This window comes from Lycium barbarum, chromosome 2, assembly GCF_019175385.1.
Source record: "Lycium barbarum isolate Lr01 chromosome 2, ASM1917538v2, whole genome shotgun sequence".
Lineage (NCBI taxonomy): Eukaryota > Viridiplantae > Streptophyta > Magnoliopsida > Solanales > Solanaceae > Lycium > Lycium barbarum.
Window position 1 is genome coordinate 60257589 of NC_083338.1, and position 72089 is coordinate 60329677.

General features: G+C 38.8%; 3 protein-coding genes and 1 pseudogene across 3 annotated transcripts; 1 reads left to right on the top strand and 3 right to left on the bottom strand.

The window, feature by feature from the left end:
• Positions 1–16854: 16854 nt before the first annotated feature.
• Positions 16855–18792, top strand: LOC132626562 (L-ascorbate oxidase homolog). The gene has a single exon (XM_060341469.1). The coding sequence runs from the start codon at positions 17020–17022 to the stop codon at positions 18682–18684; it is 1665 nt and encodes a 554-aa protein (XP_060197452.1). The 5' UTR covers positions 16855–17019; the 3' UTR covers positions 18685–18792.
• Positions 18793–22537: 3745 nt separating this feature from the next.
• Positions 22538–23906, bottom strand: LOC132628617 (uncharacterized). Its single transcript, XM_060344385.1, has 2 exons — positions 23325–23906; positions 22538–22585 (listed from the first exon to the last, which is right to left on the bottom strand). Exons 1-2 carry the CDS (start codon positions 23904–23906, stop codon positions 22538–22540), a joined length of 630 nt encoding a protein of 209 aa, XP_060200368.1.
• A 398-nt stretch (positions 23907–24304) lies between these two features.
• Positions 24305–26668, bottom strand: LOC132626563 (pentatricopeptide repeat-containing protein At1g59720, chloroplastic/mitochondrial-like). The gene has a single exon (XM_060341470.1). The coding sequence runs from the start codon at positions 26588–26590 to the stop codon at positions 24782–24784; it is 1809 nt and encodes a 602-aa protein (XP_060197453.1). The 5' UTR covers positions 26591–26668; the 3' UTR covers positions 24305–24781.
• Positions 26669–47270: 20602 nt separating this feature from the next.
• LOC132626564 (oxygen-dependent coproporphyrinogen-III oxidase, chloroplastic-like) lies at positions 47271–56573 on the bottom strand (annotated as a pseudogene).
• Positions 56574–72089: the final 15516 nt, after the last annotated feature.

Here is a 72089-nt window from a genome sequence, read left to right on the forward strand (position 1 = left end):
TAAGACTTGTATGTTATAAGGCAATATTTTGATTTTAGTTAATATGTTGATGTCATTCATGGAAGTGTTGGTGCAAAGACGTCGGGGAAGTCCAAGGGCAAAATTTGGAATTTCGGAAATTAGTTTCGGGAATTACAAAACGATATTTTTACGAATTGGGCCAAGAACAATTGAATAAAAATTGAGGCCCAAGTGTTAGGGGTGGCCGGCCAAAGGCCAAGGCCCAAGCCCCATTTTAAATGGTCATGTGAATTACATGTGACCAGTAATCAAGATATATATCATTGTTCACCTTTAGAATCTTCAAGAAAAAAATCAAACAAACCTTTGGGAGCAAAAACACCCCCTTCGGCCGAACCCCTTATCCCTCAAAAAATAATTTTCCTAGCCTTGATTTGATCCTAAAAACCTTGTTCTTTTTGTATTAGTAGTAAGTTCAAGACGCTCTCCGACGTGATACAATTAGTTTGGCGAAAGAGCGACGTTTGCGGCAAATCGGAATTTCAAGAATAAGGTATGATTTCTATGTTTTTATGTTATGAAATGGGTATATATGTGGTAGTGATTAAAGTTGCATGAAGATTATGGAATTGTGTTGTGTTGAGCATGGTCGTGTGTGTGTGTGAAGGGTGTGTTTGGCCGTGAGCCATATTGGTGTGGGAGGAGTAGTGAATGTGATTTTGTTTAGTTTGTTAGTTGCGTCGTTGTGGCATTTATGACGTAAATGAATGTTTAACGAGTTGAATCGGTATTGAAAATGGTTGTGTGTCATTATGGGAAATTAGGCGACTTTTATATAGTTTGGTATAATTATGAAAGTAAGATGATAGAATGGGAACTAATGTTGTTGTTGATGAATTTGGAAGGAAACAATGTGATTTGGAAAGTTTTGTGCATTCGTAGAAGTTTTGGATAGAATATGGAAAGTGGCGGACTACTCGAATTCATATAAATCACTTGGGATATTATTGGATTGTGTTTGAATAATCTTCAATGAGTAAATGAATATGATAATGTTGATATTGGTTTGATATTGTGGAGTTTGAATGAAAGTTGTCGATTTATGTAGGAAGGAAGAATGTCGGCGTTAGAATGATTTTGTTATGATTTATGGTGTTGTGATATTGTGGGTTGTTGTGGTTGATGTTTATTGAGCTGAGCTAAGTCTCGGGGGTGTTATATATATAGGGGAGATGCTGCCGAAATTTCGGTAGACAAAAATAATGTAAAGGAAACTCTTAAGCCTTAAAATCCCTAATTGGTAACTTTGACCATTTGCAGATTCTGAGCGAAACGGGACTTGAGTTTTGGGCAAGCGTAAGACGCTTATAAGGTATGTAAGGCTACCCTATTCCTTCTTTTGGCATGTCTTAAGTATCCTAGGTTGATATCGGAGCCCCGGGGGAAATTCTGTTCCTTGAAATCCGAATTTGAAATCGAGCACTATTCATTCAATTGAATTGAACCTTAAAGTCCTTCTTTTGCTTGCAAAGTAATTAAATGTCCGAAACTTATGCAAATGTAATCAAATCGCTTCGGATCTTCCATGTATGATTCCATAGACCCTAAATGTTCGTGATTCATGTTCGTCACCTCGACTTGATCCGCGGTGGCCCGCTAGCATCGAGACTTCCTTGTTGACTCTATTATTCTCATTTTTGTATAATGTCAGCAAAACACTTTTGTTTATGAATTTGGCTATCATAGAATAATGTTTTGACTGCCACAGTATTCTAGATTATATTTTGAACCATAAATACTATGTTGGAAATATTTTGTTAAACGAACCCCGTATTGACTAACTATTCGAACTAGTTGATTAATGAATTAGCATATGATATTATCAAGTTTCAAAAGATGTTTTGACTTATAAATTGCATTGTTTGCTCACGACTCCGCTCGTGCCCTTATTATGACTTCGTTCACCGGTTCCCGGGCCGGTTATGATTCGTGCGCACTATGATAAATTCGGCCGTATGCTGTGTTACGGTTCCCGAGACCTCTCCATAGGGTCGGGTTCCGTTTGGTGTTATGCTGTGATATGGCTGGTGATATGTTATGATGATATGTGTGCTCGGGGATGTACGGAGATTTGAACCTTCTGGTGTTATGTTGTGTGTGGCACCAGTGTCGGAGTGGTGACCACGTTCCTGAGATTTGCATGATTTTGTTTGCATTATGTATATGTGATTTTGATATAGATTTTGATATACTGTTCAGTATTCCCCCTTTTGTATCCTGTTTACTTTCAGTTGTGGCTCATATTTCTGTACTCTATGCTTTACATACTCAGTACATCTTTCGTACTGACCCCCTTTCTTCGGGGGCTGCGTTTCATGCCCGCAGGTACAGACACAGGTGATCCACCACTGTAGGCTCCACTTTCTGCTATTTCGGGGTACTCCCTTTTAATCCGGAGTCCACTTTTGGTACATACATCTTTTGTTATGTATATATATTTCTGTATATCTGACTATTTGGGTACGGCGGGGCCCTGTCCCGTCATATGATTCTGTCGGTCTGTCTAGAGGTCTGTGGACATGTTTGTGGGTTGGGTCTTTCTATTCGGATGTGTGTATATGATGTGTTTGGGCGATCCCATTCGCCGCGGCGGCCGGTCCGCATATGTTTACATGTTGCCTTGTTGGCCGGTGTGGCCTTTGTTGGTATTTTCTGTGCGCAGGGTTATTTTGGATAGTCTGTAAAACAAAGGAAACTCTGCCGAAATTTTTCTGGAAATTATCTAAATTTGGAATATAGCCTTGTCGGCTTCTGCTATATACTTGAATGCTTTTGATAGATTGGTTTGGGTGCCCAGATGTGACGCACAACCATCGGGCCGCAACACTGGGATTATTATTTTTTAATCTCACACGATGGTCATGTGATGCATGGCGTCGGTCGGATCCTGAGACGCTTTCCATTTTAAATATTTTAAGCCCCGTAATTGCTTCTCCCAAGTCATAAATCATGTCGCGCGTCCATGTACATGTTCAAATTCACTCCATTATTCCTAAATGAGTCTCAACTAGTTGAAAATGTTGGGGGGCCTTACATCGTTTTAAAAAATAATATACCGAGAACTGAAAAAAATAGAGAAGGAAAATGCATTATAAATTTGTAAAATACAAAATAGTAACAATTTCAATTCGACACGCCTATTTTTTGTCATTAATCGTAGATATAAGTCTCGTTATCTTTCCTTATTAGTAGGCGCATTAGCGCATTATAATTTCTTGTGCTTTGATTTATGTTATTATTTGCTACTTTCTGTACTTTGATTACTCTATTTTATCTGTGCCGCTTTCGTGATTTGCATTTCCATATCGCTTTGAATTCCTTGATTATCCTGTTTTACTGTGTCGCTTGCATTATTTCATTGCAATATCGTTTTAAATCTTTTAACCTTATCTGACCCCCTTTTTATGCTTCTATTGAGCCGAGGGTCTCTCGGAAACAGCCATCCTACCTTGGTAGGAGTAAGGTCTGCGTACATTATACCCTCACCAGACCCCAAGATGTGGGATTTCACTGGGCTGTTGTTGTTGTTGTTGTTGTTGTAATCGTAGTTATTCTTATAACATGCACGGTACCCTTTAGTAGGGGTGTTCATGGTTTGGTTTGGTCTGTTTTTTCTCTAAAAGCAAACCAAACCAATTAAGTCATTTCTTTTAAATGTTGAATCCAAAACAAATCAATTAAGCCGGTATTTCATCGGTCGGATCGGGATTTTTCGGTTAATTTGATATTTTGTACGTTTTTTTATTATATATGAAAATATACTTCCAATAAAATATTTAGATTGACCATGTTCCAATATAACATTACCAAATCATTTACTCTAGCAGAAAAGAAAGAACTATACATGTAATTAAGTTATATATGTAGGTTTTTCGAGAAAACTGTATGCATTGTTGTTATGATTGGGCCTGGTCCAGTATTAGTAAAGCAGCTTAATACCAAATTAAGTGGCCTTGTTTGGGATCCAGGTTGATAAATAGCATCATTTTAGAAGCAATCGGTGATGCGAATATTATTGAGTCAAAACTTAAAGTTTGTGTTACACCTCCGAAAATTTTCCGTTGATGCACAGTGAATAGAAAAATGAAGAGCACGAAGTATATGGTATTTCAATAAGTAAGGGATGACATTTTGATGACCCTAATTAAGATTTCAAAGACATTCGAGGTAAGAGGAGAAAGTTTGCTAAGAGAAGGCAAGGCATACGATAGGTATCGGAAAGGATTTACGAGTAACAAGTTAATGACGACTTAATGATATTTTGGATAAGAGTTATAACGTCCCTTAGATTGTTAATGAGGTGATAAACAAGTGTCAAGAAGGTTCCATAAGGATTGGAGAACAAACGAGTCGACGAGAATGAGTTCGGAAGAACTGGGCATTATACGGACCAACATACTGGTCGTATAAAATATACTGGCCGTATAATCAGCCCAGATTGGCACCCCTCACTGGACCAAATCTACGGCCAGACATACGGTCAGTATAATTTATACGGACCGTATGTTGGTCCGTAGAAAATGGTCGAGACAGATTTATATTATTAATAAGGGGGTCCAAGTTCATTTCATTTCATTTCCCTTCACACCCCTTCTCTCTAGAATACTTCTCCACACTTCTCCCATAAGAATTCAAGAGATATTAGTGATTAACTTTATCAACTAAGTGAATCAAATGTAAGAAACCCATTAAAGTTCGGGTAGATAGCCAAAAGATTGAGGCCGTGAAGACTTGGCCAAGGCCCACAACTCCTACGGAGGTTCGTAGCTTTCTGGGCTTAGCAGGTTATTACAGGAGATTTGTACAAGGCTTTTCTTCTATTTCTTCACCACTAACAAAGCTGACCCAGAAATCAGCTAAGTTTCAATGGACAGATGCTTGTGAATGCATTTTCCAAGAGCTAAAAGATAGATTGACTTCTACCCTAGTCCTGACACTTCCAGAGGGATTGGAAGGTTATGTTGTTTATTGCGATGCTTCAGGCATTGGGCTAGGTTGTGTGTTGATGCAACATGGTAAGGTGATTGCATATGCTTCAAGGCAATTACGAAAACATGAGAAGAATTATCCAACCCATGACCTTGAATTAGCTGCAGTGATTCATGCATTAAAGATGTGGATACACTACTTGTATGGTGTTCATGTGGATATTTATACATATCATAAGAGCCTTCAATATATCTTCAAGCAGAAAGAGTTGAATTTGGGGCAACGACGATGGTTGGAATTGCTAAAAGATTATGATGTCGATATTCTGTATCATCCCGGAAAGGCAAATGTTGTGGCTGATGCTCTTAGCCGTAGATCTATGGGAAGTTTGTGTGACATACGACCAGAGAAAAGAGAAATGGCTCGTGAGCTCCAGCAGTTAGCTAGCCTAGGAGTTCGAGTAGTGGACTCAGGTAGCAGGGGAACTACCGTTCAGAATTCAGCAGTCTCGTCGCTAGTAGTGGAAGTGAAAGAGCGACAATACGAAAATCCCACGCTAATGCATTACAGAGATACACTCCCTCAGAAGGAGGAGTCATCATTTGAGATTGCAGGAGACGGAGTTCTCCAATGCAGAGGCAGATTATGTGTTTCTGATGTGGCAGGTTTACGCCACTAAATATTGAGAGACGCCCATTGATCTCGTTATTCTGTCCACCCCGGAGCAACGAAAATGTACCATGATCTTAAATCTATATATCGGTGGAATGGGATGAAGAAAGATATAGCAGGATTTGTAGCTCAATGTCCCAATTGTCAACAAGTGAAAATCGAGCACCAAAAGTCGGGCGGATTGTTGCAAGTTATAGAAATTCCAATTTGGAAGTGGGAAGTAATTAACATGGACTTCATTACAGGCTTACACCGTTCTCGACGTAAGTATGATTCTATATGGGTGATTGTGGATAGACTCACGAAGTCAGCTCATTTCTTACCAGTCAGAAATACATATGTGGCAGAAGATTATGCAAAGCTTTATGTTAAATAGATAGTGTGACTTCATGGTGTCCCAGTATCTATTATCTCCGATAGAGGAACTCAGTTTACAGCTAATTTTTGGAAGTCCTTCAAAGAGGGTTTGGGGACTCATATGAGCCTTAGCACGACATTTCATCCGCAGACTGATGGACAAGCTGAACGTACTATTCAGACCCTCGAGGATATGTTACGGGCATGTATGTTAGATTTTGAAGGTAATTGGGATGATCACTTACCCTTTATTGAATTTGCTTATAATAATAGTTATCATTCTAGCATCCAAATGGCACCGTATGAGGCTTTATATGGGCGAAAGTGTAAATCCCCAATTGGGTGGTTTGAAGTAGGAGAGACTAAATTGATAGGGCCAGACTTGGTCCAGCAGGCCACAGAAAAAGTTAAGCTCATACAAGATCGGTTATTAGCCGCCCAAAGTCGTCAAAAGTCCTATGCGGATAATCGTCGAAGGGACTTAGAGTTCCAAGTTAAAGATTGGGTATTCTTAAAGGTGTCACCAATGAAGGGCATTATGAGATTTGGCAAAAAGGGAAGCTTAGTCCCCGGTACATTGGGCCTTATGAGATTGTGCGCAAGGTAGGCAAAGTGGCTTACGAATTATATCTACCTCCTGATTTGGAGTCAGTTCACCCAGTCTTTCATGTCTCGATGCTGCGTAAATGTGTTGGAGATCCTACTAGGATCGTGCCAGTAAATGATGTTCAAGTGACAGAAAAGTTGACTTATGAAGAGGTACCCATTGCCATATTAGATAGGCAAGTACGGAGGCTTAGAAACAAAGAAGTGGCCTTAGTTAAGGTTTTATGGAGAAACAATAACCGAGAAGAGATGACATGGGAAGCAGAATAAATTATGAAATCCAAGTACCCGCACTTATTTCAGCCACCGGAAGAGATCCAAGATGAGACATCAAAATCATAAGGTATGTATGTTTTCCTTTTTATGCATTTGGGTCGTGTGTGGCCAAACTCTATTATTATTATGTTGTGGCCCTATGAGGCATTTTTATTATGGGCTGTTGTGACAGGATGGTAGTGCCATATTACAGGGAAACTCTGGCGAAATTTTTATAGAATCTCCGAGAACCTAACATTCGAGGACGAATGTTCTTAAGGGGGGAGGAATGTTACACCTCGAAAAAATTTCTGTTGATGCACAGTGAATAGACTAACGAAGAGCACAAAGTATATGGTATTTCAATAAGTAAGGGATGACATTTGATGACCCTAATTAATATTTCAAAGACATTCGAGGTAAGAGGAGAAAGTTTGCTAAGAGAAGGCAAGGCATACGATAGGTATCGGAAAGGATTTACGAGTAACAAGTTAATGACGACTTAATGATGTTTTGGAGAAGATTTATAACATCCCTTAGATTGTTAATGAGGTGATAAACAAGTGTCCAGAAGGTTTCATAAGGATTGGAGATCAAACGAGTCGACGAGAATGAATTCGGAAGAACTGGGCATTATACGGACCAACATACTAGCCGTATAAATTATACTGGCCGTATGTTTGGCCGTATAATCAGCCAAGATTGGCACCCCTCACTGGAACAAATCTACGGCCAGACATACGGTCAGTATAATTTATACGTACTGTATGTTGGTCCATCGAAAATGGTCGGGACAGATTTGTATTATTAATAAGGGGTCCAAGTTCATTTCATTTCATTTCCCTTCTCACCCCTTCTCTCTAGAATACTTCTCCACACTTCTCCCACAAGAATTCAAGAGATATTAGTGATCAACTTCATCAACTAAGTGAATCAAATGTAAGAAACCCATTAAAGTTCATCCAAGACAAGGAATCCAAGTCAAGGTGAAACTAGGGTTTGGCTCAAGTGAAGTGTTTCCACCCAAGGTTCATTCCTACACGATCTAAGGTAAGTTTTATGGTATTTTCACGTTGTTTAAGGTATTGAGAAGTTGAAACACTTGGATTGTAGAAGGATATAGAAAATGGGTCATGAATGTGGGAATAATGTCATTTTTGAGTGATAGCTTGGGTTTAGTAACGATTCTTGATATGTTATGATTATAATCATGTTATAAATGAAATTAAGAACATGGGATAAACATTGTATATGAGTGAATGTAATAGTGTGCTATGACCATGGATATGGACGACTCGAAGTGAACTGAGGAATATGGATAATGTAGGTGAATAAAGACCATAATTATGATGTTGTGAATGTTATTATTGATATTTGGGAGTTGATATATGATATGGAGGAAGTTGTATAAATAAAGGGATGCTGTCCAATTTTCTCTAGCTTTAGCCATGTATGCTAAGCTATCGATTTTCTAATGATAGTATAACTCTAATGAAGGTAGAAACGTGAGCATTGACGGAGAACGTGCAAGTGATAGAATAGTTGAACGGAAAGGCATGTAAGGCTAACCTTTCTTTCATAAGGCATGGTTCTTTGGCCAAATATCTAATCTTCTATGAGCCTATGATGTTCTCCAAATGATGCTATCTTCAAAAGCTACTAAGCACATGATTCTCGAATATGTTACGATTGTACTAGATCCCTTATATGATGAGTAATCCTCTAGGGATAAATGTAACGAACGACGATAGTAATGATGCTAAAGATGCTTATGGGCTTTTATGTATATGTGCCTATGTATGGCTATTATGAAACCCCGAGCTTATATAGCCGGGTAGAATATATATAGATATATTACACGCGCACCACTGCAGTTGGGTACGAAAAACCCTAAGTCTTGGTAGGGCCAGGTATGTATAACCCTGAGCCTTGGTAGGGCCAGGTATGTGAAACACTGAACCTTCATGGTCGGGTATGCTATGTAAATGATATGTATACGAATATGAATATGTAAATGATATGTATATGAATATGAATATGTGTATGAATAGGAATATGTATATGAATACGATAATGGATACGAAATGAAAATGAGTATGGACGGATATGGATGTATGTACACAGTCACGCATTAGAAATGGAAAGTCCCTATGAAAAACAAGTAAGTGTTTATGACGATGATACTACTATCTCCCATCCTATGCTATTTCTTATGTTGTCTATTATGCTTTCATAATGATGTTGATCATGCTTTACATACTTAGTACATTCTTCGTACTGACGTCCTTTTGTTTGTGGACGCTGCGTCATGCCCGCAGGTGGCCATGGAGACAAGCTTGATCCGTAGCTTTATTACTCAGGGACTACATAGCGGAGCTCCATTTCATTCGGAGCTACAGCTTTTGGTATTCATTATTTTGTGTACATTCTTATGGGCATAGCGGGGTCCTATCCCGCCTATATGATATGACATACTCTCCTTAGAGGCTCGTAGACACGTGTATATGGTTAGATGTATTTGTCCTTGTCGGCCTATATTTTGGACATCATTTTGTTAGCCTCGTCGGCTTATGTACATTGATATGGGCATAGTTGTTAATGATGATATAAATGTATTGTTGCCCAATGGGATTAGTATGATTGATGGATAGAAAGTATGATTTAGCTATGTGGCTCACCTAGATGTAAATGTGAAAGTATGATAAGAGGTGCCCAGGTGGGTTAGCACCGGGTGCTCGTCGCGGCCCTCCGGTTGGGTCGTGGCAGTCTATTTCTACTCATTCCCATTCTCAGTATCTCTGATTCTCATCCCTTCTTTCTATCCTTTGTATTTCAGTCAGATTTATATTGTTATTTCCAGAATCCCTATTGTATTGCTACTATGTTTGGATTAACTAACGACCCATTTGTCCATTACCGAGCTTCCATAATTCGTATCCTAAAACCTTCTTGATCAATAGTGCTGATTAGTTTTACGCAAGGGATTTTTCTGTTTAAGTCAACCCGTAGTTGAGTTAGAAGGAAATCAAAAATTGAGTAGGGCCACTGGGCCCAGTACTTCACCACAGCGAGAGTGGACCGCTACAGCGAGTCCGCCCCAGTGAATCACTGCTCGTTATAGCAGGCTGCTCATGATTAAAGGCTTCCGCTACAGCGGATCCTACTTCCGCCACGGCGGAAAAGACGGACTTCCTTGAGCCTGCTCCCGCAGTCGATTGTTCGCCGTAGCGGTGGCTCACTACAGCGGCCCCGTGTTCACCACAGTGAATAACGCTGGGAAGACTTAGCATTTAAAGTTCATTTTGGGATTTGACCTCATTTTTCACCCAACTCTCAAATCAAGCTGTCATTCGAGGCATTTCCAGAATAAATCTGAAGGAACCGTGGGAAAGGTAACATCTAGACCTTATTTATTTCATCTCTCTTGAATCTCTTCCTTCATTTACTAAGTTTTGATTATATGGATTAATAAAAATGGTGAATTCCCAAACTTGCAAAACCCTAGGGAGGTAAAATGGGTTTTCATTGCTTAGAATCATGGCATTTTGAAAGGAACTCTTAGGTTCATATTCTAGGCTAGTTAACCAACCCCAATCCCATTTCTTCAACTATTTTTGCAACTGGGTTAAGTCTTGGTGTTATTGAAATTGGGGATTTTAAAGAAGAATGTTATTTATGGCTTGTTTTGGTGTGGATACCCATAAGATCTAGATTATTAGTCAATGGAGAACTAGAAAACCTAATTTGAGGAAAAGTTCCAATTTTACCCTTGTCGGCTTGGAGTTGCATGAATACCTTAATCCTTGACACTTGCTTACTCGGATTCCTTGCTATTCTTAGACCTTTCCGTCTAGGCTTCCGTTTTTGAAAATGGAAGGTGAAGATCAAATGGATGATCGCGGAACCTATTGGCTTGTCTCCACGTGTGTGATACTAGACTTGATGCTTAGTTGCCTTATAATGATAGTGAAACCGTATATCTCATTTACTGGGTATTATCTTGTATAGATGAAGGATTTGACTTATTCTTGATATTGTGGTATGTGTCCATGTGTGGCACGATTGATATTGATTTATTCTTATTGGGACTGATATATTCTCACTGTCATTGATATCATTCCTGCATTCATACTCATGCATTTAGATCGGGTTGCATGGCGCAACACATACATATATTTAGATCGGGTTGCACTTTTCGCAACATTTATTGGATTGAGTTGTGCACCACAGCAGGTATATGGACTTCACGGATCCCCATGGGTCGTGACTGTCGAGGCGTGAAGGTATTCCATCCGGAGTATATGTGTACGGAGATTACATTAGCCATTGCATATGCATTCATTATCATCATCTCATTTTACATCCATTGATCGGATTTGTTGGTTGTACTTGTGTTTGTGGTTATTCTGAGGAATTATGGGAAACTTGGTAGACTTGTGTTTAGGTGCTTCACCACAGGCTGTGATTCGACTATTTGATCTTTCTGTACTAGAGTTGTTATTCTTAAGATTGTGGCTGTGATGGTATTTGGTTTAGTAGGGTATTTGTATACGGTATCCCGAGTCCCTGTGTTGTTCACCCTTTCGGCGTGAGTTGCCTGTTTATCTTGTTGGGAGGGGGGTGGAAGAGTCCCATGTTGAGAGTAGCCTTATTTGAGTAGTAGGCGCGAACTTGATCTATGGTTTTAGTGAGGTTATTCATACTTGATGACGTGGGTAATATTTGTGTGGTCTTGTCTTATATTGCATGGTTTGTGGATTGAGGAGTAGAAGTTCATATCTAGGCTTGAATGCTGAATTGTATCCTTGTGGTAAAACCTTCCCCCGTATTGAATCTGTAGACTGACTGAGTTACTGCCTACCATACTTATTTGTTGTTTACTCTTGTTATTATATTTTCCTAATCGTTGTCAGCCTATGATACTTACCAGTACGAGCGTTGTACTGATACTAATCTTGCTACACCCTATTCGGGGTGCAGAGTTGTTACAGGTTAAATTCGTGGATTAATAGCTTCTGAGGATTCTCCGGTGTCCATGTTGAAGACTTCTGTTAATTCTATTCCAAATCAGAGGTTGTGCTCCATTGTATTATCATATGCAGTTGTAAATCTTAGAAGCTATTGTACTAGTCTAGACCTGATTTTGGGAATTGGTTATTGTAAAAGTATTTCTTGTATTAATTCTGATTTCAATGAATAATGGAATTGTTATTGTTGTGTCATTCGTTCTTTATATAAAATGAGTGTTTAAGTAAAAGGGGTCACCTCCTAGGTGGGATTTGGGGAGGTGCCTGCACGATTTCTGATTTGGGTCGTGACAGATTAATACAAGTTGTTTGACTTGTTGAGAATTTGGTTAGTTGCATTGGTACTTTCATTTACATACTCTGATGACAGTGGTAGTAGATCAATTCAGCAGCACCGGTAACCCAGAGGACTGGATTTATCAGGCGGAGGGATACTTCACTTTCCTTGGCTTCTCTGAGGAATACTTGCTACCTCTTCCTTCATTATATCTCGATAGTGAGGCATTCAACTGGTTCTGTTGGATGTATCGCAACAAACAATTATGGGATTGCAAGCATTTCAAGGAAAACTTAGCGCTGCATTTTCGAGCACGACCCTTCGCAGTGTCTCTTGTGTTGCACTCTCAAATTACCAATATTCTTGCTTTGCTACAGACGATACAAGAGAATTGTTCAGTTATGTCTAATTAATTTGACAAAATTCATCTGTCAAATTCAAGTATATACAATCTAACCAGATCGCCACCGACAATAATGCAAGCAGTTCAGTTAAAGATGCAACTGACACTGCTACTACGGCAGTTAGCGAAGAGACTGCTTTTGCTTTGGCTGATGGAAACTCAAGCACTTCGGATAAATTTGACACTTCGGTCGACACAAAAACAGGGGAATCTCCCCAGAGTCGATTGAAGATATAGTGTTTGTCGAAATTCCCCAGAGTCATGAAACTGCTCTGCTTTGCCAAATTGCAAACAATGACACACTGCTCGTTCCTCCTGTTGCCGCAATTGTTCTGATCTCTAATGAGATTGAACAATTTTCTTTTACGGAGGATTCATCTGAAGAATCAAAGGAAAATTCAGATTCAACAGTCATTCCTATGCGATGAATTTTGCTTTAGACAACGGACAACCGGAGGAGGCTCGGTGTATGCTCAAAATTCTCAGACAAGGTACAATTGAAAATCGAAGTCATATTGCAACTAAGTTTATGGTACATTTTTGTTAATATGTTGCCAATGATGATATTGAAGTGACGCAACATCTTCTACCCCTAGAGATTAAGTATGAACATAATATGGAGGAAGTTTTTAAACTATATTTTCCACCATAGTGATTTTGACTTACATTCAAACAAGTGGTATGACACAAGACAGAGACTCACGACTAGTAACTCCTCTTTAGCTTTCTTTAGGATCATAATGATTGATGTATACATGTATGTCAAAATTTGTTGGCTGGATAACGAGAGAGGGTTATTCCCTACATTTGGAAGGCAAGGGAATATTGAGAAGGTTAAAGAAGTTCGTGAAGAGACTTTTGACTTTAATTATGATGACATATTGCCTTGGGTTTAAACAACTCCTCAAGTAATTATGATGACATATTGCCTTGGGTTTAAACAACTCCTCAAGGAAGATCCCAGAAGCTATAGAGTTGCTAAATTTTTTGAAGTATTGTGGATCAAGGTCTAAAAAAACTATAATTGTTGCCTCGATTGTTATTGCTCACAAAGTTCAGCATATCAATTCTACTTTGAGTAGGTACCACGTAATAAAACCTTCTTGGGGTATTTGTAGAATATCGGTTGCCACTTACATGAAGTAATTTATTGTGTTTCATAAAGGCATTCTGTTTGTTTCTGGCTTGCACCAACAGCATTCCAATGTGAAGGAAGTAACTGTCATGGACTCTACTATGCTTAACAATGTAGTAGAGAAACTAGCAGCTAAAGTTGCTAAGCTTACTGATATTTTAAAGATGAATCATGTGTTGGTTTTGAATGAAAGTAGTAAAAGGTCCTCTGAGTGGATGACTGCAACTGTGCTCATTATTTGCAAATGGGATTCAGGAATATGTTCCAAGTCCTTGGCTCTAACAGGTTGTAAAGTGAACGTGGAGGCAGTGGCGGACCCATGTGTAATTTTTGGGTGCTCCAGCACCCATTAAATTCAGTCACGGAGTGTATAGCTGTATAGAAAATATAAAGAAAACAGATATAAATAGTTAATAGAGCACCCCCGAACTCAAAATTCCTGGGTTCAGCACCCCCGAACTCAAAATCCTGGGTCCGCCACTGCGTGGAGGCACTATCATTGCTGGATGCTAGTTTAACTGCGTATTCTAACTTGATGACAAAAGTGTGGGATCCCGGATGGCAATGGTGTATACACTCTTCTATTTTCCTATCTCATTTTGCCTTAACAGTTGCTATGTCAATTGTTAATCTCTTTTATAATCGCTCAAAAAATAATAACCACAATAAGGACAGGAAGAAGATAAAACAGTTTTTGTTCTCTTATCAGTGCATGGGCTTGGCACATGAAAACGGATGGCATGTCTTGCTTGATGTCTGTGCATTGGGACCTAAAGATATGGGTAGATACTTTCTTGTTTCCATCTAAGTTCCCTATTTGCTCTTCCTACAAGACCAGTGAAATCATTGAAATTGAATTTATTAAATGGGGGACTAGTGATATATTACTGAAGGCATTTAAAAGTTTCTCTAATGAGCTTGCTCTCTGGATCCATGCAACAAGATTGGGTGAAGCTAGTGGACATATTGTGTCAAGAGGAAATTTTGTAGGGGAGAAGGGCCTATGTGATGAATTTGTCTTTTCCAGCAAATGCCTTTCTTGTCAAAATTCTGGAGTGTTTATTTGTGGCAGGAAGGGGCTGAAGAAAAGTTGTTTTCATATTTCTGGATATGCTACTATTTTTCGTGGAATTTATGTTCACTGTGGACAAAATCTATCAGATGATAGATTTAGAATTATTTAGAGAGAACACAACATGGTTGTTGATCATCTGTCTTCCGAAACTGGTTTTACAGGCCCGTAATGCTGCTACTCCAGTAGTTGCACTTCTGCAGCCACTTCAAGTTCAATTATTGTTGTTTGCTTGTGAATATTTGGAAGCAAATATTGATCTTATGGTTATATCAGTAGCAAGCTTTGAGACTACTTTAATGGAATTTCATTGTGGTACATTGCCGAGGGGATGCGTTGGACACCACAATGTTGCTAAGTTTGTCATGGATTCAAAGAATGATTCAAAGCATGTAAGGTAGTTCTTTGAATATGTTCAACTGCCACATTTTTTACAATGATGTTGTTGCTATAAGGCTAGACTACTCATATGAATGGTCCTGGTCCAGTATTAGTAAAGCAGCCCAATACTAAATTGAGTGGCCTTGTTTGGGATTCAGGTTGATAAATAGTGTCATTTTAGAAGCAATCGGTGATGTGAATATGAATCTAAACTCAAAGTCTGTTTCTGTTCATCCTCATTATCCGTATCTAGGATTCTCATCCCTTCTTTCTATCTTTTGTATTTGACTCAGATTTCTATTGTTATTTCCAAAATCCTGATTGTATTGCTACTGTGTTTGATTAATACAAGTTGTTGGACTTATTGAGAATTTGGTCTGTTACAATTGTCTAATTATTTAGTCATTTCCAAGGAACTTAATAAAATTTCTTATAATGAATATTTTTTGTGCAAAAATTTAAAGAGTTAATATACCAAGATATCTTGACGATAATTGAATTAAACAATGATGAATATTGAAGTACTGAAAGACAAGTTATTTTGAACCTGAAATATATAGATCTTGAAGTTATCAAAATAAAGACTACAAATCAATCTACTAGAAAGTAAAGGGAAGAACTTGATTACTATAAAGGCAAACACCAGAATTACAAACCAAGAGTGCAAGAGTTTAATATGTATCGCAAAATATTAAGATTTTATATAAATATATGTGAAATTATAATGCTTAAATAGGTATTTATATAGTCGGTTTTATTCGGCTTTTTCGTTTATTTTTTTGCTTAAAACCAAAACTAAATCAAATTTTGTCGGTTTTTAAATTAAAAATCAAAATCAAACCAAACCAACAAAGTGTCGGTTTTTTCGTCGATTTGATTCGATTTTTTGGTTTGATTCGGTTTTTCGGGTAGCTAATCAATTTACCAAAATAAATATAAAGTGTCTTGATTACAAAATATGTAAAAGTACATAACTAGCAAAAGTTAAACCGGTAAAGAATAAAGTTTTCCCTAATTGGGTATATTATGTTAAAGGTATTTATTGTGATAATTGACCAAATTTGCTACCAGCTAGCCTTAATATCATTCTCAGTAGGTACAAGTGATAGAAGTATGACAAAATCGATTTGTGCGGATTAAATAGTTAGTATAGTACAAAAGAGAAAGTTATTCTAAGGGAAGCTAAGTACTAATACCATTTTAAAACCACAAAAGTATGTGCATGTACATGAGCTTCTATATGAGAGTGCATCCACAGTTGTATATAACTAAATTATTTCAACTTATTATCTTCAACCCAAGTTATCGTTTATCCTTGCTTCATAAGGAACATATGGAATGAAACCAATGGTCCTTTTATTTAGGTTTTATGTGAAATCAAAAGACTAAATTCTTGTGTACTATCATATTCATATGGAGTATAAAACTATAAGTGCATCCTGTTCTTGTTCTTAATTTCGACCTAGTAAAATATAAAAAACAAAGAAAACAAGCCATAAGAAAAGGCAAAAAGAAGAAGGAAAAAAAAAAGAATTAAAAGTGGTGATGCTGAAGAATCGGAAAGGGTAGGTATAGGAAGGCGAGAAATATAAGGAGAATCATAGGGAGTGAAAGACTTGGCCAACAATCAAAGGAGAGGCAGAGAGATTATTTCGGTCATTAACCTATGGTTCCAAGAGTGACATCCTATGCTATAAAAGGCCATCATGTAGATGTTGAATAGTGCAAGCTCTAGCAGGAAGAAGAATAAAGAAAAAGAAGAAGCTCACCTCTTCTTCTTGTGAGAGTAAATTAAAAAAAAACTCCCAAAAAAATAAAAAGTCATCAAAAAAATTCCAAAAAGAGTTTTTTAGTTTGGGGATAGGAGAAAAATAAAACAACTCCATGGGAAGTGGTAAAGTGACAGTCGTGGCTTTGCTACTTTGCCTCTCTCTAGGGGTGATAGCTGAGGACCCTTACCTCTACTTTAACTGGGAAGTCACCTATGGCACTGTCGATCCATTGGGCGTGCCTCAACAAGGTATTCTCATCAACGGGCAGTTCCCAGGGCCTAGAATTAACTGTACCTCTAACAACAACATTGTTGTCAATGTCTTCAATAAATTGGACGAGCCATTCCTCTTAACTTGGAATGGTGTCCAACATAGGAAGAACTCATGGCAAGATGGTACCCCAGGAACCATGTGCCCAATCATGCCTGGTCAAAATTTCACCTACCGCTTCCAGGTCAAGGACCAGATTGGTAGCTACTACTACTTCCCAACCACAGCCTTGCACCGGGCAGCCGGTGGCTATGGCCCCATCAACGTCCACAGTCGTGCTCTCATCCCAGTTCCGTTTCACAATCCTGCTGATGAGTACAACGTATTCGTGGGCGATTGGTACAACAAGGGCCACAAGACCTTGAAAAAGATCTTGGACGGTGGACGCACCATTGGCAGGCCCGATGGCATTATCATAAATGGTAAGTCTGCTAAGGTTGGCGAGGCAAAAGAGCCACTCTTTACCATGGAGGCTGGCAAGACTTATAGGTACAGGTTCTGCAACCTTGGCATGAGGTCCTCAGTCAACGTGAGGTTCCAAGGTCACCCAATGAAATTAGTGGAGCTAGAGGGATCCCACACCGTACAAAACGTCTACGATTCCTTGGACATCCACGTTGGTCAGTGCCTCTCAGTATTGGTCACTGCCAATCAGGAGCCCAAGGACTATTACTTAGTTGCTTCAAGCAGGTTCTTGAAGCAAGAACTCTCCTCTGTGGCCATCATTCGTTATGTCAATGGCAAGGGTCCAGCATCCTCTGAGCTCCCAGCATCCCCACCAGACAACACTGAAGGCATTGCCTGGTCCATGAACCAGTTCCGCTCCTTCAGATGGAACCTCACCGCTAGTGCTGCCAGACCCAACCCTCAAGGTTCCTACCATTATGGACAGATCAACATCACCCGCACCATCAAGATCGTCAACTCCAAGGGCCAAGTAGGTGGTAAGCTTAGATATGGTTTGAACGGTATCTCTCACACCGATAGCGAGACTCCATTGAAGCTTGTAGAGTACTTTGGAGCTGCCGATAAGGCCTTCAAGTATGATCTCATGGCTGATGAAGCCCCCGCTGACCCAAGCAAGCTCACTATTGCCGCAAATGTGAAAAACGCCACCTACCGTAACTTTGTGGAAATCATCTTCGAGAACCACGAGAAGACCATCCGCACCTATCACCTGGACGGATATTCCTTCTTCGCCGTGGCTGTTGAGCCCGGGAAGTGGACCCCAGAGAAGAGGAAGAACTACAATTTAGTGGATGCCACAAGCAGGAACAACATCCAGGTGTATCCAAACTCATGGGCAGCAATAATGTTGACCTTTGACAATGCAGGAATGTGGAACTTGAGGTCAGATATGTGGGAGAAGACATACTTGGGAGAGCAAATGTACTTCAGCGTTCTCTCCCCAAGCCGATCATTGAGAGATGAGTACAACCTCCCAGACAACCATCCTCTCTGCGGTGTTGTCAAGGGCATGCCCCTCCCAACTCCATACAAGGCTTAAATTTAATCTCTCTGTAATGGTAGAATCAAAGGGGACGAGTTAACTATTAATTGATGTATTTGTTTTCCTTCCCCAAAAATAAATGAATAAAAGTTTTTTTGTTTCATACCTTCACATGTTTTTACGATTCTCTAATTGATTATTACCATCTTTTTTAAGTTTATGCATGTGATCATCTTCAGATTACTTCCTATTTCCCTTTTCCTTGATTTTACCTCTTTCTTTTTCCTTTCTGTCCTGGATGAATGAATGATTTTCAGATGAATAATTTTCTCCAAAATCAAAATTAGTTATTATTTGAACTCAATTAGGATAAGATTAAATGAATTCCATTGGCTTTATCCAAATGAAGAATATTGAAGTCGGGTTCTAATCTTACTTATACTTTATTTAGTTCATCTTTTCCATCTCTGCTTGGAGTTCCAGCCCCCTCGATGTGGATAGAACAAAGTCCTTCAATTTTTAGTGGAACAAGAAAGACATGGATGGTTTACTCATGTAAACCAATAAAAATCAGGGCAACAAGGCACGCGAGCACTCTTGGAGTCGGCATAGATCCTTGTTCGGGTGTTTTGGTGGAGTCCTCGTCTGGTCTACTATCGTCTTTCACCGCCACTTGATTACTTGCATGATTTTCAGGAGCTTCCCAAGTTAGCAAGACTATAATAATCAACGTGATTTTCTGCTTGTAGCTTGTTAGTACATCCCCAATATATTATTACTCCGTGCTGTTGTGTATCTTCTTCTTCTTTTTTTTTTTTTGGGTCAAGTTATTGAAGCATTAAAAGTTAATACAAGTAGTAGTGTGCTATACATGTAGGAAATATTTTCCGTATCTATTTCATTCCTTAACTTGGTTAATATACAAACTATACAACCGTAATGTTAGCCTAGAAATAAGGGCTAACCTAAAATAGGAGATTACAAAATATTCTAACCTAAAATAGGAGATTACAAAATATTCTAACTAATATTTACATAATCTACCACACCCCCGCAGTCGAAACGAGAGGTTTACGAACGCTGAGACTATCCCGAAAATCTTCAAATAAGACTTGCGGTAGTCCCTTGGTGAAAATATCGGCAATCTGATAACGGGATGGAACATGAAGGACACGAATCTGTCCTCGCGCAACCTTCTCACGAACAAAGTAGATGTCCATTTTAATGTGCTTGGTGCGCTGATGTTGCACTGGATTTCCCGAAAGATAAATGGCACTTACATTGTCACAATACACCATAGTAGCCTTATGAATAGGACAATGCAATTCCAACAGAAGATTGCCAATCCAGCATGACTCGGAGACAACATTAGCAACCCCCCTATACTCCGCCTCAGCACTCGAGCAAGAGAGAGTAGTTTGGCGTTTCGAAGACCAAGATATCAAGTTATCTCCAAGGAAGACACAATAACCAGACGTCGACCGACGTGTGTCGGGGCAGCCCCCCCAATCCGCATCAGTGTAGGAAAGGAGGTCAGTAACCGAGGATGGATAAAGATGTAAACCATAATCAAGTGTACCCTGAATGTAACGGAGGATGCGCTTAAGAGCATGCATATGAACCTCTCGCGGAGCATGCATGTGTAAGCATACCTGTTGAACAGCATAAGAGATGTCCGGCCTCGTGAAAGTAAGATACTGAAGTACACCTGCGAGACTGCGATAGTGAGTCGGGTCATCATATGGAGCACCCGATGTGCTGCTCATCTTCGGTTTAGTATCAACCGGAGTAGAAGTAGCTTTACAAGAAGACATCCCAGCTCGATCAATGATTTCTTCGGCATACTTACGTTGCGAAAGAAACATGCCATCCTTATGGCGAGTGACATGAATGCCAAGGAAATAATTCAAAGGACCCAGATCCTTCATAGCAAATTCCGAGGCAAGGAGAGCCATAATGGAGCACCGGAGAGAATCTGAGGAAGCAGTAAGAATAATATCATCAACATAAAGTAAAATGTATGCCATATCGGATCCCTTTTTGTAGATGAACAAAGAATTGTCAGATCTGTTGTTTGAAAAACCCAGAGAAGAGACATAATTTGCAAAACGCTTGTACCATGCCCTCGGGGCCTGCTTAAGTCCATATAAGGACTTACGGAGTAAACATACATAATCCGGATGAGTGGGATCCCGGAAACCCATAGGTTGATGCATATACACTGTTTCCTTGAGCTCACCGTGTAAGAAAGCATTCTTGACATCTAGCTGATGAATAGGCCACTTCTTTGATAATGAAAGGCTGAGAACGGTACGGATCGTAGCCGGCTTGACCACCGGACTGAAGGTCTCACCACAATCAATGCCAACCTGTTGGGTCTTTCCATCACCTACAAGACGGGTTTTATGCCTCTCAAAATCACCATTAAACTTTTCTTTATGAGTGAAAATCCACATAGAACGAATAACATTCACATTAGGTGGACGGGGCACTAACTCCCACGTCTTATTTTTAATAAGAGCATCAAATTCATCATCCATATCCATTTTCCAATTCAGGTCACGAAGGGCGGTCACAGGGTTACGAGAGAGAGGGGATTTCGTAACCATGGTATTCAAGTTAAACGAACGTTTTGGCTTAAAAATACCATTTTGACTCTGGGTCACCATTCGGGGCGGCTAGGGTGATGTTTGTGTGGGTGTGAGAGACGGAGCCGAGGGCTGTTGGCCCAAGGCTGAGGGGAGAGGGGTAGGTGCGGTAGGAGAGGCGGCTGGCCCATGCGCTGCCAACGAAGAGGAGGTGGCAGTACGTGCCACGGTGGGAGGGGGTAGTCGGCTGGGTCACGGGTGCAGCGTGGGGTGGTCTGGGCCGATTATCCAGATCAGTAGCCATATGATGCAACCAAATTGGGGAAATCCCATCATCCAAAAAATCATAAGTAGTTGAAATGGGAGAATGTAAATTTGAAAATGGGAAAACATTCTCATCAAAAATCACGTGACGAGAAATAATGATTTTGTTGGACGATAAATCATAACACTTATACCCTCTATGATTCGTAGGATATCCCAAAAATACACACAGTGTAGACCGAGCTTGCAATTTGTGGATAGTCGTAGAAGGAAGGAGGGGATAGCATAAACACCCAAAAACCCGAAGATGAGAGTAAGATGGCTTTCTTTGGTATAGCACTTGAAGAGGAGAAACATGACCTAATAATTTACTTGGTAAAATATTAAGAAGATATGTTGTCATTTGTAAGGCGTGATGCCAAAACGAAGGGGGAAGAGAAGCATGAGCAAGGAGAGTCCGAGTGATATTATTGATAGAACGGATTTTTCTTTCGGCTTTCCCATTTTGTGATGACTTATGTGGACAAGAAAGACGAAATGACAACCCATTAGACTAACAAAATTTCCCGAATTGACCATTATCATATTCCCTCCCATTATCACATTGGACATTTTTAATATGACATTCAAATTGGGTATGAATGTGGGTTTTTAAAGCTAAGAATTTTGCATAGACGTCGGATTTCTTAGCTAAAGGAAAAGTCCATAAAAACTTCGAAAAATCATCCAAAAAAAGAACATAATATCGATGACCCAATGAACTTAACACGGCAGAGGTCCACAAATCACTATGAATAATATCAAATGGCATCAAAGTTTCGGAAATAGAAGAATCAAATGGAAACTTAATGTGTTTACCAAGAACGCAAGAACGACAAATACTAGAATGACTAGATTTAATACATTCAATGCTTTTATTAAGCCTAAGACAATCCAAAATAGAATTTCCTGGATGACCCAAACGATCATGCCAAAAAGGAGAGGACAACGCCGCAAAGGTTGATGGAGTGGTGGTTGGATATTTGATGGTGGTGATTGGATAAAGATCTCCCCGACTATCACACCGCGGTAGTGCCATCCCCGTCTAAAAATCCTTCACAGAAAACCTATATGGATCAAATTCAACAGCCACAGAATTATCAGTAGTAAACTTCCGTACTGAAATTAAATTCTTAATGAGTTTAGGAGCATGTAAGACATTCCATAAGGATAAAGAGGGGTTTGGGGGAGGCAAACTAGTATGACCACAACCACGAATTGGAATCAAATGACCATTTCCCATAACAATACCATTATTTTGATTGCTCAAATTAAAATAAGACGAGAGATTACCGTCCGAGGATGTCATATGAGAAGTGGCCCCGGTATCCATGTACCAGTTTTGATCGGGCGGGTTCAAGGTCATGGTGTGCATTGCGGACTCGATGTCGGTTGGAACATACGACCCATGAGGTGCCACTGCTGCCGTGTATAGCTGCTGGGCTGGAGGAGGGCCCAATATACCTTGATGTCGTGGTGGGCCAGGCGGGGGACGAGCCCAAGACGTGGTCGGGTACGGGCAGGGGGAGGAGGAGTAGCCCAGCGAGGCTGCGGTACCCACTGCCAGTGGCCAAACTGTCCGCCAGGCCACTGCTGTGAAGAGTAGCCCGCTGGCTGCGGACCGCCGCTGCTACGGGCTGAATCACCGCGTCCGCCGCTGCTGCCAGTGTTTTTACCGCCGCCTGAGCCGCGGCCAGAACCATTTTTTCGGCCAGTCCCAGAATTTTGGCGGTGGGAATTTTTGGTTTTCGCTCGGCGTGAGCTTGCGTTTTCAGAGGGCAGTGCCGCGTCGTCGACCGCGGCTACCATAGCCGAACCAGACCCGTGAGACACCATTGCCGCAAGTTCACGTTCTTCCAAAACAAGGGAAGACCGAGCCTCTGTGAATGGGGGGAGAGGCTTAGCATGGCGAATTTGTGTCCCAACCCCTTTGTACGCTTCAGTGAGACCCGAAACCAGTTGAAGGACAAGGCGGCTATTCGTCACGGGAGCCCCGACGTTTTTCAGTTGATCCGCAAGGCTCTTTAGACGTTGACAATAGGCGGAGGCATTGGGAAAATCCTCCATACGAGTCGTCGTGAATTCTTGTTCAAGAGTCACCGCACGAGAGTTTTGATGATCTTGGAATATATCACGCAAGCGAACCCAAGCGTCCATGGCAGTAGCGTCAGGTTCAATGATGGTGTTTAACAGATCATTCGAAATTGTCGAATATATCCGTTGAAGCACGGTGGCGTCAATGGTCGTCCATAATTCGACTTCCTCATCAGTTTTGGGAGCCGGCTTCTCCTTACCTGTGGGTGGAGGAATGATGTGATGAAGGACCTTGTGAGAACGAGCATGAATCTTGAAAAGCTCGACCCATGTTCCGTATTGTGAGTTCTCCATCTCAAGAGTAACAGAGATGTGATTCTTGATATTCGAGACCGCGAGGGCCAGGTGGAACGAGGGCTTAGCCGGAGTGGTAGTTGTATCGGCCATGGCGGAGGTAGTAGAGAAAGAAGGTGACGGAAAGAGGAAGAAGAAAGAGGGACTAGGGCGTAGCGGAAGGAGGAAGAAGAAAGAAACCCTAATCTGATACCATGTAGGAAATATTTTCCATATCTATTTCATTCCTTAACTTGGTTAATATACAAACTATACAACCGTAATGTTAGCCTAGAAATAAGGGCTAACCTAAAATAGGAGATTACAAAATATTCTAACTAATATTTACATAATCTATCAATACAGAGCACCATAGTTTCTCAAACAAGCAAAAAACATTGCTAGTAGTAGTTCTAGCAAAAGAGTTTCGTGTAACAAATATTGTAGATGGTGGAACTAGAAGATGCTCAAAAATATTGTATTTGGCTCGCTTCAATCCTTCCTTAACAAGAGTGACTGCTATGCCAAGACTTCCACAGAATCTTTTAGCTATCTCCTATAGATGAATATATGTGTGATAGATTCTTCTACATTCTCACAAATAGAGTACATTTCATTAATATCTATTCCAATACAATGTAAGTACTTACTGCCTTGTGGGGAGTCTATCATGTCATGGCAGCAAAGCTAAAGCAAGAATTTGATTTTGCGTGGTATGTCCAGATTTCATATTCAGTTAAAACTCTTAATGGATATATGATCTTGCTTTATGAGGAATAAACTGACTTTGTGGTAAAAGAACAAGTGTTATTTAGGATCATCTGCGATGGTCTTCTACATCAGAACAAGCTTTTTTTTTTTTTTTTTTGACAATTGGATTTATAAATGTTACATTATCACCAATGATCTTTGCAAGTACAGGACCCATTCCTAAAGTGATGGAACCGAACACGGTCTCTAACAATAATTTCAACGTCAAAGACTGCCGAAATTAATTTGGTTACTTTGTGGCAGTCACTGCAGATACGCAAATTCTTGAAAATGCGTATAGGAGTTCCGGGTTTTAGTTTCAGAAGTCCATAAGCCATGGCGAGTCTCTCAATGTGCATTTTAAGTGACTGTCTCTTCCCAATATCAAGTTCATCAACCATTGATGCTTGTGACAAGTCAGGAACGTACCTCGCTGACTTGAGTCTTTCTTCTATAACATCCAAAAACTCATAAATTTCTCTAGTATGCAAATGAGAAGTATCACCAGCGAAAAATTCATGGAAAACGCCATTAATTTCAATTGAACTACAGCCTGGATCTTTCTTAATACCCTTATCGGTCATCAATTTCCTAATCAGCCCAGCCTCGTCCCACCGGTTAGCAGTTGCATATACTCTTGACAGAAGAACATAAACACCACTAGTGTCACTGCCTTCAGACTCAATTACTTTCCTAGCCATTTCTTCACTGAGTTGTATCTCAGCATTTTTCTTGCAACATCCATCAAGAAGACTTCTCCATATTGCAGCATCAGGCTTCATTGGCATGTTTGATACAACATCAAGAGCTTTATCAATACACCCCGCACGTGCCAGAAGGTCAACTAGGCAACCATAGTGCTCTAAAACAGGCCTAATCTTATACTCGGAAACCATTTTATCAAAATATATATGACCCTCATCAACCAAGCCTCTATGATTACAAGCGCTCAAAATACCAACAAATGTGATTGAGTCAGGCATCACTCTTTTGTTAACCATTTGGCTAAAACAACGGAACGCTGCCTCAACCTCCCCGTGCATTGCAAGTCCTAATATCATTGCATTCCAAGAATTCAAATCACGTTTGCTCATCCTCTCGAAAACCTGAACAGCTATCCGCAACGAACCACATTTGCAATACATGTTAAGCAAACAATTGTTCACAAGCAAATCAAAATCCAAGTAGCTCTCATAATTCCTCAAAATATAAGCATGAGCCCACATTCCCAATGACAACGTGCCCAAACCAGCACAAGCATCAAGAACACTCTGCATCGTATACCCATCAGGCTCAAACATCATTTGCATCTCCGAAAACATTCTCAACGCATTTTCAAACGCACCCGATTGAACGAGAGCATCAATCATAACATTCCAAGAAACCAAACTTCTCTCAGGCATTTTATCAAACACATCCTTAGCATCCTTCAAACACCCACTAGAAGAATAAAAATGAACCAAACTGTTGTTTATACACACATCTGAAGCAAGCCCAAGTTTCAAAGCAAAGCCATGTGCTTGTTTCCCTTGAGAAAGAGCGAAAAGATAAGCACAAGATTTCAACACAAATGGGAAAGTATGCTTATCAGGCTCAACACTAGTAATCATTCGATGAAAGAGTAAAAAGGCTTCAGCTTTACGATCATTGCTATGAGCACAAGCTCTGATAAGAGTGTTCCAAATGAAGGAATTGGGGTTATCTAAATAAGTGAAGAGTTTAAAAGTATAATGAAGGTCATTATTTAAAGAAGCAAAATGGATAATTCTGCTGTAGAGGAAAAGGGTGTCTGGATGGTCTAGTGAGGTTGTACGGAGAGTATAACCGTGTACTTGTTTGAGCTGAGAAATGGAAGTGCATTTTGTCAAGATTTGGATGATAAGGCGTCTATGCTCAGTACTAGTGTTGCTGATGGGAAGACTTGTTGGCCTTGGTGGTGTAGTTGCTAAAATCATCTTATTCCCTGGTCCCTACAATGGTGAAATTTTTCGTGGTCCTAAAATCATCTTATTCCCATTTCCCGGCTTTTCTGTTGGGGACCACAGTTCATCTATTTGCACGAATTGTCCTTCAAACGCACTAGTCTTTAATTTTTGCCTCTTATATTTGCTCCTTAATTTTTGTCCCATTGTTCATTTAGTGAAAATATTCACACATGATTCGTTCGGTATAAGTTCCATAACATTTTTATCTTTAGAATTTTTGTTTCGCTCAACACTAAGTTTTGTAGGAATTAAGTTATGCAACATAAGTTGTGTAGTATTTTTCTGATTATGTTGAGTGTTGAAAATTTTTTACTTTTCCGACATACTCTCTCTGTCCCAATTTATGTGGCACTTTTCGTTTCCCGAGATTCAAATTGTACGAACTTTTACCAACATTTTAAAATGTATTTTTTCACTAAATTGATATGAGAAAAGTTGCAAATTATAGTACTTTTCATTTAGTTTTCAAATATATAAATATTAATCTTAAAATATTAAGTTAATCTAATCCAATTTAGCTTTAAAGTTTAGTCAAATTAACTCTCGAAAAGCGAAAAGTGTAACATAAACTGGGACGGAGGGATTGTTTATGATACATATGCTAAAGCTAAATGCAAACTTTGGCGAGCGAAATCCAAACTTACGTCGTTTTTTCAGATTATGCTGAGCGCTGAAAGTTTTGCCTTGTTAACTTGTAAGGTGTTATGATACATATACTGAAGCTAAATGTAAACTTTGGGGAGCGAAATCTAAACTTACATCATTTTTTTAGATTATGTTGAACGTTGAAAGTTTTACCTTATCTAGCATAACTTGTAGGATGTTATGATACATATACAGAAGCTAAATGTCTTTGGGGAACGAAATCTACACTTATGCCGCACCAAAAGTGGTGAAGGGTGTTGTGAATGGACCTGAGCAGGCTGAAGAGAACAAAGACTCTACTGGCCAAGTAGTGCAATTGGGCTAAGTAACGCGACAGATGGGCTACGCAGAAGTTTTAGGCAAAAACAACCCAACAAGAGACTTGTAGGCTACGTTTGGAAACCTGGCTAAGGGACAGGTGTTACACGAAGATTGGTAGCAGTGGAATAGGGTTTATTATATCTATTACTGAAAGCAACGTTAGACTCTTTGACCAAAATAAGCCATTATTTCAGCCAATTCACTAAAATAATATATTCTTTTAAAAATTTACAGAAGTAGAATAAACGTATTCCGCAGTAATGTATTATGCATTATTTTATTCAAAAAATTCAATGGGCAAAAAAGTTAAAGGTTAACGGTGTTAAAGGGTAATTCGTTACTGTGAGTAACGTTTTATGGTTAATACGTTACTGTGAGTAACATTTTATGGTTAATTAATGATTTCAATGTTCCACTGATTTGATTCTTTATTTTATCCTAGCTGATTTGTGTGCTTTATTTTATGGAGTATATATGATTCACTAAGGTCTCTTAGTCTACAACTTGATGGAAACCATTCTTAGCTACCGTTTTGCTTTATACAATTTTAGTTCCCGCGAAGTGAATTGAGAGACCAAATTTAGCTGTTGTTTTGCTTTTAGAAGATAGAGTATTTTTCGTTAAGCAATATATATGAAAGATGGTTGCTTCTTAATTTTCATATATGAAAAGGCTGTGATATATAAGCATTAATTACTAGTAGTTATTGTTGTAAACTTAAGACATTGTATCTTTAATTTCTTTTGGGTCTTAACCATCTTGCACTTTAAAATGTATAAGAAAATGTTGAAAGGGAGAATTAACCAACTTCTGCTCATATAATTTCCCACTGCTGGTGTTGTTTTGAAATTGAAAAACAACTACTTTATTTAGCTAATCAATACTTTTTTTATAAGGCTTACCAATATTTTTTAAGGCTAATCAGTATCTTTTTGTAAGGCTAATCGATACTTTTTTTTTTAAGGGTAATCAATATTGTCGGTAAAGTTTTATAATTACATCAATTAGAAGGGTTCGTAATTTGAGGAATTCTTTGCAGGATTTAACTGCTCGTGCCTGGATTCTGTAGAAACGTTACTGTCAGTTACGTTTTAGCCTGAAGTTGTAACTCTGAGTTACGACTTTAAGATCAATCAATGTTAGATTTTGTATTCTTTAGAGTCGTTACTCACAGTAACGTATTAATCATAAAACGTTACTCACAGTAACGAATTACCCTTTAACACCGTTAATCTTTAACTTTTTTGCCCGTTGAATTTTTTGAATAAAATAATGCATAATACGTTACTGCGGAATACGTTTATTCTACTTCTGTAAATTTTCGAAAGAATATATTATTTTGATGAATTGGCTGAAATAATGGCTTATTTTGGTCAAAGAGTCCAACGTTAGGAGTAGGCTATAGTTATTTGCAGTATTCTGTTTCTCTCATCCCACTTCCTCGTCTCGTTATTTTTTTCTGCTTTATTTCTATTGTAATCCTTTCCAACTATTTTAATACAATCAAGTTGCTTCATATTATGTTGTTGAAAGTAGTAAACACTACATTGGTGCTTTCATTCTATTCTATAATGGTAGTAGATACACGGCTCCAGCAGTTGGAGGACTCCCACACATGCCTTTCTCAGAAGGTCTCCAACTTGAGCTCTGCCTTTGATAGCCAGAGCAAATTGATGCAAGAAATTTTGTCACAAGTGACCTCCATTGGTGCTCGCCTTTCTGGTCGTGAGTCTGAATCTTCTCAAGCTCGAGCAGGGGAAGTGACCCTATCCTACACATATGTTTTCGGTGGTCCGGTGACTGTTTATCACAAGCCGGCGACGGTGGACCTTTCTCGCTTTCATGGCGATGATCCAGAGGCTTGGATTTTTCATGTGGAACGGTATTTTGACTTCTATTCGATTCTCCCTAATCATAAGTTGTCCCTAGCTTCTTTCTATTTAGAGGGTGAAGCACTGGATTGGTATCGTTGGCTCTTCCGGAACCATCAATTGGTCGATTGGCCGAACTTTGTGGAGAAACGTCGATGTCGATTCCGAACCAAAAACTTGCTACCACCAGAAGGTCGTTTGTCTAAGCTTGTTCAGACTTCGACAGTAGGGAAGTATCAGGCGCGTTTTGAATCTGTGGCAACCGAGTATGTTGTTTTGCCAGAGGAGTTATACATCGATTGTTATACATCGGGCCTTCGTGGGGATATTCAATCAAGGTTTTAGCACATGAGCCTACTACGCTCAATAAGGCCATAAGGCTAGCCCGTTTATATGAACAGAAAATCGTTCTTCAGACTGGGCCTATGAAACCTTCTCTTGCCCGAACTCAACCATTGCTACCCATTCCTATCCCCGTTTCGAAATATGTCCCACATTCATCTCCATCTTTATCGTTTCCTTCCAAAATACCATTCAAGCATCTCACGGCAGCGGAGATGCAACAACTCTGCGAGAAGGGGCTTTGTTACCACTGTGCCGAGAAATACACTCCCAACCATAAATGCAAATCCTTCCCCAACTATTTCTCCTTGAGGATGACACAACTTCGGGTTTTTCAATTTCAGACCAGCTTTGTCCGTCGGATTTTGTGGCAAAGGATACCACACCTACTGATGATCAACACCATTCCACCATTTCGTACCATGCCTTGGACGGTGGTCATTCATCTACAACTCTTCGGTTTAAGGGTCACATTAAGGGCTCACCAGTGCAGGTATTGCTGGATGGGGGAAGTGACCACAACTTTGTGCAAACCCGAGTCGCCAAGTTCCTTAATCTGTCGTCGTTAAGATTTCCTCCTTTATTGTTATGGTAGGCAGTGGCCAACACCTACGTTGTTCAGGAGTTGTGAAAGCAGTCCCCTTAACTGTCAATGGCTGCAATTTATGTCTTGATTTATATGTTCTTCCTTTTCACGGGTCCGACATAGTTTTGGGTGTCTCTTGGTTAGCTACTTTGGGGCTGGTATTGACTAATTATGCTACCCGAATCTTTGAGTTTGATTATAAAGGCAAACGGATGAAATGGGTCGGAAAACCCTCAATGGAAATGCAGCCAATACAATTGCAGTCCCTCCGGCATCTTACGACTACTAATGATGTGGCTTCTTGTGTTTGTTGATTAATGGTCACTAGTGCAGCAGAACAACCTCCGACACCTCCGGACTTGCAGGCAATATTAGATTCCTTTGCCCCTGTTTTCCAGAAACCTTCGGGGTTGCCCCCTCTCGTTCGACCAATCATGCCATCCATTTGGACCCTCAGGCAGGGCCCATAAATGTCAAGCCCTATAGGTACCCACACTTCCAGAAGCAAGTCATGGAACAACTAGTTGCATACATGCTCAAATAGGGGGTATTATACTGTTACACCTAGAAATATTTCATATCGTTGCGCGGTAAATAGACTAACGCAGGGTAAGAAGTATAGGGTGTCCCTACAAGTAAGAAAGGGTGCTTAGTGATCCTAATTAAGATTCCAAAGGCATTTGAGGCAAGAGAAGAAAGTTCGTGGAGGAAGGCGAAACATAAGTCGTGTTTTGGAAAAAGGTTTTGTAAAATACCAAGCTAATGTTGATTTAATAATGCCTTGAGGAAGAGTTAAAATGCTCCTTAGATTGTTAATGAAGTGTTAAACAAGTGTTAAGAAGGTTCCATAAGGATTGGAAATCAAACGAATCGACGAGAACAAGTTCGGGAAGAATGTGGATTATACGACCATTTATACGATCCGTATAATATTATACGGTCCGTATAATGGTCCATATAACATTTACAGTGAAAGGCCATCACTGATGGAGTTATACGGTCACTTATACGGACCGTATAATATTATACGGACCGTATAAGGGTCCGTATAATCCCATCGGGCTGAGTTATTTTCCAAGTATAAATATAAGTTCCCACTTCTAATTTCTCATTTTTCCAACTTCTCGACTTCTCTCAAGAACTCTAGAATATTCCATACACTTCGCCAACATAAACTCAAGAGAGATCAAAGATCAAACACCACTAATCAAGGGAAATCAAGTATGTGGGTGCTTGCTAGGGTCCATGGAAGCTAGAAATTCCTTTGGAATTGAAGTTAGGGTTTTCTCCAAGTGAAGTGTTTCCATCCAAAGTCCATTCCTACCTAATCAAAGGTGAGTTTTATGATCATTCCATGTTATTAAGAATATTGAATGGTTGAAAGATTTGGATTGAAGAAGAAAGTAGAATATGGAGTTCAAACATGGGAATAATGGTATTCTTGAATAGTAACTTAACTTGAATCATAGTTCTTGATATGTTATGAGTATAATATTGTTATAAATGATATACATGATGTCAAGGAAGTATTGTATGAGGATGAATGTGGTACCATATTATAGCTATGGTTATGGATGACTTTGAGAGGGAATTTTGAGAATTGAATAATGTTTAACTCAACGAAGTTTATTAATTATGATATTATGGTTGTTGTTGTTGACGTTTGGGAGTTGTTATATTATATGGAGAAAGTTGTAGAAACAAAAGAGATGCTGCCCAATTTTCATTAGCTTTAGCTTAAGCTTAAGTATGTTTCCAGTTATCTAACCTTAGTACGAATCCTCTTGAATGTAGAATTGTGAGTATCGGAGGGGAGCACTTAGTCGATAAAGGTAGAACGACGTAAAGGTGTAGTCCTTTCTCTTCCAAGGCATGATTCCTACAATATGACTTTCTTTACCTTTCATGACTCTTTTATAATTCGGAAACTATAAGTCTGCGGTTATTAAGAATTTCTTATGAGATAAAGATAAGAGAGGTGTTATGAATATGATAAAGATGATGATGAATTTATGTCTAGAGATTCTAAAGCCTATGATGTGGTAATCTCATGAAGCTAATGATCCTTATATGATTCCTTGATATTATTCATTGTTGTTAAGCTCACCTTATAATGCTAGTTCCTTCAAGGTGAGATATGATGACCATGACTACTCCATAATGGAATCGAGGGTCCTCGACCTTACGTCACCCCGATAGAGTTGTAGCTTTTTCTCGAGTTCTTATGCATGTTTCATGATGAGGGCCGGGCAGACACCGCTATGGCGGGCAGCATATACACCATGTCTAGATGGCATGGGCAGACACCACTAGTAGGCGGCATGAGATGTTTACCCCGGACGCGGGAGGCCTGGACGCAGGCTAATGATGATCACACCACACCTATATGGTCGGGCAGTTACTTACATATGCTTACATGATATGATGTTGTTTATTACATGAGTTAGCATGCATGACTCCGCCTTATATGGCAATCAGTTACAGGTCATCCCTTTATCTTGTATTTCTTTATCATGTTATCGTGTATGCCTTACATACTCAGTACATTGTTCGTACTGACGTCCTTCTTTTTTGACGTTGTGTTCATGCCCACAGGTAGGCAGGGAGGCGGCCCAGATTCTTAGGAGCCACTCAGCAGATTCACAGGAGCACTCCACTACTCCGGAGGTGTCATTTATTGATACATTATTTTGTGTATATATTTGGGCATGACGGGGTCTTGTCCCGTCCTTATGTCTCAGTAATCTAGTAGAGGCTCGTAGATACGTATGCGTGGGTAGTAGTTGTCTCATGGGCACATCAGTGTATATTTTTGTATATCATTTTTGCAGTCGTGAGGGCTTAGGTATATAGGGTTGTGTATGTTCAAGTTGGGTAGATAATTGGCATAATGAGTGGTGCTCGATAGTTAGCTCCGGGTACCCGTCATGGCCCCTAGTTGGGTCGTGACATATACAGCCTAGTACAAGTCCTTTTTCCTCCCCCGTGTTACTGGTTCGCAAAAAGGATGGTTCATGGCGTTTTTGTGTGGACTATAGATCCTTGAATGAAATTACCATTAGAGACCGTTTCCCAATTCCAACCATTGACAAGTTGTTGGACGAGCTTAATGGGGCTCAATTTTTCTCTAAGTTAGATCTTTAGTCAGGATATCACCAGATTCAGGTGAAGACTTCAGAGTTACCAAAACGGCTTTTCGCACACGTGATGGGCATTATGAGTTCTTGGTCATGCCATGTTACACCCCATATTTTCGGAGAAACACTTATCAAAATTTGGAAGTAAGTATGTTGAACTATGGCTATGTAAAACAACTTGGGATTGTGAAAATAAGGAACGAAGCATTATCAAGTATATTTTATGAGTAAAGGATGCATATAAGGAATACTGGAAGGTCCTATAAGGAAATGAGCGGAAGAAATTGAGTTGGTATGACTTTGGAGAAAAGATGGGGAAGGTTTCGTATGATAATTTTGGTCCAACTTGGAGAAAGAATATCTTTTAGTATATGAGGAGTTTTGAAGTAAATCAAAAGCCTAAATTGAAGTTCATGAAGTCTAGTTTGCAACGCAACAAACCGCTCATCGATACGACATCGGAATAGAGAATTATGGATGTTACATGTCAGGCAGGCAGATAGGAAATTGCCCTGCGCGAACGCACAAAGGAAAATCTTAGGTCAGTGCAATCGACTCTAGAAGCTATTTAAGGGAAAAATATGACCCTAAACCTCTTTTTCTCCACTCCTCTTCATCCAAAACATATAAGAGCTTCCAAGAAACATTGAGAGGTTAATTTGTGAGCGGATTAAAGTGACGGGACTATATAAGAGGCTCGGGAAGCGTATAGAGTTATGTGATTTTTGTGCCAAACACCAAATCTCGACGGGGCAAAGGAATTTATCAAAGATAGACAAGATGTCAAGATCTTCCAACCTTGATTGAGGTAAGAATATTCTTTACTATGGATATTATGAATTATGTTATAGAGATTTAGTGGTTAAGAATATTGTCTATCAAGGTTGGAAGAGCTTGACATCTTGTCTATCTTTGATAAATTCCTTTGCCCCGTCGATATTTTGTATTTGGCACAAAAATCACAAAACTCTATACGCTTCCCGAGCCTCGTATATAGTCCCGTCACTTTAATCCTCTCACAAATTAACCTCTCAATGTTTATTGGAAGCTCTCATATGTTTTGGATGAAGAGGAGTGGAGAAAATGAGGTTTAGGGTCATATTTTTCCCTTAAATAGCTTCTAGAGTCGGTTGCACCGACCTAGGATTTTCCTCTGCGCGTTCACGCACCGTAGTTGTGCGAGCCTTTGCGCGTTCGCGCAGGGCAATTTCCTGTCCGCCAGCCTAACTTGTAACGTCCATAATTCTCTACTCCGATGTCATATCGATAAGCGGTTTGTTGCGTTACAAACTAGACTTCATGAACTTCAATTTAGGATTTTTCTTTACTTCAAAACTCCTCATATACTAAAATATATTCCTTCTCCAAGTTGGACCAAAATTATCATACGAAACCTTCCCCATCTTTTCTCCAAAGTCATACTAACTCAATTTCTTCCGCTCATTTCCTTATAGGACCTTCCAGTATTCCTTATATGCATCCTTTACTCATAAAATATACTTGATAATGCTTCGTTCCTTATTTTCATAATCCCAAGTTGTTTTACATAGCCATAGTTCAACATACTTACTTCCAAATTTTGATAAGTGCTTCTCCGAAAATACGGGGTGTAACATGCCATTCGGCTTGTCCAATGCACCGTCCACATTCCAAACAACAATGAATGACATATTTCGCCCTTATTTCCGGCAATTCGTCCTCGTCTTCTTCGACGATATTCTGATATATAGTCCCAATCGGTCATCTCATTTAGACCATGTTTCCAAGGTTCTCAAGTTGTTATTAGGCCATCAGTTAGTAGCCAAACATAGCAAATACCAATTTGGACATACCCAAAATTGACTATCTTGGCCATGTGATCACTCCAAATGGGCTCGCGGTAGATTGGCACCGGGCACCTTACTAGGGTCGAGCGAACCAAACTATATCTCGCATCATCTATGTCTTGAATGAAAAAATAAGGCCAATGAGGCCAACCATGAACATAATATCATGCATATGTATATGTACAATAGGCCCACGAGGCCAATATAACAACTGACAAGACATGACTAAGCTGTATTTAGGAAACTATCTGCAAAGCCTCTAAGAACATAATCAAAGCATATAAGTCGGGACAGGGCCCCCGACGTACCCATAACACAAAAATACATATACAATCCCTGACTCGGCAATGCTCCAGGAAGAAGTGGAGCTCACCAATCAGAGCTGGTACCTGGGGGTAGCTTACTGTGGAGGATCCTCGTCTCGTCTGTCTATACTTGCGGACATGATCGCAGCGTCCATAAATAAAAGGACGTCAATACGAATAATGTACCGAGTATGTAAGGCGGAAAGGCAACATAATAAACATATACTGCAAAGAAGGAGGATAAGAATCAACCTGGCATTTCTGACTTACCAATGAGCATCTAGCATGTATGTCTCTCTATACTCTCATGTGCTTAACTACATCTATGTACAATACTGTGTCTCTGACCTACTTATCATCCTGGTGCTATCTGCCCAACTGATCAGTGGTAACTGCCCGACCGGTCGTAGCACAGTGGTAATTGTCCATCCGATATCTCCCGATGGTAGAGCGCATCTGCCCGACTGATCAGTGGTAACTGCCCAACCAGCCATAGCATGGTGGTAAATACACATCTGCCCAACCGGCCGTAGCTCGGTGGTAATAATTGCCTAATCAGTCGTAGCATGGTGGTAAATATAATCAACATCATAACCAGACCTCTATGGGTGATTTCTATGCACTCCTCATGATCCTCTATAGGTGATTTCTATGCACTCCTCATGATCATTACTTATCCGTTAATGCCTATATGATTTCATAAGACTTATAAACACATTTCCTGACCATTAAGACTTCTTCCTAATTAACTAATCCTTAGTCAATTTCTGGATACATCATAAGCCTTTCTTCTAACATTAAGTACCTCATTAGAGAATCTTATAACTAGCATACTATTCATGTCTTACAACACACTCCTTGAGAACACATTTCTGAATTCATCGGAGTGACGTAAAGTCGTTATACTCTGATTATCATTATGGAGCTATCTTCATGAACATATCTCACCTTGAAGGAACAATAATCATAAGATGAGATCAACATCAATGATATCCTAATAACATCAAGAACCATAGGCTTCTAGTATTTCTAAGAATAGAGACATTATGGACATCGTTTGTGAAAGTTCATAACAATAGGATCATGCCTTAAGAAAGAGAGGGACAGCCTTAACATGCCTTGCTGCTTAATTAGCCACTCAAAGTCTACCTTCCGAGCCTGCAAATCTACATCTAAGATGATTCATACAACAATCAAGCCACAAGAACACTTACACACTCAAACTTAGCTAGTTAATAAGTTAACGGAATTCAGACACCATTTCCTCTATATCATCTAGTTTCTCCAAATTCCAAAACAACTCCCAAAAATAATTAACAACATCAACAATAACATAACCAAGATACTACATGATAAACATATACAAATCCGTCCGAAACTTGCTTCGAAAATCAGCCCATAAGCCAACAACATCAACATATCAAACTACAACCTTTATACTATGTTTTCATTCACTTTAAACCATTAAAATCCTCCAAAAACAACTCAATATCAAAGTCAAGATGAAGAACATTCCTTATACTTGAAAAACTTTAGCCACACCAACTTTTTTCAAGACCAAACTCACCACAACATCAAGTAGAAGCAAAAACAATCACTTTTCATGAACTAGCTTAGTGTAATCTTGTTGAATTCTTGATGTAAGGGGCTATAAGTGCTTAGGAGAAGTATATGGATGTTTTTAGATCTCAAACGAAGTGTAAATGATGATAAAAAGGGGATAATGGGGTATTTATACCCTTTGAAAGTCGGTTCCACCGACTTTTCAAGTGGGCTCGCGGAGAAGCCATTTGGCAACCTATCTTGAAACGCCCATAACTTTCTACTCCGATGTTGTATTGACGAACGGGATGTTTCATTAGAAACTAGACTCAATAAACTTAAATTTACATAGGTTATGCATTCCACAACTCCTCATAGTCTAGGAGATACACCTCCCTCAAGTTGGACCAGAATTTCCTGTCCAAAATTCTGCCAAGTTTTCTAAAATTTCGACAAACTTAATTTATTTGATTCGCTTGATCCCGAAACCTTTAGACACTTGCTTAGCACTTGTTAAAAGTACTCTTTAATATTATAAGGGTTCCATGATCTCTCCTAGCTTACGTTAGTTTACTTACGATGCAAACGACGCGAAAATTTTCGAGGTGTATATGCTACATTGGCTAGTCCACTAACTAATCTCTTGCGCAGAGAAGTTTTCAAATGGACTGAATGAGCACAAGCTACCTTCGACACTCTCAAGTCTTGTCTAAGCTCAACACCCGTTCTCACTTTGCCAAATTTTAACGAAACTTTCCATGTTGAGACAGATGCTTCAGGGGTGGGCATAGGTGCTATTTTATCTCAGACAGGACATCCGATAGCTTTCTATAGCCAAAAATTGTGCCCTCGTATGCAAAAATCTTCCACGTATCACCGTGAAATGTACGCTATCACTCAGGCAGTGGCCAAATGGAGACAGTACCTCTTGGGTAGGAGATTCACCATTTACACGGATCAGCAATCTCTGAAAAATTTGACCAACTAAGTTATTCAAACACCCAAGCAACAAAAGTGGTTGGGAAAATTAGTGGGCTATGAATTTTCTATCATCTATCGGCCGGGAAAACAAAATCAGGCAGTAGATGCCCTCTCTCGATCTCCTGATGGTGTTTTGCTGGCTATATTCTCACGTCAATTGGACTGGTTGACAGAATTAACGGAAGCCAACGGCTCTCATCCGGAGTTGATCGCAATCAAGGATAACATCACTTCTGCCCATGGGGGAAACATTAACGTTGTTATCCGTGATGGGTTGATATTCTTCAAAGGGCGACTTGTCATTCCAAGTGATTCAACACTAAAGCAACAACTACTGTATGAATTTCATGATTCCAAAATTGGGGGCCACGTGGGGGTAAGTCGCACTTTCCACGTGGTATCATCAAATTTCTTTTGGCCAAAAATGTGGCACGATGTCAAACTTATGTCGCTGCCTGCCAAATCTGCCAACAAATGAAAAGCAGTTGCACGTTACCCGTAGCTTTGCTGCATCCCTTACCAATCCCAGGGATGGTATTTGAAGATATTACTATGGATTTCATTACTTTCTTGCCGGGCTCCAAAGGAAAGGCGACGATTATGACAGTAATTGATTGCTTGTCAAAGTATGGCCACTTCACTTCGCTTCCAGCCACTTTTACAGCTCAATCTGTTGCCGAGGCTTTTTTTATACATGTTCTCAAGTTGAATGGTCTCCTCGCTCTATCATCACTGATAGAGACCCTCGTTTCTTGAACTCCTTGTGGAAAGAGCCCAACAGACTACAAGGCACTTCGTTGGCCATGAGCACCGCTTATCATCCTCAAACAGACGGGCAATCGGAAGCCTTAAACAAATGTGTCGAGCAATATTTGCGTTGTTTTGTTGCGGATAGCCCACATGCTTGGGTGCCTATGTTGATGTCATGCCCCAAAACCCACCCTAGACGTGACCGGCATCCGACGTCATGAACAACATCGGAAGAACCTTATAAATCAATAATGTCAAGCCCTTTTTCGATAATCTTTTTCATTATTTAGTTAAACAAGTGATAAATAACTAAATAAAATCTCACATCACAGTTATGAAACAAAAGCAGCGGAAGTCTAATATAAATGAATATTTATGAACGTGGCAAACGCCTCAAAAAAGTCATAGGAGACTTCAACATCTACCCATAGTATGACACTTGTCTATGGAGCTTCTAAGAAAAATAAACTAACTCAAGACACAGCCCGAAACTACTAAAGAGTAATAATTGACTCAATGAAAACCCACGAACAAATGTGTGGGCTCACCAACAATCTGGAAAGCATCAAGTACTCCTAACCCGCGAGATCCGTCTGTGCTTGCTCTTCTTCGTTACCTAACATACCATCAAAAACAACAATGGTGTGCCTGAGTACTGAGTACTCAGTGAGTGTCTCGGGGATAATAAGTAATATAACAAAATATATATTTATATAAGATCAGTGATATAATTTCAATGACAAACAGTTGGAAATAAGAGATAAAAATAGACCAACAACTTCACAACCATCGATAGAGAGACCATAAATGTTACACCTCGGAAAATCTTCCGTTGGTACGCAAGTGAATGAACTAGTAGGGAGTAAGAGTATACGATATGTTCATGAGTAAGCGATGACACTCGGCGAACTCTAGAAAAGATTTCCAAGATGTTAGAGATGGGGGAAGAGGGTTGCCAAGAGAAGGCAAAGTATTTGATAAGTATCGGAAAGGAATTACGAGTAACGAGTTAGCAAGGACTTAATGATGTCTTGGAGAAGAGTGATAACGTCCCTTGGATTGGTATTGAAGTGTTGAACAAGTGTTAAGAAGGTTCCATAAGGATTGGAGATCAAACGAATCGACGAAACGAACTTCGAATTCACTGGGGATTATACGGCCAAACATACTGGCCGTATAATTTATACGGTCCGTATGTCTGGACCGTATAATCAACCCAGATTGGCTAAACTCTCTGAACCAAACATACGGCCAGAACATACGGTCCGTAGATTTTATACGGACTGTATGTTGGTCCGTATATTTGGTCGGGACTGATTTGGTTCAATAAATGTAAGGGACCAAGGTTATTTCATTTCACTTCCATTTCACCCCCTTCTCTCTAAAAAAACATCTCTCCACATTTATTATACAAGTTTTCAAGGATCATAAGTCATCAACAACATTAAACAAGTGAATCAAGAGTAAGAACCCATCAAAGATCATCTAAAGTCAAGAAATCAAATGGAGGAAAATTAGGGTTTTGCTCAAAGTGGAGTATTATCAACTAAAGCTTGTTCCTACGACATCTAAGGTAATATTCATGATATTTATATGTTGTCTAAGATATTGGAGAGTTGAAATACTTGGATTGTAGAAGAATATGGTAAAATGGGTCATAAATGGTGAATAGTGCCATCTTGAGAAATAGTTTGAATTGAGTTATGAATCTTGATGTATTGTGATGCAAATGTGTTATAAATGGTGTTGAGAACATGAAATGAGCAATGCATGTGAATGGATATAGTCGTATGTTATAGCCATAGATATGGACAAATGAAAGTAAATTGAGGAATGTGGATAATGTGAATGATTAATGGCCATTGTTATGATATTGTGAATGTATTGTTGACGTTTGGGAGTTGAGTTATGATATGGAGGAATGTTTTATAAATAGAGGAGATGCTGTCCGATTTTCTCTAGCTTTAGTCCTATATGTTAGCCATCGATTCTAATGATAGTATGACCTTAATGAAGGTAGAAATGTGAGCATCGGAGAAGTACGTGCAAGTGTAGAATAGTTCAACGAAAAGGTACGTAAGGCTAACCCTTCTTTCATAAGGCATGGTTCTTTGGCCAAATTTCTAAATCCTCTATACGAGTATGTTGTCTCCAAATGGTTGATCTTCCGAGCTCGTAAGCTCACGATCCTTGATACGTACTACGATTGTACTACGCTCCTCATATGACGAGTAAACCTATAATATAGACGTAACGATAATGATGCTAAAGGTGCCTACGGGCTGTTATATGTATGTGTGCCTATGAAGGGCTATACTGAAACCCCGAGCTTCTAGTGCCGGGTAGAATATGTTTATATGTATGTGTGCCTATGAAGGGCTATAATGAAACCCCGAGATTATAATGCCGGGTAGATTATATGTATATGTATGTATATGGTTACGTAACGCGCGCACACATCTGCAGATGGTACGGATAACCCTGAAGCCTTGGTAAGGCCAGGTAGATATAACCTTGAGCCTTGGTTGGCCAAGTATGTATGAAACACCGAACCTTCATGGTCGGGTACGCTATATATATCTGTATATATGTGTATATGCTATGTATATGACATCATTAAGAGTACGAATATGTTATGTAAATGATTATGAGGGTAATTAAGTACGGATATGGATGTATGTACGCGGATACGCGCTAGAAACGGAATGTCCTTATGGAAAGCAAGTAAGTGCCATGATGATGATATTATTGTCTCCCCTCCAATGCTATTCATATGTTGTTTATTATGCTTCTATATCGATGTTGATCATGCTTTACATACTCAGTACATTCTTCGTACTGACGTCCTTTTGTTTATGGACGTTGCGTCATGCCCGCAGGTGCACAGGGAGACAGACTTGATCCATAGCTTCTTATCCAGAGATTTCATAGCAGAGCTCCATTTCCTTCGGAGCCATAGCTTTTGGGTACTTATTCTTTTGTGTACATAATTATGGGCATAGCGGGGTCCTGTCCCGCTCATGTGATATGTTATACTCTTCTTAGAGGCTCGTAGTCACGTGTATGTGGTTAGATATGTCCGGCCTTGTTGGCCCATGTTTTGTATATCATTTTGTCGGCTTTGTCGGCCCATGTACATTGATGTGGCATAAATTCCTATGATGATATAAAGGTGTTGTTGTCCAAATGGGACTAGTTTGATGAATGAAAGGAACGTATGTTAAATTGTGTGGCTCACCTAAATGTAAGCATATGTGTAAGTTAAGGGGGGTGCCCGGGTGGGCTAGCACCGGGTGCTCATCGCGGCCCCCTAGGAAGGTCGTGACAATAAATCAGTATATAATTATGTTCCAACTCATTATGTCTTTAAGTACAATTCCAGTCTTTCCAGTGCTTAGTGAAAACAGTTCCAATAGAATAGTTTGAAACCAAAGACAAGATCAATAGTACAACTCATCATTATCAATAGAAACCCATCAAGACACGTATATATATATATATATATATATATATATATATATATATATCTTTTCCGATTCAGTATACCATTTATTACTATTTGAGTCCCTTTCAATTTGAGGCCAATATCATCAACAAGCCACTCACAAGCAAACAGGTTCATTATTATCAATAAGCCACTCACAGGCAAACAAGTTCATTGTTCTCAATAAGCCACTCACAGGCAAACAATCAATCGATACTCCGGGCTAGGAAACAACGGAGGCTAATCATCTTCTGGACTAGCACAGCTTGCCCATACAGGCCCAAACACGCTATAACGAAGGGACGACCATATAAGGTTCCCTAAACTGCATAGAAGCACCACATCAGGGTTTGTCACCCTCGACGGCTATCCTTCCTCCCGAATAGCTAGGCAAAACCACATAGGGGTTATGAACCCTCAATGACCACTCTTTCTCCCGAATGGCTAGGCATAAACCATATCGGGGTGACGAACCCTCGATGGCCACTCTTCCTCCCGAATGGCTAGGCTAACCCCCACTAGGATCCATAGTGACTACCCTTCCTCCTGAGTAGCTAGGAAAAACACAAACCATATAAATCATGGCAAAAGAGCTGAATCACAGTCCTAGCATAGAAGCCGAATCACTCAAATCATGGCATAAAAGCCGAATCACAAGTTATATCATGATAATCACATTATTCATTAAGGATTATGTTCATCATCCCATTATAGGGGTACATCAAGCCATTTCAATTTTAGAAACCGGGTTCACTTCTTTAAACAAGTTTCAAGTTCAACACAATCCATTAAAGAGCATTCACATGAATAGGCAAGCTTTTCAATTATCAAGTTCAAACATCCCTTAAGGGGTAATTCAAGTTCGAGTACCAAAGCTTTATATCTCAATTTTCAATAATCCTTTAGAGAGGAAAACAATCATGAATACGTATATTTAACATAATACAAACAAGGTTTAATGTGGGCTTGTCCCTCACGCACACAAACCACAACCAAAGAGTTCATAAAAACAATTCAAAAGAGACATACAAATCACCTTCATAGTCAAAAAGGATTTTTAAAAGAGACATACCTCAAATCCCGCTAAAATTCTACCAAACGGAATTCCCAAGATTCAACAATCACACTACAATGATTTTAGATGATAAAGATTAGAACTTGAATCGTTTCTTGAAGTTTTCTTTGGAATTTCGAAAACTGGGGTTTTCCGTAAGCCTTAAAAACGGGTTCTTGAACCCTTTCATGAATCACTAACGGATTCCAACCTTGTAGAACTTTCTACTCTAACCCATTACTTTATTAATACTAGGAAAATTCAGAAACTTTACGTCTTAGACGAATTCCACCCGCCCCTATCTTCTTCTTCTTGAGAATTCAAGAACTTAGGGTTTTAGAGAGATGATTTACTATCAAAAGGGGATGGATATGGTGTGGGAATGATCAAGATTGAGTGAGAACTCACCTTAGGGTTAGAGAGACTTTTCTAGGGTTCTTTTCCTCAGAAATATTGATTTAAAACGAAGTGGGAAATAATGCAACGAAGTAGGACTTAAAGAAAATTCGGAAACAGAAAATATTCCCCGCTCAGTGCTGAGCCCGCTTCGCGGGTTCAGCACCTGATAATTTTTGGTGTGCAGCTGTATTTTTGCGAGCTGGGTCCGCAACGCACGCCCAGCACATTTTTCCGACATTCAATATTCGCTCAGTAAAACAATCATAAATCCATGTACGTAGCTCCTTTTGAGCCCCACTTTATATGGTTGGAAAGGTATTTCAGAGACCTACAACTTTCATGTTTTAAGTTTTCTCAAATTTCCAACGCCAATACCCTAAAACTGGCCATAAGTGCAGACTGTCTCAGATTTAGACGAATTTAGAAGCCCTTAAGAACTCCACTTTTTGGTTTGACTTCAAAACGACAGTTTATCACCCGAATTCATCTCGAATGGATTCATATAGCTAAAATATCATCTCAATACTAGTTTTTACACATTCATACCTAACTCAGATTTACTGGATGTTACAGCTGCCATGGGCAAAATATTGGTACAACACTGCTTATCAAACTTCGGCAGGTATGACCCCATTTCAGGACTTGTATGGAAGGGAACCTCCTTCGATAGCACGCTATATTCTGGGTAGCACAGCCGGTGACTTGGTTGAGAAATATATGCTCAGGCGAGATGAAGTCCTCTCTTTGCTCAAACATAACCTTCAAAAGGCCCAACTCAGGATGAAGAATTTGGCGAATAAAAGCCGACGTGATGGGCAGTTAGAGGTGGGTGAATAGGTATACGTTAAGCTATAACCTTACCGCCAACATTCATTAAGAACCCAACCACCTCACAAGTTGGGTAGGAGGTATTTTGAACCTTTCAAGGTACTCAAACGTATTGGGCAGGTCGCTTACAAACTGGATCTTCCGGAAGCAGCCCGAATTCATCCCGCCTTCCATATATCAATGTTGAAGCAATGTACCAGAAATCCAAACCAACAGATCACGCCGTTAGAACTGATCGATTCTGAATTTGCGAATTCTCAGAACCTTAAGGACAAGGTTCTCAATTCAGGGGGGGAATATTGTTGTGAATGGACCTCAGCAGGCTGAAGAGAACAAAGACTCTACTGGCCCAAGTAGTGCAATTGGGCCAAGTAACGGGACAGATGGGCTACGCAGAAGTTTTAGGCAAAAACAACCCAACAAGAGACTTGTAGGCTACGTTTGGAAACCTGGCTAAGGGACAGGTGTTACACGAAGATTGGTAGCAGTGGAATAGGGTTTACTATATCTATTACTGAAAGCAACGTTAGGAGTAGGCTATAGTTATTTGCAGTATTTTGTTTCTCTCATCCCACTTCCTAGTCTGTATCCTCCCACCCCCTTTCTAGTACATCGTTATCTATTTTTGCTTTATTTCCATTGTAATCCTTTCCAGCTATTTTAATACAATCAAGTTGCTTCATATTGTGTTGTTGGAAGTAGTAAACACTACAAAGGGCGAAAATTTAAGACCACTCCGAAATAGGGTATTTGTGCGAATGACCCACCACAGTTCCCGACGTAAAAGTTTCATGGGGTAGACTCTTTTGACATCATCGTTTAACACGTACCAATCTTTTTAAGAATCTTGTGCATGCACCACTTGACAAAACCAAATTCGTGCGAATGACCCACCACAGTTCCCGACGTAAAAGTTTCATGGGGTAGACTTTTGACATCATCGTTTAACATGTACCAATCTTTTTAAGAATCTTGTGCATGCACTTACTTGACAAAACCAAATTTTTTTTTTTAAAAAAAATATATATATATATATATATATCTGAAATTACATGCGTGAAGTTCAGTTGTATTAGCGATACCAGCACCATTGACATCCTTAAAAAGGGATGGTTTTGTTTAGGGGTGTACATGGACCGGGTTGGTTCGGGTTTTTTAAAGACCAAACCAAACCAATTGTATCGGGTTTTTAAATCTATAAACCAAATCAAACCAACAAAAGTCAGGTTTTTCAACCTCGGGTTTTCTCAGTTTTTTCGGGTTTTTCGGATTTTTTCCGGTAAAGTCTTCATACAAAACATATAACTTATACTTCAAATATTTCTTTAGTCCTAGTAAGATACAACGATCTAATTAAGATATTTATTAAGAAAATAACACAAAACGTGATGAGAGATGACATTGTACTAAAATATTCAACGAAAAAAATTAATGAAATTGCATAAAATAAAATTATCATAATCTAAAAGTACTAAGTCATGCTACAATAAATACAACTAATTTATAAGGCATGTAAAAATTGATCATAATCTAAAAGTACTAAGTCATGCTAAAATAAGTACGGTACTAAATATTAATTACATGACTAAATATTAAAGAAAAAATAAAATTAAGTTATGCATTTTCACTTTCTAAACTAATATAAAACTAAAGAATAGATATCAAAATTATTGTCATTCCAGTGTTAAATATGAATTTCTTTTGTTAGCATTAGTATTGATTTGATTTTTGTTGAGTTTTATTTAAGTTACTAATATCATTGGGCTATAAAACTTATTAAACCATTCAAAAGTCTAATTCCAAGCTTGAAATAATATGTTAAAAGACAAAAAATTATGAAAAAGTTAAAGAAACATTTATAAATTACATTATAAATAAATATTTCTATGTATAAAATGTGTTTGAAATTTTATAAATGTAATGTCGGGTTGGTTTGATTCGGTTTGACTTTTTTTAGTTAAAACCAAACCAAACCACTAGTCGGGTTTTTTTTTCGGTTTGATTCGAATTATCGATTTGATGCGGTTTGTCGGTTTGCTTTGTCCACCCCTAGTTTTGTTTCTTCTTCTCCTATTAAGGGTTGATAGGTGAAAAAACTTAGTATTTTTATCTTCATTATTCAGTCAGTTTATGCACGATTTCAATTTTCAGTTTCAATTATCAGCTTACAGTTTTCAGCTTTCAATATATTCAGAATTTTTCAGACTTTCAAGTTATTTTCATGATTACTTGTGAACGTGTTTTCTTGCATATCTTGATTTTTTTCTTAGTAAGTTTTGCTCCGCCTTTTCAGGAGGTAGTTTATGGGACTTGCTAAGTATCCTGTTGGTGATACTTTGCCTGTGATGGCCTGCTTCCATTTTTAGTTGCAGATACAACATTTCCGCTAAGACCAGTTAGCTTTAGCCTTTTCAGGAGGTAGTTTCTAGAATGCTGCACGAAAATACGTATACCCAAGAAAAATAACTGTACAACAACAACAACATACCTAGTGAAATTCCACATAGTGGGGTCTGGGAAGAGTAGAATGTACGTGGACATTAGCTCTACCTTGGGAGATAGAGAGGCTGTTTCCGGTAGACCATGAAAAATAACTGTAACTTCATATATTTCTCCTCCCCACAAATTGCTACAAAAGCAGGTTCAGATAATGGAACTGCAAAGTCAAGAATAAGGTACACAACTCGCATAAGGAATCTTCTCCTATCATATTTGATTAAATGCAATCTTGTAATACAATTATGAATCCTAAGAAAAATCCACATCTAATTCCCGACCTTCCTCGTTGCTCCAACACAACAAAAAAGAAAGAAAGAAAGAAAAAAGCATAAGAAAGGAGATTTGATAACAGAAATGAGGTGAAAGGCAACATATAAGACAAACATGGGCAAAACTTATGATAACTAACTAACTATCAGACCCATTCCTTAGGGTTGATACAAGCATCCAAGAGTTTCCACCATTCTTCAGTACCTTCTTCTGGTTGCTGCATTAAGCAACAATAATTAGTTGATATTCAATGATGTTTTCCCAGCCTTCCCTCGTATCTAAGAATGATACCAATAAAGTAGATAGCAGAGTAAAGCTTACATGGTCATACTCCCATCGTGCCGTTAATGGAAGAGTACAAGAATGCTCTCAATCCTACCTCAATGTAGTTCCACGGTCGTAAACCTGCAATTACAAGGCAAAAGAAGGGGTTAAACAATAACCATTGTAGATAGGCGATCAGGAACTAAGGGAACAGAGTATTCCACCAAGTTGAATTCCACATAGCGGCCTCGCCGTAGTTGTTGCCATGCTCTGTGTTCGTCTGTGAAAGGGGTATTCTTCCTCTTCTCTATGATAGGAATATATGCCGGAATCACAGAATTTGCACACTCTGCAATTCCAAAAATGAAACTTCAAGGAAGGTATTTTATCCATTCAAGCAATTTAAAAAGTTCTCAGTGGTTGAATGAACTTTCGTGCAAACGATAGGCATTTTTCTTGATCTAATTATTTCAGGAAAACCAAAAAATAAAATATAATCTAGTCTAGCAATATAGTTTCCAGCATATCAACAACCACTTTAGCAGCTTTTGACTTTTATGCATAGAAGTAAGCTTGTCTATGACAAGTTGACTGCTCTGTTTCCTCCATTAACAAATATTATTTATAAGCACGTGTGGTCTTTTCAAATCACACCATTTACCTGTTGAAAAGGAAAGAAGCATTTCTTGATCATCATTGTTCAAATCATCAAAAAATATTCCTCCAAGACCTCGTCTCTCACCACAATGCTGCAATACGATGAGCTCAATGAAAAGCTAGCTCATACTTTAATTTAATAATTAAAAGATAAGGCCACAGAATAAAGATCTGTACTTCAACTCAACAATTAAAAGAATAGGCAACGGCAATACAGCAAGCCCATTATAAACTTCCGACAATTTTAAATTCAGAAAAGCCCATTATGGGCCAAGCTCATTGGTGGTCGACTTTCCACTTCACCTCGAGGGAGTTTACTCAATTTGCTTTGACAACTATAGCATCTGGTGAGAGCTTGGAGGTGCTTGAGATGGCGTCACGCCAAGGCATTTGGATACCTCATCACTATGTGAGATAGCCTAGGTTCTATTTTTTGCAAGCTCTAGTTAGGATTAGTAAGGTAAAGGCCTAGCCCCCCTAACTTGTACTCTTTCCTTTGAGGTTTTTCTTATTTTTAATAAAAAAAAATATTCCTAGGAACTCTGCCCAGTGGATTCGCTTAAATTGAAAAAAAAAAAAAAAAATCAACTCAGGGCAGGTGTGTGCTATTGCTTGCTTTTTGGCTAAACAGTTGCATAAGAGGATCAACATGCTACTTATCTGAAAGTATCTAAAGGTTTATGAAGGCCTCTGTATATCTTTTATGTGAATTTCTGGGGTTATATAATAATTTTATTAAGGGAAAGCTGAGGTTTCACGTATGAGAAGTGAAAGAGCCCCATGAGGTACTTGAGCAGGAATCCCTTGATATTTGAGATTTCCATCATTGGTTCCAGCAATCCAATAGCAGCAGGTTTGTAGAGGAGCCGAAGCTTGAGTACAATTTAAGGAATGAATATGGCAGATCACAACAGATCAGTACGAACTCAAACCACAAGAGAACTAAGGTACACCTATTGAAGGGAGAATTCTTAGATAGCTTTCTGCGATTAAAGCAGCTACATCTGTCAAAAGACTGTGTAGTCGTTAGATAGTATTCCCTCCATTCCATAATAAGTGGTGTTTTTAGCTTAGGCACACCCCTTAAGAAATTGGCTACTCCTAGAAAATTATGAGTGTTTTTACTAACATACCCCTAATTAATGCCTAGAAAAAGAAAAGCTACTTAATGATTCTTGATTATAAATAAGGGTAAGTTTGGAAGAACAAGATCAATTTCTTCTTGAAATCCTAAAACACCACTTATTTTGAAACAAAATGAAAAGCCTAAAACACCACTTATTATGGAACGGAGGGAGTATCACATATTAGTCATGTGAAATTACTTTTATGGCTCTTTGGCACTCATTTGCCTGGAAATGTTAAGTTGTTTTAAATTAAATTCATTAATTGTTCAGCTAAAACAATCCAAAGATAGCGATGAAATAGCCACTCCCAAAACAATTTAATGGCCCATGCAGAATTACCCTATTTATCTAAGTACTCTGCCAGATTTTGGAGGACACAACTCATATGGAAAACGTCAACATGTTAGAAAAAAGAAGCTTGCTTACCTTAATATAGAAATAATTATCACACCATTTCTTAAACCGAGGGTAGAAGCTAGGATCGAATTTGTCACAAGCAGTTTTTTGTACCTAAAAAACAGTAATAGAAAATTGCGATCAAACATCAGAAAAATGTTTTCACTGCATTTGCTCATGGTATAATTATCTTAGTTTGACATGAAAAAATTGTGAACTACAGATATAGAGATTTCAAAAAACATAATCCATTTGTGTAAGTGCGCTTATACCGAATGGAAGTGCTTCACATCCTCCTCGAAAAGTATGCAGGTGTAAGGTCAGTACCTCCACCAAACCACCATTGCCTTGGTGCTCCTGGTGTATCTGCATTTGTATTGATTGTAAGAAACTTTATAGTCCATATAGCTATCCTATATAGAGTGGGGATGGCATATCATACATATGAAATTAGAATAGGTATATCTACTCAATCTTAATGACTTACAACTGCAGCAGTCTTATTCACTACTGTCATGCACTAATATTTATTGGAGAAGATAGAGAGAAAATTGTGATTTTGGTCTCTAGGTCACTAAGAAATTCCAAGTTGATCCCTGTGATATCCAATAAAGCACAAGGTTTCTATTAAACTTTATCGTGACCGGGAAATCCGTCTGTGCCTTTGAGGCCAACCCTTAGGACCAACCATAGCCTTTGAAACTCGGGAATAATGAGACATCCCTTCTACCTTTCTCCACTTAATTACCAAGCTTATTTTGCATGGTGCAGGGCTCGAACCTATGACATAATCACCTAAGTCACAAGTCCCTCAACTTTTGTCACTTGAACTAAGCCTTGACACCATATATGACTACTAAGAGGTGGTGTAACAACCCAATCCCTCATTTTAATTATTTGTTTTCCAAGCTATGCATCCCCCACTTGTGGGATTACACTGGGTATGTTGTTGTGTTCCAATTTATGCATTGTGCATGCTTACAAGTTGATATCACTGTTCATGACTTGTAGGAATGGTTTAAGTTGAGACCCAAGGGGTTCTGACAAATTTCGGTCACGTTGGAAAGTAAAAATCTGGTGCGGTACTTTACTGGTCCAACTCGCCATCGCAGATAGAGGATCGCTATCGTAGAGGAGGCTTCCATACACGATCTCGCTACCGCGAAGGATTTGCCGTGATCGCGGACAGACAGTTGCATTCGCAAAGCTATTTGGCCCAAGCACCGAAGGAATCAAACCTTGCGACTCCCTTCTTGCAATCACGGTAAGCTCTTGAATATAAAAGACAAGTTTCTGGGATTTCAAACCTAAGTTTTTCCACTTTTGGGGCAAAGAAGCTACGCGTTTGTCTTGAATTAGAAGGGGGATTTTTATATATCATCCAGGTAATGATTTCAAACCCTCGTATGAGTTATTTACTTCATTAAATTCGATCTCTTACCTTCAAAGTCATGAAATTAGACATGGAAATTGTGGACTTGAACCTCAAAACCCCAAATAAGAAAAGTTAGTATTTGGGTGACTAAATGGACTCACTATGAGAAGATAGTCATATATTTTGATTCCCTGACTTATGGGTAATTCGAATATGTAAGTGGTTTCGGATTTTGATCACGTCGACCCGAGTGTTGACTTTAGGGTTGACTTTGACCCAAAAGAAAAATAAAGAAAATGTTCCAATGGACTCGTTTAACAATTGTAAGTATTATTTTGGATAGATTGGACTGGTTTGATGGACATTGACAAGGAAAACCAAGGTTAAAGTTTGTGAGGCTTGCATGGCTTGAGGTAGGTTGAAACTGTCCTCTAGAAGTGTTTTTATAAGCATGCTAGCAAGTTAAAGAGTCTAATATGATTTCGGGGGTAATTATGTATACGCGGAGACGATCGTATACATAGGAACTGGGTAACTATCCGGGTTTATGGTTTTAGCTAGTACAATGTCCTTTGTGTATTATCTAATACATGCCTATGATATAAGATTATATGCATTCTCGTATGCTTTATCAGAGTATGATTTGATTATCATGTCATGAGACTTGTTAGAATAGATTTCTTCGCATATTATACTTATACACTAGAACATATAAAGTATGTGATTGTGTTTGAGTGCATAGTTATGTTCAGAGTAAAGATTTTGATGGCTTAATAGACCATCCCAGAGCAGAGTCAAATATCTTGATGGCTTAATTGACTATTCCAGACAACAACAACAACCCAGTGAAATCCCAGAGCGTGGGGTCTGGGGAGGGTAGAGTGTACACAGACCTTAATTGACTATTCCAGAGTAGAGTTAAAAACTTTGATGGCTTAACTGACCATGCCAGAACAGAGTAAAGTAATTTAAACAGACAAGATTGAGTCATAAGACTCCCAAAGTTAGCGAGTGAACCGATCATCCCCGTGGGTCACTGAAATGTGTCACGCCCCGGAATCCAGTGTACACGTCAAATGCATAGAAAGACAAGAGCATAAGCATTGCATTTGATGGCATTCATCTATGTTTACAGCTTTATTGCATATCCTTAATGTTTCGAATGTTATGACTTACTGATTGCATTTATGTGCCCTTATGTTCACGCACATTCTCGTATGTGCTACACATTCTCATATGTGCTAAGTGGTAGACTTCTCATGCATATACAATTCATACGCTTTATGCTTTATGATATAGAATACAGATTATGACACTATTCTATGTATGTATAAAACCTCGTCTCACCTATTAGGGGACGGTTGTAGATGCATATTTGGTACGTTTGTATTTACCCTCTCTCCCTTTTTTCTTTTCTTATGTTTAAGAACATTCGGGTTCGTTACTAGTGAGGAGCATGGTTAGTAAGATTTTTGAGCTTCAGTCAGCAGTGAGTCACTCATTCTTCTACCATGGCGGCTAGGTTTAAGTCTTATAATTATTTCTTTCATAATGTCAGACTATGTTTTAGATAGTACTCTTAGATGCTCCATTGACTTATGTATTAAGATTATGGTTTAGTACTTTGGTCTGTAAAGTCTTTAATTTCCGCTTGCATAAGTTTATGCTTTAATGCTTTAGTTCAGTTATGGTTAGTTGGTTCGTTTGGTAGGTCAGTAGCTTGGTGCCTGTCACGGATCCTTAGAATTTGGGTCGTGACAGGTGTTTTTTTGTTTATATTTTTACTACTTGTAGATTCAAAAGTAGCTATAGTTTGAGAATTCGATTGAGGAGAAACCAAAATTACATACTAAATGAAGGACAAAATGTGTTTAATTGGATATTACGAGAATTGAAGTTTGTATGTAATTGAGGAACTAAAAGTGCAATACCCCAAAAAGATTAGAGGTAATACTCCCTCCGGATATCAAAAAAAAGAGTCCACTTAGCCATTTGCACACCCCTTAAGAAAATACTAACTCCTAGACAAAAATAGGTAATTTGACTAAACTGCCCCTAATTAAATAGGCATTGGGACTTGATCATATAACACTTAATAGGAGCAAATCCAGAAAAACAAGGTTAATTCTTTCTTGATTTGATAAGTGGACACTTTTTTTGACCCAAGAGAAAAAGGCTAAGTGGACACTTTTTTTTATCCGGAGGGAGTACAAGTTTGCAAGAGGCATAGAGATATAAACTTCGGGCCATGGTGTGGAAAAAGAGAAGAACAGGTTTTATATTGTACAACCTCACTCCAACCAAATAATGTCTTGCAATGTTTTTGTTACGACTGTGTCCTCATTCCTCACTGTTGCAATTTTAAGAATATAATCCCTAGCCAAATTCAACTATGCTACTATATCAGGATTTGTCTTGCTGTGACCTACAGGAGGTAGCAACTTGGAGAGGTTAAGAGCCACCTTGGAGCTGCATTCACCTTTTATTATCAATCCAGTGATAACTATCATGAAGATTAGAAGGTAAAACTACAAAAAGGAGCACACAACAACAACAACAACAACAACCCAGTGAAATCCCACATCGTAGGGTCTGGGGAGGGTAGAGTGTACGCAGACCTGACTCCTACCAAGGTAGGACGGCTGTTTCCGAAAGACCCCTGGCTCAATAAAAGCATAAAAAGAAGTCAGATACGGTTAGATAAGGTTAAGAGATTCGGATAAGAGATTTAAAGCGATATGGAAATGAAATAATGCAAGCGACACAGATAATACAGGATAATCAGAGCACAGAAAATAACCGATAATAGCAGAAATCAGAGCAGATGACACAGGATAACCAAAGCACATGAAATAACACATAATAACAGATAATAGCAGAAATCGGAGCACAAGAAATTATATTGCAATAATGCGACTACTAATAAGAACGGATAACGAGACTATCTACTAGCCTTCTACCCTAATTTGGGTCCTCCAAACCCTCCTATCTAAGGTCATGTCCTCGGTAAGCTGTAATTGTGCCATGTCGTGTCTAATTACCTCTCCCCAATACTTCTTCGGCCTACCCCTACCTCGTCTGAAACCATCCATGGCCAACCTCTCACACCTCCGCACTGGGGCATCTGTATCTCTCCTCTTCACATGCCTAAACCATCTCAATCTCGCTTCTCGCATCTTGTCTTCCACCGAGGCCACCCCCACCTTATCCCGAATATCCTCATTCCTAATCCTGTCACTCCTGGTGTGGCCACACATCCATCTCAACATTCTCATCTCGGCAACTTTCATCTTTTGAACGTGAGAGATCTTAACTGGCCAACACTCCGCCCCATACAGCATAGTCGGTCTAACCACCACTTTGTAGAACTTGCCCTTAAGCATTCAGTGCACACCAAGGGGTAGCACTGTCCAGTCCTCTGACTGGAACTGCTATCTTTCTTTTCTAGTAAATTGAGTTTCTCGTTTCAAATCTCATACAAAAGCACAACAGGAATTTAGCACCTCCAGTCCTGTGTTGTGCAATTTCTGCTCTACCACCGATAAATCTTGTTCTATCTTAAACAAACTGGAATACTTATTGACAAAGAATAATCATACTCAGGAGAGAGAATACCTTTTGGAGCATCAGTCTCAAAGTAACGATAATTAAAATGCAAAGTTGGTGCAAATGGATTTTTTGGATGCAGCACCTGGTAAACAACGAAACACAGTAAATGATTAGAATTCTCTGATACAACTCTGAAGGGAGCAAATAATTGTCCAACGTCAAAAAAGAAAAGAACGTTGATTACTTTAGTCTATAGTATAGAGATAAGGATAAGATTTAAAGAACCTCATTTGCCTATTACAAATCATTTAGTATTGGAATGAAATGGGCCCCAATAGAGTTGAATGGATGATCGAACTAGTTTGGGATTGAGAAATACGATCTAGCATTCTAATGGCTGTTAACTAAACAGTAGAAGCTGAAGAAACATAAATTCTAAACTACCTAACGCAGTAAACTTGAAAAAAGTTATGTCGCCAAAAAGGCATAGTAACACAACAACAACAACATACCCAATGTAATCTCACTAGTGGGGTCTGGGCAGGGTAGAGTGTACGTAGACCTTACCCCTACCTCGTGGAGGTAGAGAGATTGTTACCAAAAGACCCTCAGCTCAAAAAGCGCATATCCAAACAGTATGAAAAAGAAAATACAAAAGTAAAAGCGGGCATAGCAAATAATAGGAAAGCATTACGTAGCATTCAGAAAAAGGAACAGTAACAACAGCCAAATATAATGCATAACCGAAGCACAGGAAACAATAGGTAGTAACAGAAATTGAAGGACGTGAAATTACGCTAATAATGTTACTATCCCGCAGAAAGGCATTGTAATACCATCCATAAACCCTCTGAATTACCATATAAAAGATAAATGTGGGAAATTGACTCAATTTGATTTAAGCAGTAACTTACTGAGCTAATCCAACAAGAACAATAACATACCCAGTGTAGTCCCACCACGTGGGGTCTGAGGAAGGTAGAGTGGATGCGGACCTTACCCCTACCTCGTAGAGATAGAGAGGTTGTTTCCGAGAGACCCTCAGATGAGGTAAAGCATTTCAAGGAATACAACAAAAATAGTAGCAACAACGAAATAATGCGCTTACAGAGCTAATGCCAGCAGCAAAAAAGGGGACGGGGCCGTGCTGGACATCTCCATTATGAGTGGGCCTAGCAGCCCGATAAGCTTCAGGTGGCATAACACCATAAACAACTGAAACATTAACACCAGCCTTCTCCCAAACAGCCCCATCTTGCAATACCCTACTTATTCCACCACCACCGCCTGGCCTTGACCAAACATCTTCCTTAAACTTTGCACCTCCATCAGCTTCTTCCAATGCCAAACAAACACTGTCTTGCACTTCTCTTATCATCTTCTCAAACCGACCTCTAACAGTGCTGGAATTCGATGATGATCCTTTATCGGATTCTCGAAGGAATGTTTGTGGCTTTTGGGATTCGGGTACTTCTTCTTCAATCACTGAGGAAGCTGATGCTTGAATTTGAAATGAATAGTTGGGTGTTGTTTTCTTAGTTGTTCTGAAGGGAATGGTGAGGGGCAAGTATATGGATTTACTGAAAGAGGAAGAATGGAGGGAATGAGAATAAGGAAATGGGGTTAGGGTGGAAGAGAATGAAGGAGAGGAGAGAATTGGAGTAAGCATTCTTGATTACTTTACTAGTCTGAAATTTTTGAGATGGAATGACTAGCTTATTAATGGGCTTTTCTTGGACTTGTGATAAGGGTTCGGAACCAAAATGCCCAAAAAAAAAAACATTTTGAATCAAAATACCCCCAACAAAAAAAATATTACCAAAATGTGTTTAGCGCAGTAATTTACTGCGTAAAGCAGTTAATGGGGACGGCTCCGTTAACTACTATAGCGCAGTAAATTACTGCGCTATAGTCTCTCCCTTTTTTTCGGCCCTTTTGGTTAACCCTTCTTCAATTACACTTTTTAACGTACTTTGACCATAGATTAATCATGCTTTGGGACCCTGAAACTTCAATATTTTATATAGAACCCTACTTATTTTTGTGCGATTAATAAGGTAGGATCGATACATCAAGGATACACAAAAGTTCGGATGGCCGTTTTTGTCATGCCCCGAACCATGGCCTGGGCGTAACACGGCACTCGGGCCTTGCTTACATGTGTCCGAGCGAACCTCATGGCTTGCTTGTCAACATGGTCATCAAAACAATATAATCTATATGATGCAATTTAAATAAATCATGAAAATGTAATTTGCGGAATAAAGTCTTAAAATTATCTCATAGCATGAAATATCATGAAAACACAATAGTTTGCAAACATAACAGCATAACTGACTCTGTGAACTAACATCTGTCTATGAAATCTCTAAAACATGTCTGAATACTAACTACCAGGACATGGCCTCGGACTACCATAAACTGAATACTAATGCAGACTCCATGTTGAACCCCGAGAGAAGTGGGGCTCACCAATAAGTTGATATCTGAAGTGATCCTACTGCGCAGATGCATGCTCCTGAAAACCGGTATCTGCACCGTGAAGTGCAGGCCCCGGGCAAAAGGGACGTTAGTACATGGTGAATAGTACTAGTATGTAAAACCTGCTGAAATGAAGAACATGGCACAACATAGATATAGGATATGAACTGAAACTGAATGTAACTTGAACATGAACATGAAACGTGAGTGAAGTCTTAAAACAGTAATCAATAGAAATACTTGTATGTAAAACTACTTGTAACGTGGGGAATGCTATAGTATAACCGACAACATGGTCTGGTACTTGCGTCCTACCAGCAGAACACTCACAACCTTGCCAGGGTTATGAGATTTAAGTAATAATAAGCATGTAAGGATCCAAACTGCATAATAAAGGTGTTGCCTCCTTGCTGACAACCCTTATCCTACGGTGGCTACGTAGTTTTAGGCTATCTGAGCCTTCTCGGTTAACTAAGCAATTCCCAAAAACATGAACATAATATAGTTGGCTAAGAAGCCCATGATTTTCGTGAAATAACTTGTAATCATGATTTCACGAAATAACTTGTAAACATGGTTTCATGAAATATCTTGTAATATGGTTTCATGAGATAACTTGTCATAGTCTTGCAAACATGTTCTTGATTCATGAGTAATAACAATAGTTCATAATTATATATATATATATATATATATATATATATATATATATATATATATAATTGACTTGAAAACATGCTTGTAACTTGCTACATAAAATCATAAAGTTTCATATAAACATAATGAGAATACATGAGGAAGAATTCATGATTCATGGATTAAGCTAGGGTTCCTAATAACCGTAATGGAAGATTAGGAATACAATAACGAATATAGATACAAAATTCATGTACATAAATACATAATTACGGGCTACCAATATGTTGGGTTTAATGCCCTAGGGTTTGAACTTCATGGATATCAAGAAACAGAGCATGGGGAAGAACGTAGAGATTCCCACATGTGGATGGAAGTTCTACATACCTTAATTGCTCCAAAACTTGAATTAAAGACTTGAGCTTTGAAGAAGATTTTCAAAATCTTGAATTCTTGAACCTTGAGATGGGTTTTCTTGAAAACCCTAATTTTAGAATGATAATTTCTTGTTTAGATTACAAGGATAGGTATCAGAATTGAGTTGGAATGATTAGGGTAGGCTTACCTTGGTGTTCTTGATGATGGAAGAGGGTAGGAAGTCGGTCTAGGGCTTGAAGGAATGAAAAATAATGATTTGAACTGGTATGGACGAATATATACTGTCCTGGGAAAATGCAGTTTACGTCCAGCACTGTGCTGGCCGTATTTTCAGTTTACGGGTCGTAAACTGCAATACGGGTCGTATTTTGCAATATGGACTGCACTGCGTCTCTTCAGTAAAATGGTCATAACTCTTTGCACAGATGTCCGTTTGACCCCCATAATATACCGTTGGAAAGGTATTTCAAAGCTCTACAACTTTTGATCAAGGAAGTGTTCCCAAATTCCAAATACATTTTGAAATACGAGTCGTAAACTAAAATACAGTCCGTATTTAACCATGTGACATCAAAATGCCAAATTCCAGAATGTTCAGAAATTCTTGGTTTCAGTTTACGATTTGAAATACGGGTCGTATAGTGAAATACGGTCCGTATTTAACCATGTGACATTCAACTGCCAAATTCCAGAATGCTCAGAAATCCTTGGTACCAGTTTACGACTTGGTTTACGACCCGTAAATTGAAATACGTCCACTGTTCATGGGCGTAAACCACTATCTCACAACTGAACAGGAAAATTTCAATTCCCACATTATTTATCTGATTTTCCAAGTCTAGGATCATGGTTAAAGCTTATGTTAAAAGTACAAGGTGTTACAGTTTTAGTGGTTGAAAAGTGCTCGAACGCCATTTTCGTTTGAAGGCTCGGTGACATTAGCTTGAAGTTCTTTACGAATACTTAAACTTGTTCATTAATAATTGATCAAAAGTTAGTCAAAATGGCAGCATTCATAAAAAAAAAAAACTTAATTAAATTGCATCATTCATAATCTTGAGTAGATCAAAATACTTAAACTTGTCCATTAATAAGAAACCCAAACTTTTTAAAATACAATCATCAAAGTAAGAAAAAAACTTAAAAAACATTCATCAATTAATGCCCTTGAGTTGATCTTCCGCCACCATCATAAGATGTGCCACCACCGCGAGATGTGCCACCACCACTAGAGGTACTTCCACCACGAAAGTTTCCTCCACCACGAAAGGTACTTCCACCGCGAGATGTAGTTTGACCACCATGCCGTAAGGGACACTTGCGCTTATCATGACCAACATAATTGCAAAATGAGCATTTTCGAGTGTATCTGCCCGGTGGAACATCCATTTCATTATGAATACGTGAGTATGCATTCTTTCTGAATTAAGGATAAATGCTTTATTTGCAACCATTGAAATGGATCCGGTGGCCAATAACTCTCACTGCCAAGTGGGTAGAACCTTCCATCATACGTTCTTGCATAATTTTCAACTGTATATTCCTCAGCCATGTACGAGGAGACATTCTTTCCCATTGCGATAAAACACTTCAAGGCATGAGAACATGGCATGTGATATAATTGCCACTTGCCGCATGTGCATGTTCTTGGAATCTCACAAATTGTGTGGAGGTTACCTCCTTTACCTTGGTGCACACTTGTTATGAGTTCAAATATGCGCTCTGCAGGGTTGTACTCCATCCGGTCATATTTCTGAGTCTTATATTTGTGGTACTCGAACAGTTTTGACGGTTTTGGCATCCATCTTAGACCTTCTGTCACAGCGCCTCACAACGCAGTAAAATAATGCGTTATGACAGAATAACGCAGTAATTTAATGTGTTATACTAGTATAACGCAGTATTTTACTGTGCTATACCGCTGTATCATATTTGTAACCTCAACTGTCAAACAAAAAAACGTCATGATTCGAATCAAACTTTATATAACGTAATTTGACGAATAACTGTTACCAACACAACATTCCACACAAAATTGAGTTACGATGTCATTTTTTGACCAATTTAGAGATATTAATCGTGTTATATCGTTCACCCCAGCAAACATCTTCGAAGCAATGGGTAGGACCTGGGAACTAGGTGATGATGATTTTCATTACTCAAATAACCCTAACGACAGATTCAATTGAGAATACAATAATAAAATAAGATAGGAGTGGGATTGGCATGTTAGGGAAGCTGCAGCACTGGAGCACAAGTTAGCGTCAGTAGGGCTTAAACGCCCAAAAAAACGTGCTATGTCAATTGTTATAGCCCGCTTTTTTTACGTTCGGAAATTTCGAGGTAGTCGTGGTATGTTGAAGGCAAGACCATTTTTCCAAAATTATTTTAATATACAAGTTGTTACGAATATTATTTATGAACATTATTAGTATGGAAATATTGAGAAATGTTAAGGGAAAACTTGGAATTTGGGAAATAATTTTCATGAATTGCAAGACAAAATACAAAACAAAAAAAAAGGTGGGCTTGAGGCATAAGGGCCAAGTGTGGCCGTCCATCTTGATGGGATAAGGCCCATATGAGAGTCCAAAAAAAATATGTTATTAAAATACATAAGATATATTGGTCATAATTCTCTACAAATTCTAGAAGCTTGGAGAGAATAAACAAGGGCCATGTGTTCAAAATTCTTATACTTGAGGGGCTTAAAAATAAATATAAATAAATGGTGGCAAGAAAAGGATAAATAAGACCAAATTGTCTTCATCTTTAGAAAGATGAAAAAAAAACTTGGAGAAGGAGAGAAATATCAACAAGGCCATTCGGCCATGAGGGTGGGGCAAGAACCTTGGAGGAAAAATTATTCAAAAATTATTTTCCTACTAAGTGGAAGGTCCCTAGCAAAGTGAAGTAATTATTGGGGCAAGAAAAACATCGATTCATGCAAGGAACAACTTTAACCAAGAGAGAAGATAAGTGGAAAAGGTAAGAATTCAATCTCCTTTTATATGTTATGAATGTTTGTGTATGTTGTAGTACGTAGAAATGAATGAAATTTGTGATATTTTGTGTATTGGAGGTTGGCCGTGCATATGTAGTATTGTGGCCGTGTGGTTGTTGTGTAATATAGAGGAGAATGAGTCAATTTTATGTGGTGTGTTGGTTGTTGTTGTAATGTATAGAAATGAATGGAAAATTCATGAAAATATGCACGTAGTTGTTGTGGCCGAATGATGGGTGGTTTGGCAAGTTATGGTGAATTGATTCTATTTGACATTTTAGTTGTGGTATTGTGAATTTCATGAAGAAAAATGAAGGTTTGATGGCTTAAAATAAAGTTGTAATCGTTATTGGAATATTGAAGAAGTTAATGCGACATTAGCTTGAATTCTTACATTGCATGAGTAGTACTGTTAATGTGTGGTTGTTGATATGGTTTATGAATCTAGAATAAGAGAAAATATGTTGCCAATGTTTTTATTGAAGTTGGAGAGGTTCGGGCGGCATTGTATGTTGATTGGATCATTTTGAATGTTGTAGTGTTGCTAGAATAATTGTTGGCATTGTTGTTGGTTTGGCCGAGTTGAATTCTCGGATTGTATTGATAAATTGGCCGAGTTAGATTTCTCGGGGATGGTATATTTACAGAGGAGATGCTGCCGAAATTTTGGCAGAATATAAGTGAATTTATTTGAGAAGTTAAGATAAGTGAATGACAATGGATTTAATGATTATGTGAATTCTTTTGTATGTAGACTAACAAGCTTGAGAAAAATAAGCATAGCTAACAGGACGTGGAACAGGTATGTAAGGCTTACCCTTTATTTCTTTTGGCATGTCTTAGAGCCAAGTAAGTTGTGATATGTATTTTGAGGTAACTCTACTCTATAGTTCCGAGTTTGTTATGATTCGTATGCCCTCTCTGATATAAGTATCTAATATTTCGGATATGAGTATTCTGATATAAGTACTCCGATACGAGTAATCTGATATAAGTATTTTGATATAAGTACTCTGATATAAGTATTCTGACATAAGTATTCTGATATAAGTATATTGATATAAGTATTCTGATATAAGTATTCTGACATAAGTATTTTGATATAAGTATTCTGATATCAGTATTCTGTTATGAGTAATCTGCTACGAATATCCTGATAGCACGTTCGATTATTCCATCGAGTCTTGACTTATGTGCATTTAGTTTCTCACTACTCTGCTCGTGCATATGCTATGATCTCCTTCGCCGAGTCCCAGGCCGGTATGTTTCGTGCGTATGGTTCACCGGGTCCCCCGTTTGAGGGCCGGGTGCCATATATGTATTCCGAAGTTAGATATGTTACGGTGTTATGATGTGTTATGGTTCGCCGAACCACATATGATATGTTATTATGATATGATATTATGATTTGTGACGGGGATTACGGAGCAAAACTTCTGGAGTTAGATGTGTGTGGCGCCAAAGGCAGGGTGGCTCCACGTTTTCCCCGGGTCCTGCAAGGGACCGGATACCGTTCTTGGCATGCATGGTCTGTGTTTCCAGTAAGTTGTTTTTATCAATTTGCATATCACACTTACTCCTGTACTATTTGTTTCGCTTGTGATTCTGTTCATTTTATTCCATGCTTTACATACTCAGTACATATTCCGTACTGACCCCCTTTCTTCGGGGGCTGCGTTTCATGCCACGCAGGTACATCCAGATGAGCAGAAGACTTTGCTAGGAGGTGTTTCAGCGGGATTGGCGAGCTCCACTTCCCTCCGGAGTATCGCCGGGTCAGAGCGTATATAAGTTGTGATTTCTGATTTGTGTCAGAGACTTTGCAGACAGAGTCGTGGGTACAGAATGTCAGTTTGGTGTGAGCGGCTCCATCAGCCGATGAGACAGTTTGTGTTATGTTACAGATTCCATATGTCCACAGATTTTGTTTGATTTGGATACGATAGAAAGAAAGTTTCTGAAAAACCTTACTATATATTTCATGTGATTTTATTTGAAAATCTGAAGAGAGTATGTATGTAATAAGAGTCTGAGGGTTCGCTCGACTCCGAATGTGGGGTCGGGTGCCCATCACACCCTAATAAGGTTAGGGTGTGACATCAATGCCTCGCGGAACTCCACAAGAGTTTAATTTGGCTCTTAATCGTTTTCGCGAAGAGAACAATCGGATGCAAATACGTTACCATAGGGTAGAATATGGTATACATGGTAGCACAAGATTTAGATTCAAGTGGGATTCGGACTGTGAAATGTCCGATGAAGATTAATATTTTTTTTACAATAAGGTAAGTAGGTAGGGTCATAACGACCCTCCCCCTGCCCCCCCCCCCCCCCCCCCCGAGGATACTTGGGGGTTTGCAACTATATAAGTAGCTCTTTCTTTTGTTATTAGACTACACCATATTCAATGTCGAGTAGTAGAAACTCAGCTTGGTCTTTACTCCTTCCAAAAGAACCAAATAGCAGTGATGATGAAAGTTCAAATCATAGCAGTTTTTCGAGCGATACCAGTGATTTCAAACTAGATGAGCTAAATCCCCACCTTCTTATAGAGCGTAATGATGATTTCTGCAGTGTGAAATATTCAGATCCGCAGGAATATTATTGCGGTTTACGCCGAGAATGGTCACATCGGCTTGCCGAATCAGAACGTCTTGTTCGTGACTTGGAAAATCTCAACGCTCCAATCCCAACAAGGTACTCCTTAACCATGCCTCAAGTAGGTCCAGAAACTTGCGAGCTTGACGTGCAAAGGATTAGAAAAGAAAACAACAGAATGCTGGCAAGACGATGTAGATTTTACATGCTAAAGTTGGCCGAAGAACAAGCATCATCAACCGGTAGAGAACTAACTGTTACTGAAAAAAGATGTGTCTGAAGAAACCGCCAATATTTTTCTGAGGACGATATTGAGGACTTGTACTCTGATGATGATTAAGAATGTTGTGATTTTAGTTTTAAGTTTAATTTATGATTATGCTGTTATTTTGAAAAATATTAGTATGTTAAGTATTTTCATCTACTCAAGGTTATGAATGATGCAATTTAATTAAGTTTATTTTTTTTGTATGAATGCTGCCATTTTGACTAACTTTTGATCAATCATTAATGAACAAGTTTAAGTATTCATAAAGAACTTCAAGCTAATGTCACCGAGCCTTCAAACGAAAATGGCGTTCGAGCACTTTTCAACCACTAAAACGGTCATCCGAACTTTTGTGTATCCTTGATGTATTGATCCTACCTTATTAATCGCACAAAAATAAGTAGGGTGCTATATAAAATATTGAAGTTTCGGGGTCCCGAAGCATGATTAATCTATGGTCAAAGTACGTTAAAAAGTGTAATGGAAGAAAAGTTAACCAAAAGGGCCGAAAAAAAAGGGAGGGACTATAGCGCAGTAATTTACTGCGCTATAGCAGTTAACAGAGTCGTCCCCGTTAATTGCTTTAGCGCAGTAAATTACTGCGCTAAAAGCATTTTAGTAATATTTTTTTTGTTGGGGTATTTTGATTCAAAATGTTTTTTTTTGGGATATTTTGGTTCCGGACTAAGGGCGGTTACAGACTTGCAAGTTGCAGCAGTTTGTTTCATTTGACTGCTCTTAAATAAATATACCCACAGGTATTACTCCTCTAGTTTATGACTGCCTCAATTTAGCTTCTGGTAACCTCTATATTTGACATCTTCAATTGGGATATGAGCTGCCGATTGATTTGTTAGTTAAGGAATTAGAATTAGAAACATCCTCCAGAGATACAAGTCAACGCCACAATGGTTTGTTTTTTCAAATACTACTGTCCCAAAATAAGTGTAATGTCAGCAATTAAGAAAACAAATAAATATAATTTGGAATTTACTAAACTAATCTATTTATATGGTTTTTGAGAGTTGAGCGTGTAATTAGAAATACTTATTAATTTTTGTCTTGAATTCCAAAGTAATATTTATTTTTGGACAAATTTATTTTGATAAGGTGACACTTATTTTGGGACGCGGGAAATACACAAGCTCTTTTTTGGTCAAGTTTCTTGAAAACTAAGAGCACTTTTTCAGAATATTTTTCTTTTTGGATAATAGTTAACTCATTTCTCTCAAATAATAAATCCAATCCTCTTCTTATTTTCCTTTTTCGTTTCTACAGTCTCTTCTTCGTATCATGGAGTGGATTTTTAATTCATATTGAATGATTTATTTTGGTATATATAAATCTCCATTTAAAATATTAGTAATTATACCAGATATCCAATATTGTTGTTTCAGCTAGACTATATTTATATTGATTAAAACCTTAATATGTATGTTTTTCTGTTTTATTGTTTCAATAAAATACAATTAAGAGTAAAAGCTTATTAAAGTTTTTTCATGATAAACATTTAAATCCATTTCTCCTTTTAAAAAATGCTAATTATAAACGACCCTTGATACTATCTTTTTTGTAACTTGACACTCAAAATTAGTTTTCGAAAAAGTCATCAAATACAATTTGTTTACCAAATGCTGAAAAATTACTTTTAAAATGAATAGGTCAAACACAAATTATTGCCTCTAAAAATATTCTTGTCATGACCGATTCGTAAGGGGGCATGAGTTGTCACGCCCCGAACCATGGCCTGAATGTAACACAGCACTCGGTGCCTTGCTGAATGTGATCGAACGAGCCACATGACTTGTTGCGTCAACCTGGGACATAAACTGATGCGGAATATAAGTTAAACATGCATAACTTATGAAAATATAGAGTTCAATAATCACTAGTCTGAAAATACTATTATATCATGAATGCGGAAATATAATAATGTAACCAACGAGGCTAACTCAACTGAACATCTGACATGACATAACTGACTAATCTATGAAACCTCTGACATGAATCTAACTGCTAAACTGTTTATCGGGACAAGACTCCTGGTATACCTTAACTGCATAACTGACATAAATATAAGTAAAGACAAAACCCCGAATGAGATGGGGCTCACCAAAAGCTGATACGAGCAATGTCCTAACGAGCAGATTCATCATCTTGTAAATTAATACCTGCATCGTGAAATGCAGATCCCGGGCAATAAAAGGGGATGTCAGTACATTTGAATTGTACTGGTTGTAAAGCAACTGAATGAAATAAACATGGCACATGAAATAATAAGAACTGAAACTGAAACTGTAAGCAGAACATGAACAAGAGCATCTATATATATAAACATCTTAAGTGGGAGAGCCTTAGTGTTAGAGGTTGGGCGTTCACCAAACAGTACGGAGGGTAGTTCCCTTATGCAGTGCAGTACGAGAATCAACATAGGATTTTTACGTAGAAAACTCCTTGCACAAGGGATTATAAACTACGACCTACCCCAGTAGGATTTCAACTCCACTACATAAGAAACTTCAGGTTACAACTCTACCGCAAGCTAGGAACTAACTCCCATAATCCCTCACCCTTACAATAATGCTTAGGAAACCTAAGAACTAACTGCCATAGTCCCTCAACTCTTGCAATACTCCGATTGCAAGCAACTCCACTTAGCTAACTCTAGCTAAGGACCACTAATACACTTAGACTAATCTTAGCCTAATGTACCACTCAACGGCTTGAGGAAACACACTTCTAACAAGCACACTTTGAGAATTTAAGATACCTACAAACAGCTTCTAAGCAAGAACAGTAGGTTTTCAGTTTAAGCACAAATGAACAAAGCTTTACAACAACCTAAAGAACATAAACTAAACTCATATCGGGATCTGGTTCATCAGCTTGAAAGTAACTTTGTTCTTGAGAGATCTTGAGAACTTGTGTCGACAGTTTTGCACGATTTAGATTAGGTTTTCAAGTCTACTCAATATGTTGCCATTATGTTGTATATATAGTGGGAGCATGTGGAGTGAAAAGAGACCACTCTTTAATTTTGACCTAAAGCATGGGCCAACTCACGGCTGTACTTGTGTGCAGCAAGTGGCTAGGCTTTAGAGCTGTCTCTGCCGACAGTGCAAGGTGCATAGAGAGAAGATTACGGACCAGGTCTCTATCTAGTTCTGAAACAGTTTGACAATCAACAAAACACGAATGCACTTGGAACTATCAATTTCCCCCTTTTTGATGATGACAAACTCATAGACTGATGTTTTGTCACGACCCAACCGGAGGACCATGACGGGCACTCGGAGCTAACCTGCCGAGCACCTCTTAACATATTCTCATAATCACATCAAGGTAAGACACATGGCTAACTCATAATTACCACGAACCAAAAGGGAACAAGTTCCATCAAACATCAGTGGATCCATATAAACATCATTAACTATGCCCATATATACAAGCCGACAAGGCTACCAAAAAGATATACAAAATATAGACCGATAAGGTTATGGGATATCTAGCTATGTACATCTGTCTACGAGCCTCTACATGAAGTATTTAATATCATAAAGACGGGACAGGACCTCGCTGTCACGACCCAACTAGAGGGCCATGACGGGCACCCGGAGCTAACCTACCGAGTACCTCTAAACATACATCCCATAATCATTTCTAGGTGGACCACAAAGAGAACTTATGGGTATCATAATCAGTAAGGGCATAGTTCACAAGATAGCGACACATTTCTGTATAAGCATCAACAGTTATGCCCATCATCACAAGCCGACAAAGCTGCCAAACGTATTATACAACAATATGGAATGTCTAGCTATGTACATATGTCTACGAGCCTCTATATAGAATACAGAAATTCATAAGGATGGGACAGGACTCTGCCATATCCGAGTATATACACAAAAGAGTAATACCAATAGACTGTAGCTCCAAAGCAAATGGAGCGCTCCTGAGACTCCGCTGATGAAGCTCCTAAGGATCAAATCCGTCTACCTGTCTACCTGTGGGCATGAACGCAACGTCTATAAGAAGGGACGTCAGTACGAACAGTGTACTGAGTATGTAAGGCATAAATAACAACATAACAAGAAATATGGAACATAACATGAGGTAAAGATAACCTATACATCTGATTACCTCTTAAGGCGGACACCATGCATGCTAACTTTAACTTTTTAAAGCAACATTAGAAATATATATATAAGTACACTGCCCGACCATATAGGTATGGTGTTATCTTGCCCAGCCATAGAGGCGCGGTGTTATCTTGCCCAGCCATATAGGCACGGTATTATCTTCCCTGACCATGTAGGTGCGGTGTTATATATATATATATATATATATATAGTATCTTGCCCGGCCGTTAAGGCGCGATAATATGTGTATAGTATCTTGCCCGGCCATTAAGGCGCAGTAATATATGCATAGTATTTTTCCCGACCGTTAATGTCACGACCCAGCTAGGGACCGCGACGGGTACCCGGGGCTAACCACCGAGCACCACTCGTGTTACTACTCATCTTGCTCATTTAATGGTCTTCTATCAGCTTTATACTCAAATTGTAGGAAAATCATATCTTATATAGAAACATAGATACTTTTTATATACATTTGCCTCTCGGCCATCAAAATATTATATACATATAATAGCATCTCGTGAGACCATCTAACCCACACTACGCATCTACGAGCCTCTACTGGAGTGCTAAGCATAAGGACGGGACAAGACCCCGTCGTGCCCAAAAGTACATATACATGAATATACACAAAAGAATCGTCATAAGCACCTCCGAACAAAGGAGTGCTTTCAATCAGCTGACAACTACTACTGGTCTGGGTCGAGCTCTCCTCTCTGTCTACCTGTGGGCATGATCACAGCGTCCAAAGAAAACGGACGTCAGTACTAATATTGTACTGAGTATGAGAGGCATAAACAAAGGAATAAGGCAATGATATACAAGAAGTACCCATATGGAATAACTGTATCTGACTATCAAGTATAAAAGAAATAATGCATGCTGGCTTACTCATAAATCAACATCATGTCATGTGTGCATAATGTATAAGTTGCCCGCCCATATAGGTACGGTGTAGTAATATATAAGCTGCTCGTCCATATCGGATCGGTGTGATAATGATAACATTAGCCTGCGTCCAGGCCTCCCGCGTCCGGGGTATCATCTCATGCCGCTCACTAGTGGTGTCTGCCCGTGCCATTTGGCCATGGAGTATCGTATAGCTGCCCGCCTTGTTATATCATCATCATACATGCTCATCATAAATCATCATACATGCTCATCATAATATGCTTATCGTAACATACTTGTCATAATACATGCATAAGGCTTATGGACAACTTCACTCGATCGGGGTGACGTAAGGTCGTGATCCCCTGATTTCATTATGGAGTAATCATTGACATTCTGCCTCACCTTGAAGGGATTAGCATATAAGGTGAGTGTAGGCAATAAATAACATCTTTAACATTATAGAATCATCATGTCATATCTTCTATCTTATATAGCTATTCATAGACATAGGCTCTTAGCTTTCTGAAATATAGGAACTCATGAGGAGAAAGGAAAATCATGCTAGAAGATTCATGCCATTAGAAGGAAAGGACTAGCCTCACATACCTTTGACGTTTAACTAAGCTATCGTTCGCTTGTTCTCCTTCGATATCACGTTTCTACCTTCAAAGGGAATTCGCATTTACGTTAGTTAATCGACTATAAGTACGCGCTACTATTTCTAGGGAAAATTGGGCGGCAATTCCTTTGGTTATACTACTTTTCTCATATTCTATATCAACTCCCACACGCTCACAACAACATTCACAATATCGCAATCAACAATCATCATTTATATACATTGACCACAACCCACCATTTTTCTTCAATTTCTCCACATTTATGGTTAGAGTTTACTATCACGTCTCCTCATATCTAATACTTATTTCATGGCCTAAATGTCATTTATAACGTATTCATAATCACAATACTCCATCATTCATAATCCAACCATGACACTATTCACTCACAAATGACCCATTTCCTATGTCTTTTACAATTCAAGTATCTTAACCTTCTAATACTTCAAACAACATGTTTTAGTCATGAAACTTACCTTAGATGATGGTTGAACAAGCCTTGAATGGAATTACTCCTTTAGCACCAAAACCCTACTTCACTTCTTTTGGGGTTTCTTGAGAAAGATGAACTTGAGTGTGATTCTTACACTTGATTTCGTGGGTTTCATGTAGTTGATCACTAATTTCCTTTGGTTTTCTTGAATTCTTGTGAATGAAGTGTTTAGAGTGTTCTAGAGACTTCTTGAGTCGTGTAGATGAGAAATGAATAAATGAGCTTAAGGTCCCTTTTAATAACTCAAAATTTGATTTTTAATGAACAGTAGTCGGGTGCGCAGTGGCCGTAAACCCAGTCTATGGGCCGTATTCTGGTTTACGGTCCGTCCTTCACGACCGTATTTAAGCATATCAGAAATAGAAAGGTTTGCTGGAGTCATGGTGGTTTACAGTCACAGTTTACGGGCCGTATTTCGGTTTACGGTCCGTATTCTGAGTCGTATTTAACCATTTCGTCATTTGGCAGAAAATTGAAGTTTTTGGAACGTTGAAGGACGATGGCAGTTTACGGTCCGTAAACCACTTTACGGGCTGTATTATATTTTACGACCCACTGGGTCGAAGTGCAAATCTGTAACTTTCTCAATTCCAAAATTCATAAATAGTCATTCCCTACTTAGTAAAACATCGCGCACTCATACACTTCGTTGGTCTACTCGTTGTACGTTCACGGAGAAATTTCCGAGGTGTAACAGTTAAGGCTCGGTAAGTATCTAAATTACACATATATAAATACATATAACATGCATGAGAGCCCAATTAAATGTTACTACTCTACCGGAGTGACATAAGGTCGGTAACCACCGATTTATTTTATGGAGCAATCATCATCGCTATATCTCACCTTGAAGGAACAATTATCATAAGATGATATCAACAACAATGAGTAAAATCAAGAAAATCATGAATAAGCTCAATAATCTCATAATAGCATCAAATCCATAAGCTTTGGAATCTCTAAAAATGGAATCATCATCATCATCATCATTATCATCATGTAACATACTTATCTTTAGCATCATAAGAAACTCTAAGAATCATGAACTTCTAGCTTTTGAGAATAAGGATGTTATGGAAAACATGTATAGGTGCATAAGAAGAGAATCATGCCTTTAGAAAGAAAGGGTTTAGCCTTAACATACCTTTTCGGTCGCCTTAACTTTAACTATTTAAAGCTTATCCCCCCAAGCTCGTAAATCTACATTCAAGAGAATTCATATTATTGTTAGGCTTATCGTTATATGCTTGTCTTAAGCCCTCAAATTAATTCCTTTTAAAATCTGCCGAAATTCGGGCAGCATCTCCCCTATTTATATCCCTAGCTCAAAATCACAATACCAACAAAACAACAACAATAGCAATACTAATATCAACAACATCATCATCAATACCAAAATACTCCATAAAACATCCCACACAATGTTTATCAACATACAACAACAATATACACTTCCTTTCTTCCCAATCAAGGAGCATAATCTCATCAACACACCAACAACATTAGATACTATCCACACACATGGAAATCAGCCCAACCACACGGCCACAACATGCTCAAAACAGTCCATAACCTCAACAAACTACAACACAACACTTTATGACCTTTCCTCCATAACTATTTTCACTTTTAAGACTTGCTAAATCTTCAAATCAACTCAACATAAGAGATAAAATGAATAACATACCTTATACTTGATGAAATTCAGCCACACCATCACAACATCAAGTAGAAACAAGAACAATCACTT

Coding starts and splice junctions, on each gene's coding strand:
- LOC132628617 (XM_060344385.1), bottom strand. CDS start 23,906: ATGGAGAACTCACAATACGGAACATGGGTCGAGCTTTTCAAGATTCAT. Junction 22,586..23,324: donor ACGGGTCTGGTTCGGCTATG/GTAGCCGCGGTC, acceptor TGATCCATATAG/GTTTTCTGTGAAGGATTTTT.
- LOC132626563 (XM_060341470.1), bottom strand. CDS start 26,590: ATGATTTTAGCAACTACACCACCAAGGCCAACAAGTCTTCCCATCAGC.
- LOC132626562 (XM_060341469.1), top strand. CDS start 17,020: ATGGGAAGTGGTAAAGTGACAGTCGTGGCTTTGCTACTTTGCCTCTCT.